This window comes from Ciconia boyciana, chromosome 7 (genome assembly GCF_034638445.1).
Source record: "Ciconia boyciana chromosome 7, ASM3463844v1, whole genome shotgun sequence".
NCBI classification, from domain to species: Eukaryota; Metazoa; Chordata; class Aves; order Ciconiiformes; family Ciconiidae; genus Ciconia; species Ciconia boyciana.
In genome coordinates this window covers 37,983,897-38,044,894 of record NC_132940.1, presented here as the reverse complement: position 1 = coordinate 38,044,894, position 60,998 = coordinate 37,983,897, and the positions used below count along the sequence as shown (strand labels likewise).

The window sequence follows — 60,998 nt, the reverse complement described above, 5'->3', positions numbered from 1 at the left end:
CATCTGCCTTCATTGCCCTATAAGGGTATAAACTGCAATCGGTTCGACAGCGTTCCCAACTGCACTGCAGAGTTACTAGATACCACCTGCCACCACCTTCAATTCAAGTACAAGAACATTAGGACAGGCAAAGACTTTAAATCTGTTTATTCAGGTACAAATTGAAAGCAGATGAATGGAGCACAGCCCCACTTCCTCTGCTGCCTCTTCTCCTAACTACAAGAGAGAAGAGGAGAAGCAGGCGGAAAGCAGCAAATAATAATTTAGTGACAGAAGCATTGTGGTTCCCAGTTCAAACCTCTGCTTTTGGATAGCACAGGGACAGTTAGAGCATCAGTAGGTCAGTCACAGGGGAAACAGGTCATTTCTAGCCAGGTGTCACCATCCTTGGCTATAAAAGCATCAACCAACAGGTTCCAATCCTAAATGTACAAAACAAAGCCTTGTAAACAGGTTTGCAGTCTGCAGCATGCACTAAGGAAACTACTTCAGCAACTTCTGTTGCAGTTTGCATTAAGACAGCTCTCCTCCATGGTTTACCTTTCTCTGAATTCCGTGCAGTGAAGGGCCCCAGGCAGAGCTATCATCTTAAAGCAGCTAAAATTTCCAGTGTAACTGGACCTTCTCAAGGCATTCTGTCTTTACCGCCCCCTTTGAGATGACTTCCTTGAAATGGGTTTCTCCAGGTTAGCTCCTACAGTACCTTTGTGCATACTCTGCAGGGAGGGGGAGCTGGCAGAAGACAAAAGGAAAGGTACCTATGCAGCTAGGAAGCCTACTTGACCTTCAGGCATCTTTTCTGATTTGGAAAGGGAACGTCTAACAGGAGTAGTTGGAGGAAATGCTGAACAACCCACCGAGAATACCTTGAGGAATTCTACAGCTCACATTTTTGGTACCAACAGGATTAATTCCCTAGATGTCATGCCAGCACACTGGGGTGCAGGAACAAGCAGGCACATGACTGGCAGATCTCAGTTGTCCTATTTCACCTCTCCCAGCTGTGGACTTCTTTTTTTCCAGGGCTATGGAATCCAGTTCTCTGCTCGAAGCAGCATTCCTGAAGATACTTGCTGTAGAGATTAATCCATTGTAGAAGCACAACACTTTATTGACTCACTGAGCAAGAACACGTACATTTTCTATTCTCCTTCCCTTCTTTCTGCCGTTATTTAAACTGAGATTGAGATGGTCCTCTCCAGCAGCATGGGTCTGCTCCACACTTTCCCAGACTTTCACTTATTGAATTACCAGTCACTTATAAGTTCCCCCAACTTCCTTTTCATAGGATGTGAGCAGGAGAGGGGTACTACACCTGCAAGGAAGCGCTGTGTACTGCAAAGCATGAACAGGAGTTGTACTGTAGGAAGCCCGACCACCTGGACTCCAGGGGCTTCACAGCTGTCTTGTTGGGACATGTCTGCTGTTCATTTGTGTTGTGAGCTGCAGTCCAAGTTGGCCAGTGAGAAGAGAAGCTGCTAAAGGAATTAACTGTACATTGCACCTGCTAAATGATGGGTGGCTCTATTTAAGCTTCAGAGGGGAGTCCCCATGTAAGGATTTAGCACTCTTAACGATTTCTATGCCTCCCTCAGAAGGCCAACTGACCTGCTGATTTAACAGATAGGCTTTGAACTCCTAAGCACCACTGCATCCACTTCCAGCAACTGTTTTCTGCTGAGAAATTCTGACTCCAGCCAGTAAGGCTGTAACGCCCACTTGGTTCTTCATCCCAATGCAGACAATGCGCACTCCGCTCAGAGGCTGCACAGAATGCCAGGATGGACAAGAGGCGGGGATGGCAGCAAGCACCTATGAAAACCGGTAGCCCAAGGCTCTCGAAGGAGCTTCCCTCCCCCCTTCTCCCCACACATAAACACAAATTTGCAGAGTCAGTTTCCTATTTGTTTTCAAAGGGATAGGATTTCGAAGTCTTCATCTTCTGAGTCAAAGAACCTTTCCAATCTGTCAGCATCGGAGGAGTCTGCAAGAGAAAAAGAAAGCACTACCTCTGTGGGACGCACTGACTGCTCAGCATCAGTGAGTCCAGCAGCTGGAGGGCAGCAGAATTTGAGTGTCAGGGGCCCACAAGTTCCAAGAGACTCTGTGACACACCTGAGTGAAGGCTCTGAGGAGGGATGACAATTAGCATGTATCAGTAGCATGGAAAATGCACTAGAGAGAATTATATAGTGCACAGAAGGTGCACTATGTTTCACAGATCCCAACACAGTTGCAGTGCAACTCTGTGCTGTGACTATTTTATACAACCTTCCTGTGCAGCAGCTCTGTATTAGCAGGAGACAGTTCTGCCTCAAGAGGCTCAAAATAGGAGGACTGGCCCACGTCTGGACTAATAACCATGAAGATTTCTGGCCCAATTAAGTGATATGGGAACATTTTTTCCCCCCACGTCTTAGAGACTTGTTTTTTGCTATAGTTGACTTGGATCCAACTAGTGGGGAATGTAATTACACAACATGCACTCTCCCAAAAGCAATTAGTAGAGTCCATTTTGTGAGGAAGGGTAATGGACTTGACCCCTCCTGTCCATCCTTCCAACTCTATGGTGAGGAGGGAGCACACACCTAAAGGGGAAGCAACTTTACCATAGGGGAAATTCAGGTGAGAATGTATGGGCAAACTGGGGAAGTAAAGGAGAAACCTACATTAACTCAGGCTTCAAGAAAGCACACACCAGACTTGGCAGAACAGCCAGCCAAAACCTAAACTGCAATAACTCATGGTTGGGGACAGAGAAGAAGTGCAAGGCTGCAACACCCCCCTCCCACCAAACATTTTGTGACAAGCTTTAATCCCCCAGTAGCATGTGCAAATGCCTAATGTCACTGTTCTTGATCTAACTGCAGTGCCAATGAGTGCTGGCAGCAGAACTTCCAGAGGTGCTCCTCACAGGAGCGGCCCTCTTCACTTCAGTAACATAGCAGAGAACCCAGGTGGCTGGGGGCTCAACATTCATGACAGTATGATTAATCCTTCTAGTGAGGGGTAGGACTGTAAGAGAAACAGAATGGCCACAAACAGAATGGCCAGATGTGAGAGGCTCTACAAGCTAGGGAAGAGGGAGAACTAAAAGGACAAGTAGCCCATTACAAAAACATTTTTAAGAGTAATAAAGGCAGCAATTAGGGACAATTTAATACAGGCCAGGAGCAATTGACAGTTTAAGGGAATCAGGCATTCTTACAGAAAAGGACAGTGAGATAAGGAAGGCTTTGAAAGTTCATGCTAAGCAGAGAGAGATAGCAAGGAAGCACAGGGTGCAGGATGCAAGTGACAGGACACAGTCCAATGCCTGGTGACAGGGTACGTTTGTCCACGCATACTCACTCCTCTTGGCAGAAGCTGTCAATGGCTCTTTATCTCCTGCAATGTTTGTGCACATTATTAACATGATAAGCGGAGCCCAACAGCCAAGATACTGCCCAGCACTTGTTCCTTTTTGCACTGGTAGTGGCATATGCACAGGGAAGGAGTGCCTTACACTGGAACTAAGTTTGACCAGCCCTATCTTTGACCATTTTCATTACCTAGAAACTCAGTTTTCAGCCTTTTCAATGGACCCTTTTGATTCCTCCAAGCATCCCTTTTACAAATCACAGAATCACATTGCTGTGATAGCCTATGAACTTGTTTTTTCTTCCCCTCAGTCACCATCACCATTCACAGACTCATTCTAAAAATTGTCCTGAGACACTGTGGGATCTGCAAACCACTAGCTGAAAGCCAAAGAACTAGATCAATTGACCTAAGGGCTCCAGATCAAACTCTAGATGGAACAGGAACATACTAGAAGTCACTATACAATTCCACACAATTTCCAGAAAACCAAAGGGACCAGCTCACCATTAGCTCTACCTCCCTGCGTGGCCTCACCTGGTGTGAGATTCAGGACATCAGGGTTGGAGAAATGCGACGGCTGGCGTTCAACCAGTTCGAACATTGGCAGCGTGCCTCTTACCAGGGACAGCTGTGGAGCAAGGGTAGAGCGATGAGAACCAACAACTCTGTACTCACGGTGCTCTGGGTCTTTAAGGGATACTTAACATCTGTTGGGACTTAATTGCAGCTGAAAAAACGTTTCTCAAATCTTTGACTCACATCATCAGCAGAATTTCAGAGTTGTGCTCTTTTTGGTAGTTTAATAAACTATTTTCATGTGCTTTAAAATGGGATCATGCTGTAGAGAACATGCTCTCTCTGCAGCGGTTTGGAAACGAGACAATACCCTATATTCCTTTCCTGGTGATATAAACACAAACCTTTTTGATTTGCTGGCACCAATTGTTAAAGTCCTCCTCTGTGTTGCAGAAAAAGCCCTGAAAAAAAAGGAATTTATCTTAATATATTGTAGATTCATCATTTCAGTCTTCAGGCCTTGTATTAATGCGAAGCAACTTGACCAGCACTGCAAGCAGTTACACCACCTAACTGCCTTGCTTTTAAACCGTGGCTTACATTGCCCCATTAAACTGAACACTCCCCATATGCTTGATGTTACAAGACTATCCAAATGCTGGAAGCATCCACTCTACTGCAGAAGGAAAACTGGGCAGAAACAACCCACATGGAAACAAAGGGCAGGCATCTCAGGTTCAACAGAAAACAAACCACACTGAATCATAATATGGATTCAGGAATGGATTCAGATCTGCCCATCAAAAGGCAGGAATCAAAGCCCAAACTAAACCTGAGAGAAGAATACTGCTCCATGAGGAATGGCATTTAATTGCCATGCAAGGGGGACTTCCCTGTACCAAACGACTTCCTGCATGAAGAGCTTCTTTACCAGTGTTACTGAAACCCACGGCAGTGCTTGCCCAGAGCACAGCATGCCTGTAGAGTACCCAACCCATCGCCACTGCCTTTGCCAGTTCCCTGGGGAAAGGGACAGCTGTGAAACAGAAGGACCACAACACTGCTCCTTCGGGTGATTGGAAACAAGCAGCAGGAACGCACCACCGCAATGGAGGGGTCGAGCTCGGCAATGCTCATTCTGCATGGAGGGTGCTGGCAGTGGAAGCTTTCATCAGGGAGACAGCCGCTGTCACTGGGCTCCACTGCAGGCTGCGTAGTGTGGGGATCCAGGTAAATGAGTTCCTCACCTGGACAGACAGACAAGGAGACATGAAGAGGAAGAACCATGCCAGAAGCTGGTCTTCTGAGAAGCAAACAGTGAGATACAAAGAGAAAGAAGAGTGATGACAGAGCCAGCTCTCAAAACCCCACATAGGAATCCACGTTCTATAGGGGCAACTTGCTTTCAGCAACTTTCCCAAATGCTTCTCATCCAGGCAAAGAGCCAGCTGCCAGCAGAACCATGGTGCCCACTCTGCAGCGACACCCTGGGCTCAAGGCACAGGCACTATTTGGGTACTGTTCCTGCACATGCCTTCCAGGGTCCTGTGTAAGCTCAAGTCGGTCCCAGAAATCCAAAGCACAACCAGATTGAGGTCTCAGGCAGAGAGAGAAAATCAGAGGGAAGGAGGAGAGTAAAAGGACAACAGTTTGTAGGGTTTCAGGAAGGGGACAACTAAAGGACAATTAAATCCAGCCAAGCCCCTAAAGGGACATCAGCTCTGAACATAGGACGAAGTCTCTATGCACACCCCTTTACAGAGAGGACTTAGCATTATGCAGTGGAAGTTTACAGCCCGTACTATGGCCACTGTTCAAAGCTACATCGCTCAGGTCCTCATAAAGAGGTTCATTCCACAGCAGCCTTCCACACTTCCAGCAGGAAAGAAGAACCCTGCAGCATGCACCACAGACCAAGCAGGAGAGCTGTATGGCTCCACAAGCACTTTTTAGCTGAGTGGAGATGCTTGGAAAGTCTTTGCAGTACTCTGGGCACTCACCTACATAGCCAATGAAGTAGTGAGCACTGTTTGGTTTCCCTCCGATCACTCCCAGGGACTGGGGCATCATGAAGCAGTGCTGGAAAAGCAATACAGAAAACACACAGCTGACAGACAGTGAGACAGCAGGTGGCAACAAAGGCAAACATCCAAAAATGCAGTGGGAAAGAAAGACAGGGACACTGAAAAATCAGCAGAAACAGCCATTTCTGGAGAGAAGCTCCACCAGGAAGGCTAAGGCTGCAACACAGGGCCTTCAAGGAACATAGAAGCAGCTCAAAAACACCTTTAACTGCTGACAGGAATACATAGGTGGACCAAATGGAAGAAGCAGCACTACTCCAGGACCCAGTCTGGGCGAGTCCTGGCTCTGCTGCAGCCAGTGGAAAGATACCCTGGAGTTGTCATCAGGTTGCAACAGCGCTCTCAGGAGGAAACGATAATTCAGGAAACAGTTTAAGTTCCTTACCCAGCTGCAGTATCCAGACAACATCTAATGAGTTAAGGGCAAGTAACTGCATGAATTTAGAGCTCTTACCTGTGCAGCTCAGAGCTTGCTAGCATTAGCACAGCAAGACAATGTGCACCCTGTCTTGTGCATGTACTCTGCACACACGAAATTCTGCAGCCTCCTGATACTTCACACTGCAACCATCAGCCAAATTCTAGCCTCAGTCTGCAGTACAAGCTCCAGCATCAGACCACAGGGAGTCTGCAACACTACATTCATTAGTGATCAAGTTGCCACCAAGCACAGTACAGTTGTGCTGAACAAATGCTTCAGCAGGTTGGTACCATCTAAACACAATGAGTGACTGAGATTAAGTTTTGAAGTAAGATCCTCAAAAAAAAATCCCAAACACCAAAAACCACAATCCCCCCAAAAAGCCCCACACATTTTCCTGACTAAAGCCTGCAAGAGCCCATATCCTGACCTCTGACAAGGATTGTCTCTAAACACATTTTTCTTTTGAAAATTGGACAATTACTTCTGAGTATTTTTGCCCCAAAACCAAATTCCAGAAATTACTTAATTCACAACAGGGTCCTTAAGCATCAGAAAACCAAGAATTCAGCTCCTGGTCCCCTACCTTTAGTGTTTCAATATAGGCTTCATTGATCTCTGTGAGCCCAAGGCGGAGAGGTATCAGCAGCACCAATGGTTTCCACAGTGAGAGCCTATCTCTAACCCCCGCTTCCTCTGGGTACCCGTTACAGAGTACATCTGACTCCACAGCAGGGCATGCTGCAGCTCCAGCACACACGAAGTTGGACTGGCACAACCGCCCTACAGAAAGGGAACATGAGCAGAAAGCATCAGAAATAACCTCTGTTTGTAGACCTTGAGTAATTCTATTTGAGCTCTAATCAACAATTGCTATTTACTAAAAGCCTACAGCACTTAATAAAGAGAAAAGCTTAAAGAGGTGCAGTGCTGGGATCATATGATGTATGTACTCCCTGCAGGGCTTCTGGTAAGGCTCAGCATTTCATCTAAGCTTACATCAAGATTATGCCAAAGCATGCTGTGCTCACAATCACCATCTGGTGGGCTGTTAAAATGCAAATTTTTCCAGCAGGTGAGCAGCTAAGCAACAACCTGTGCCAACAAGGTTGAACGAGCTGATTAGGAGGTCAGGCAAGAGTCCTGAATTCAAAGAGCATGTAGGCAGAAAGAAAAATCTGGAGTTCAACTCCAGAGTTGTTCATGGAGAATACGAAGACAATTGAACTGAATAAGGAAAGTGTTATGGCTTAACACAGGAAATATTCACCTGTAATTAGTGCTGTAACAAGATACAAACATGGTGTCTGTCTAGACTACTTGTAATTTTCCTAAAGTTCACTAAGGCCTTCACAAATTGTATCAGGGATCATTCAGAAGCTAATTTAGAGACCTAAAGCAGGATGATCGTTAAACTCTGCAATTTCAGCATGAGCTTTGCCTGTAAGATATGGGGCAGTCCTCAGGGCATACGCATGACATAAGTGCTATGCATCCTCATTCTACAGGCTTGACAAACACACAGCCAGGCTGTAATGCAACCAGATTATGTAAATTCTGGTACAGAAACATCTCCAAGCCTACCTGTCTCACTGGCCTATTTCATTACTTGCTGAGTGTGTGAAGAAAAAACCCAAACCCCAAACAAACCCACAGCACTTCAATCATGAAGCCAAGGCAATTACACAAAATGCCATAGGCTCATTTAATTTATTCCTGGTCTAACCTGAATGCGAGGACACTCTAGCAGGTAGGACACAATATAGACAAACACCTTCATCACCAGCCATTTCAGCAGGGTGTTTGCTCACTACTAAGAGCTTCAAACCCAGCTCAACAAGAGAATGTTACACCCAAGGTTAGAAGAAATAGGATTTTGATCTAAAGCCTCAGTATGAGACACAACCTGCACTGAAGAGTTTGCAGTTGCTCCCTATACTGTCCCTCAAGGAGGGAGAAGGTGTACATGTGCATCTCTCATGCAGATGTATTATAGTTACCAGAGGTCCTGAGAAAATTGAAAGTCATTATTTGTAGTGATTTCTCCTGTTAAAACAGTATAAAGATCATAGGTTTTTTTGTTGCAGTAGCCTGCCTGTTCTGATGATCTGAAATTGGCTGCCAAGCCAGGGCTGTTGCTGAATGGGGTGTCTCTGCAGGTTTCCTCATCAGGCAAAGCAACTGGCAATCCCGTCCTGTGATATGAACATATTTAACCCAAGTTTAAGCAGTAGGGAGCTTGGCACAGACTAAATTCACCTTGCTTCTTTGGCAGGCTTAGCAGCACTATGGTACCACAGCACAGCGGAACCTGCCTAAAGCTTCCCAGCTGGATCCAGACCATTTACTGCAAACATATTCCAACAGATTTGACACAACATCTCTCCTGCTGTGGTGGCTGCTGCTGTCAGGTACTGGCTTTACTGTCTTGGTTTCTCACCACCCTTCTGATGCACAGGATCCTCCAATGACCAACCAAGAGCCCCCTTCTGATACAACATACTGACTCAGAAGGGATAAAGATGGATGTTTCTTCACTGCTGTAGCAAAAGGCACTTCCTATGAAACTTAGGCTGAATAGCATTAGTGACCAAATTTAACAGACGTATGAAACAGCATCAACTTCTGAATGTTTCCCTGCCGACAGATGTTTGGGGCACAAGATATAGAACACATACCTACAGACATATAACACACCAGACCCACTCATACAGTGACTTTCAGGCCTTGAACAGGTACATTATGATTCACATTTGAGGAAAATAAACAAACATCCCCTGCACATTACAAGCTGTATGGACACGGTACTTGAAGCGGCGTCAGTGCTGAACAGTCAGTGACACACAGACAAGAGCCTGCAGCATACCCAAGCCTCACAGCCAGCACACTTCAGTTCTAGAAGTAATGTTTTCAGGCTAAAGATGAAAGATAAATCCAATTTCTGTTTTCACGCTGGCCCTTGTTTAAGCCAAGGGCATCAGCACTTACCTTCACAGGACTACGTGTGCCTAAGGTTAGACAGGCACTTCTCAATCAGATCCTATGTTCCTTGGCCTCTCAATTGAGACTACCTGATAAGAGATGTGACTTTGTAAAGTGACTGTCCTGCACTCTAGGGGCAAATTGCCTCTTAATAGATTTTGGCTCCGTGGCAGCCGAAGCCAGCCTAAGTGATGCCTGCCACAATCTCACCCGTAACCTTGCACCAGCTCCAGCGCTCACTGGACTGTTCTACGTGCTGTTTCAGAACACTAACCTGGCAGAAAACATTGCATGGTTTTGTGCTGTGTAAGCACACTGCCTCATGGATTAGTCTAAAGCAAGCAAGGGGAAGGCTTGTGTGGCCAGGACCATGCAGGACTGTGGCAACCAGCAATGCAGGCATTCAGCTTTGGTTACTGCAGCACTGCAGCCTGGGGAAGCATGCTAGGGATGAACACATTGCACGGTTGTTCAGCCTCCAGAGCCATTCTATTGTCAGGATGCACAAAAAAAAAAAAAAAAAAGAAAGAAAAGGAAAGAAACAACCAGTGAGCAATCCTTAAAAGATGATGAAAAATCCACTCCAGAGATGGATTCCCTTCTTCTCCCCACCCCTGCCAATTTTGTTTATTTTCCTCTTCAGTGATCTGTTCTAGTTTTCTTACTCTGCCTAATAGCAGAGACATGCCTAACCTATTATACGGGAGAGGAAGCAGCCATTTACTGCTTGCTACCTGTGGCCATAAACGAGTTTGACACTACCTTCCAAGCAGCTCCCACCTATGGTCTGAAGGTCAGCAGACCTTCTCTCCAGATCCAGAGGCCACAGTGCCAAGTCACAGACTTTATTAGATGAAGCGAAAGTCAAACAAGGGGTTTCCTTGCCCTAGAACAGCAATTCTCATCTGATTTTAGCACGCGTGGCCACAGCTTTAAGACGAAACATTTACTTCATGCTTGTTGTGTTGTACTACCATATGCTCTCCAGTTTTTTTTCCTGGCTTCTTGCTGCTGGAGGGTATACCGCATTCTACCTCCATATGATACTTACGGATTTCTTCCATCACTACTGTGTTGTCCATGGCTACATGTACTGCCAGTGAACTCCATGTATCAAAAGCTGCAAGTTTTCTATAGGAAAATTATTAAAAAAAAAAAGCAAGCAAGGATTAGTTACAACTACAAGACAAAGAATGGTGGCATATCAGAGAGGAGAAACTGCATTAGCATTGGCTTTCATCAATTATGCTGTAAAGTATGCTTTTATACATGTATCCGAGTTGTAGACTTCATTTCTACTAGTTATTATTGACGGAATAATAAATAAGATTGCAAATGGGACCACACCTGGGAATTTGTCCCTGAGCAGCTATTAAATACAAGAGCCCTGATACAATCTCCAACAAAAATCCCATAACTGCTGGTTACCAGAAAGTTAGAGAGCATAAAAACCAAATAATAATAAATGAAAAAAAATCACTTTTATTTTTCGTACATATCTCCCGATCACCTACACCACATCCAGTGCTAATTTGGTGTATGGTCTGACCTGGGAAAGCTGCTTTTAGGCAATCCTAGCCAATTCCAGGGAGCTACCTGCTCATCTAATCAAAGTGAGGAAAGAATGGTGACAGGAGGGAGAATGTTTCTCAAAATACAGTGTGTCCCTGTTATTAAAGGCAGTCCATGCTCCAGCACCGCTCTGATCCTCAGCCTGTCACCATGGAACCCAGGCAGCAAATATGAATGCTTTCCTCTGCTAATGCATTAGTGACTTGACAGCTCACTGGCAGCTTTTTGATAACAATGATGCTGTTGTCAGGTCAGCAGAGGCAACTCAGAGGCTAGGAGAGATTCAAACGATGGCAACGATCATCTACTCTGACACTTGCTTCTGGTCTGCTGCACAGTATTGCGCTCGGTCCTAGTGGCAAGCCCATTGCTTGTGGGACATGGAGAGAGAATTTTGGGGGTTGTCCTCAACCTGAAATCTGTTTTCTCTCACTTCCTGCCAGCATCTGAACAACAGAAGGGCTCCTTTCAAGTTCCTGCCCAAGCAGGTCAATATGGTCGAGCAGGTTGCCTGCTAACAGCATTAAAACATACAGTTGCACTCCAGTCAGTGGGCAGAAACCTGTAAGCTAGGAAGTACTACAAACCAAATGATCCCACTGTGTGGTTCTAAAGATATAAAGGAAAAATGCAGCACTTACTTGAGCACTTGTGCGACTGTGTTTGGTCCATACCACTGACCTATGGATTTTCCCTCTCCAACTCCCATCTGGGCTGCATCACAAGAAAAAACCAAAATAATTTAGCAAACAATTTCACCTACACTGCATCCCTTCCTAATCAGAGTTTGTATTTAAGAGGGAAGAAATCTCACTTGGAAACATTTTTGAGTCAGCAGAATCTACTCTTTCATGGGGTATCTTAGTGTAGATAGGAGAGAGAAGCATATCCTGAAGGACTGTAAAGCAAATCCTTTCCCCAAAATGCAATAACACAGAAGTTCAAAAGGCAACGTTACCTCAGAAGAATTTTTACTTAGAGTGTTTGATTACCAGACCATCCTGGTAATCTGCAGTTCTGTTTGCTGAAGCTATAGGTGCCTTAACACCCTATAGGAAAAACTGGAACAGGCTGCTTCTTTTTTACTTGCCAAGGAAGTTTCTATCAAAGTGAGATCCTTCCTTAGTCCATTTGCTACTTCTGAGAATTTCTTTGCTCAGCAATCTTCTCATATTACAAGGTCCTAGTGAGAACAGCAACCACATGTGTTCCTCTCACCTTAGCTAGCTAAGATATGGAAAGTGATGCTGAATATAACCTAAAGCATTAGGCAAACCTGACAGCCTTAATGGAGTCAAGAAGAAAAATCAATCATAATCCCTAATAAAGAGCGGTAGTTTTACATCACATCAGAAAACGGGCAGCATAGTATCATGAACTACCTGACCTGCTTGTTGTTTGTTTTTTTGGGGTTTTTTTTGCTAAGCTAGTAAAACAAACACAGAGCGATGTTCTACACTCATGGGAAACCCAGGCTGAATATCTCCACCCTCTTCAGCACCCAGACTCTTACCTATCTGGTGAATGGAGTAGTAGCTGTCTTTTTTGTCAATGAAGGCATTAAGAACATTGAAGTAATTATCCATCTGCCTCTTCCCTTTTATCCACCTCCAGTCTAAGACAGACGAAGAGAATATACGAAACAAAACATGATATTTGTTAGCAACTAGAGGCTGCAAGCTACAATTCTCTTCCCTGTGCATCAATCAGCTGACCCGATTTTAACATCGTTATCTTATTACTAGGCATCTGAGGCATTCCCAACACTACAGGATTAATTTTAAAAGAAAAGTAAGCATTGTCACAGGTGGGATAAAGGAATATCACCCACAGAAAAGCAAATAAACAAAAAAATCAGAAAATACAAATTGTACCTCTATCCCACAGATGAGAAATAGGATCACAATTTCTCACTGACAGGCATGAGCTACATATTCTGGGAAAAAACAGGTGACGTCACTACAAAAATCATCCCCCACAAATACAAAGGCCATCAACAACTGTCAAAAAAATGCTCTGGTATAGCTGCTTACAGACCAAGCATGGGTAAAAAACAGAAGGTATTCAGGGAGATATACAAGAGAGTATACAAGAACAGAAGTATTCAGGGAGAGGAGACTACACTCAGTAAGTGAGGCTTTTGTGACAAAACTGAACTATAAACAAGAATCAATCTACTAAGTTGTCTTAAACTTCAGCTATATAAAAAACCTTTCAAGAAAAATCTAGTACGTGCTTTGCTTCAGTGGCTTTAACTAGCATGTTAGAGGCCTCTGTTTTGTTTTAAGGCTTGGACAACTATATCTATGTAGAGTAGTAGACAGCAGGGAAAAACCTGTTGGAGGGTTTCCGTTAGACTGTTCTCTCAACAGCCCTGAACTTGAGAAGACTGAAGAAAAAGTTAGAGAGCCCTCAGCAACTCCCAGCTGTGCCCTTGTTATCTGCAGTCCTTACAAGTACTGCATTTGTGGGAGCACGTGGCCCTGGAAGTCAGTATGGGCTGTGCACTGGTTTACCTCTTCCCAAATGCCTGCAGACCAAGGCCTGAGCAAAGATCATCTGGCCACACCGCAACATACAGCCCCAGCCTGTATCAGATGTGGGACCGGTTCCTCCTGTAAACGAGGACAGAAAATAAATACGTAATGAATAGTAAAAGAGTGCCAAGAGGGAAAAGAAATGAAAGCACTGTTAAGTCTGCACAGGTAGCAGGTTCACCCAAGAAATCAGGCAAGGAAGAAGGACTAACTTAGCTCACATACCCAAGGCTGAGAAACAAAAATGTAGTTATCAGTGAGTAACTTAATGGTATCCCTTAAAAACAAACAAACAAAAGCCTCTAACACTAACTGAAAGGGGAAAAAAACTTCAAATGGAAATCCAAACAACTCAACTAGAAAAAGAGCTGAATTTCTCAGGACCACAACAACCCTTGAGCCTAGTTGCAGACTCCCAGACCGATTCAGAGACACATTTCTAACAAGGTGCTTGTTACAGGCGACTTCTTGTAATCCTCATCTTGAGAAGGCAACTCATGCAAAACAAATCAGTCCCAAGGAATTCTCACATCATAAGCAGCTATGACTGGATGAGATTCCAAAGTGAACAACATAGGCCAAAAAAAAGAATACCCCAGCAATGAAAAAACCCACATCCTACATAATACTGGAGAATAAGCTGGATATTAGCTCACGCTGGAAAGTCTGAGACAAAGGCCTCAAGGCTGGAAGTGTTTCCTTGACAGAACTTCAAAAGGAAACTGCTGCTCCTCCACTGAAGCTCTAGCTGTTATTACAAGCTTCATAGATAAAATGTTTAGTGTGACCATGGCAAGTTAAGCCGTCTTAACAAGCACGCAGTCAGCTGTGCCTTAGCACAGCTGGTAAAAGTGGTTTCTTTGTAATGCTGCTTTTTTCTTTCGATCCCATGCAACTACTTTGCATGAAAAGCACAGGGAGAAAAATCACCCAAGAGAACTATTTAATCAACTTCTGGATGGTCAGCAACTATCTTCGATAATTTTGTCAGCAATTTATAACATATACAACATCCAAAATTGATAATGCTTTACAAAATTAGCATAAGACATTCCCCTTACCCTCTGAAGAGGTTACAATATTTAAGTGGGCAAGCACAGAGAGAAGTGGCCAACAATAAAAGGGATGACTGGGAGAAGAAAGACTGAAAAAGGAAAAGGTTTACTGTATGACATGCAAACCGTATCTACACTGTAAATGGGAAATGACTCAGAAAATGGGATTTCTTCCCATCCTCTGCCCTTTAATAACTCACATAGAAACCCCAATTGTGTTTGTGAGCCATAGCTAAACACATGCTAACCCTTCAATTTCAAATGCATGTTTAACTATGGCTTACAAACGTGAATTTAAAGGGATTAAACTGCATCAAAGATGTCTCATACCTTGTTAGGCAAAGCGTTTCCCAGTAAAAGAAGAGAATAAGAAAGAAGAGAACAAGCCAGAAGGATCAGCTACCAAGAAGTCTCTTTTCCAAATCGAAGCCATTTTCCCTGTCAACTGCTGGGGATGACACTGACAGTGGGGACACGGATGGGGCTTGGAATCCCATTTACCTGCTCTCAGATCTCTTCTGATATCCCTTCCACTCAGTACACAAAACTACACCACAGAAGTGACCATGCAGAGTATCTTAAGGAACCAAGACGTCCTCCTTCGAGTTCAGTGGGAAATGTTCCCCATATTACTAGTTCCTGTAACAGCCACTTCAGGCATTTTTAAAAAAACCCATGCAAACAAAAAAACCGCCCCCAAATAGTCCAGAGCAGATGCACAAAGGCAGTAATTTCTGTATCATATCTCTAGCTTTCATATCTCTAATCCACTTCAAGCCCAAGACTATCATTAAATAATATTTCACATTAAACTTATGTAGGACTTAATGAACATGAAGGACAAATATCTTCCCATGTTGCTCAAGGAAAGGATATTTCTAGGTAGGCTTCCCAAACTCATTCTTGTGTCCTTTTTAAAATCACTGTTATCCCTCATATCCAAGGGGATGAGGAATTCTCATTATCAGATAAACAAAAAGTATATCCTATCAATTAAATGAAGTGCATTTCAGATTCCTATAATCAGAAGTGAATTAATGTTATGCTTGTGTGGACTGTTTTATTAGGTAGAGATAACTGGATTATCATCATTTCTAGGATATACTTAGACTCATCCACAGTACGTACCGATAGCAGGGAAGTTCTTTCTGTAGGTGAACCAAAGACGAGAGGTCACATCCAACAGGATCTTTTCTTTCTCTGAAAATTTTTCAGCATCGAAAGGCACATACGTGAGGGTAGCACCAAACACAGCTAAATCTGTCTCTCACCCACCTTCCCTAATAACAGCAGCATTCTGCTCCTCACTCAGTTTGTGTGCCCAGAGAGGCAAAATCTGGCTGAGGAACAGGACAGCGCCACTGTGTAGAAGAAACTTCCTTTTTCCCCAAAATAGCTACAATCAGCCCAAAGACACCATGGCCATAGGCAAATTATGAAGCAGTAAACCATTTTCTTGCCTTTCCCCTGAGCTATCCCCTTGCCTCGACCATCCTGGCCTCATGACACAAGTCCCAATAACTACTAAACGGTAACTTTCTGCACAAAAATATTCCAGAGTCCACAGAAATGGCGAGAGAGAAGCATGGCACTTACAGTCTGCATGTTCCACCAGCAAACACACTCTGCAGTGGGCTTATAAGGTTTGCAGTCACCTTGCTGCTCCGAAAGCAAAGCGCAACACTAACAAAGTCCTCTGGAGCATTAGAGCATGTTGCACCGTGCATGCAAAATACCTGTAAAAACACTGTATTTCCGGCCAAGGATCCAAACGGGTTCTTTGGTTTCAGGGAAGTCTTCATATTCGAACCTGAGAGTGTCATAGGTAAGAGTAGCTAGAAGGAGAAAGAAGAAATTACATACCTTTCATAGCTTTTCCTTGTGTTTTAAAAATCATACAAAACTACAGAATCAGAGCTGCTGTGGACCAGCAACTTACACACCCAGAGCACCTGGCTCTAGCTGGCAAGAAACAGTACAGCTCCCTCTGGAACCACCAATGCTTGAAGGAACAGAGAGCTGATGCCACCCTGGCTCACTCCTGGCTGCTCCACAAGCAGAAAAGCAGAGGGATTTCCAGCTTAGGTCAGCTCCAGGTTCTGCCTGATGCAGAAAACAGTCAAGAAAGCTTCTAGGACTTAATCCGACAGCTGCACTCTGCTTCCCAGAAGAGGCACCATCATGCACGCTAGAACAGTTATCAGCAACAATGTCAAATGAGCAAAGTGATTAAAATCCTTCTTCCAGAGAATACAATTTTTGGTGGTGGAACACAAAAAGCACAGATCGCATTAAGATGGGAACTAAACCTTCCTCTGCAAGTCAGTGCCTCCTCAAGAGGCAACGAATCCAGCAGAAGTCATCATCTGCACTGAAAACAGCCTGCAGCTCAAGGAGCAGCACTGCCTTTATAGATGTCACACTAAAATCTGAGGAACACAGAGCTGTGCAGAGATGTACTCATTCACAGGTAACAGGCAAGCCTTACGTCTATTTTACTGGCTCCCTTCACAGCATGGCATCCATCAGTACCTAGATATCCACCTCCTCTTACATGACCACTACAGAACAACTCAGCAGCACAGGCTGTCCTTGGATCAGGGCAGCTTAAGCTTTCATGCAAAAGACACAGGCAATGGGGAGGAAAAAACAGGAGAGTTGGATGAACTGTGCTCCACTAGGTCTGTATTTGGAAATAAGGCACTTTAAAATGGTCTTGGAAGCCTGGAAATGAACCATCTAATTTTGTAGGTGTCAATTCTTTAACAAACTGCCTATAAAATTTAAAGCAGAACTAAGCCTGTAACTGTTAAAGTGATTATTGAAAATATCTCTCACAGCAAATGCAATAAAATCTGCGGTAACATGACATGAGTTTAAAACAAGGCAATGGACTAAATGACCACAAGCTCCTCTGAGCCCCATTTGCTGTGAAAGCCACCAGCCTCCATGGTGCACACCTCAGTTTTTACTTCCCAGGAGAGTCACCTGCTGCTTTTCTCTGGTGCTGCCTACGTAGCAGGCCTCACCCTTCTCACAAGTAGAAGACATTCATAGATGAGCTTTCTTCCCGATCATTCCCTGCTTTGCTTTCCAAAGCATCATCTGGAGCACCAGAAAATAACAACTTGGCTGATTTGCATCAACGATAGTTCCAGAAAGTCACCACACGGTTCTGGTCCCCCTCCTTCCAGACATCTAGGATATTCCACATTGTGCTTGGGCAAACAAGCTACGCAAGACATTTTGGCCTCCTGTAGGTACCTCAGTCTTCTGCCCCTGGGCTCTCTGACCTGAATTTCCAATTCCAAACATCAAAGAAAATAAGTAAGTAGCAGCAGCAAGACATCATCACCAAGACCAACTACTGTTTAAACAGGAACCCCGGCAAGAGAGATGAAAATAGGCTCCTAAATCAATTTTTGAATTAGACTCTGGACCTAACACTAGCCCAAAAGATTTAAAGCATGTTCCTTGTGTGAATTAGTCTATAGACTGTTTCAGGCATATTTAGGATAGCATGGGCCACACGTTCCCATTCCCGTCCTGTGATGTGACTTATCAACAGCAAGCTAAGCAAAGCAATTTTACTTGCACAGAAAAGTGTCAGCAAACTAATGCAGTCTTTTCCTCTAACAAACTTTAGCAGTGAAATTAAGAATTTCTTTACCATATACTAGCTAAACTTTACAAATTCCCAGCAGTCCATGCCTTCTATGTCTATCTTTACTTAATAGCTTGGCTTGCTTTCATCCCCTTCTTGCTAAATGTTGGAGATTTCTTTCCAGGGAAGAAAGCGACGTAACTTCCCCAGATGTTTTCAAGTGTGCATCACTTTCTACTCCCTCTCTTAATTTTCAGAAGTTTTCCTTTTGGATGAGACATTACAAGTTTATTCTGATAGCTCAAAGGGAGGCTAGTTGTTAGGATTTTTTAAAATTCAGTGTGTTGCCAGATATGATCTTAACATAAAAACTGAAGTTCTCAGATAGGTTTTAAAGCTCCAAGGAATATTTTGTGGTTTATTTTGTCAGTTCTCAAGCTTGCCATGAATCAAGGTCTCTGTCAAAAGAGTCTCAAATAGCTTAAATAAAATGACTGAAACAAGGATGCTACACAGAAATTACCAAGCTACCCACCATCCCTCTTCCTCCTTCCTTGCAACACTTCCTTGCCTTCTCAAATGTTGCATGCTCTGCGGCTCCACATTTCACAGGGCACCAGCTCCTTAGCAAGCACAGGATTTGCAACTGGCAGCTTCATGGCAAGGATCTGCTGCAGTCTTTCCCCTTCAATCAAAGCTAGGAGAGGAAGGGGTGAGCAGGTGGGAGGGATTCTCAGGCTGCCCACTGGACCAGCTGCGTATTCAGGGAATGCAGCACATGCAAACTGCAAGTGCCATGACGCTGCATATTCAGGAGGAGAATTGCAGACTAGCAGTCTGCAGACTAGCAGACTAGCAGTCTGCAAGTCCTAGACTTGCAGATTTAGGCATATTTAGGATCTGCAAGTCCTAGACTTGCAGTCCTTCATCTGAATGCCTGGCATCTGGGCTCTGTGCAAAGGTCCTGTAGGTCCAGCTGTGCATCCAAAAGATGTGGTCAGACATCAGTGCATAATGTTGGTTTTCTGGAAGAAAATACTGGCCACCATCTGAAAAGGCACAACCACTAAATGCAGGAGTTAAGATTTCACCTTCACAAGGAGGAAAATTCAAGTGATTGCTCTGAGTTAATATCAACAATTTTATAGTGGGAGCAATAAACTCCCCAAAAAGCTTGAAGCCACTAAGTGCTCCCTTTACAAGCATCTACCTTCATACGCTCTGGCACTTTTTCAAAACTACATCCATTGTGCTGTTGCCCAGATGAGCTAAATATGAGCAAGTGGGACCCAAACAATGCAGGCAGGGGTACAAAGGGTGTCACAGCTTGCACAGGAGCCTTTATCTCCCTCTTAAGAGTTAGAGGCAAAGGGTCTGAAAATAAATAAAACTGGAAATTCACCAAAGCAGAAATCCTATTTGAAGATGCTCCTTTCAGAGCTGCAAAAGTCATGTGAGATCAGCAAATTTCTCAGTCAGCACTCCAAAGCTTCACCTTCAAGAAACCCTCAATCTATTTTAAATACCAACCTCTGAGCATCCAGGACAGCAGAGCAGCAGCCTCTGCAGAAAATCCAAGCACACATCAAATACGATAGTTCAACTTCTTTCTGTGCACAGTGGATTCATAGTTAAAAAGCCAAGAGTTTCAGCCCTGCAAAGCACACGCTCAGAAAGGTGGCCTCGCTTTCCAGGAGCTTCGGGCATGCTGTGAATGATGCCAGGTTGGGTTGGCTGGGTCTCTGCCCCATGGGCACACCTTCCACGGGGTCTGCTGTAGTGTCCCAGAAAAACCTTCTCATCCCACACCCTCCCTAGAAAGCCCCAACAGAAAAGGCAAAGCTTTGTACGCACCACTACAGAAAACACCTATATTAAACAACCTAGGTAAAGGCATTCAAACTAAAACCACATTAAATACCAGCATTAAGCCTGAACGTTTGAGTTCTCTTCCACTTTTGTACACATAGTTGGATCTACTCAGTTATAAGGTAACAGGCCACATCACAAAAGCCTGCCTTGTATGAAGTGCAAGGAACCAACTCTTGATACACCCAGCACATGCCTGCAGTATCAGTGACTTTCAGTATCAGTTCACTAAACATGAGTACACGCAAGGTTATTGAAAAGCTATATAGCATCATCTTGACATAGACCAAGAAAAACTGTTTCAATACATAGAATTTGGGTAGATGGTGAAATCTCGCCTCCCTTCTTATATTCTTAAGCTGTACAATGAAAAAGCCAAGCTAAAAACGTTATCCCAACTTGTAGTAAGCTCCCATATAAACAAACACAGAAGCACAGCCAGGCACCAAGGAGCAGACCCTAACTGGTGATGGCAGTTTGCAAATGCGCTGAAGGCAAGATATGTGCTTACAGCAAGTACCAAGTCCTTGACAGCCGCTAATTTTACCTGCTTTACCAAAACCAAAGCTATTTCTTTTTCTATCAACTTTGGGAAACAAGTAACAAGAAGTCAACACTTTGATGACTCAAATAGAAATATGGCAAGTGATTTTCCCTGTGGTTTGCACAGCAAAACAGCTGATGTTCACTCCAGCATCAACCATCTTGGTTACAGTTTGCCTGCGCAGCTTATAAGTTTTGTCAAAAAACTTTTTATACAAAATACCGAAGCAGAGATTTGGAGCATTACACTGAAGGAAAACCAGGCTTTGCAATACCTCCCTTCCCAAATTGCTTCTTGGGCTTCCCCCCAGTCTCTAGCGAGGCCTCTCCCTCCAACACAGTAATGCTCCTCAGGCAGCACTTGCAATGGCTTAGAGACATTTTCCCTGAAGTCCTTCAGCCTCCAATTAACACTGCCACAAAAGAATCAGAAATGGGGCTGATCATCATCTCCCTCAGCTGATAAAGGTACATCAACCCAAGACAGTGGAGAGGAGGAACACTACTGGATGTAGGATGTTTCAAAAGAGAGTCAAGAAGAGAAGGTAAATTTCTTGTGTTAGTAAAGCTCATTGCTGAAAAACACCTAGAAAACAGATAACTGAAGAACAGCCTGAACCCTTACTTCTGGCCTTTACAGAAGAAAGATTAAGTCTTTTGTTTCCCCTAGGCTCTTTCAAACAAGACAAATCCCAATTATCTAAGCAACAATGATGAGTTAAGAGACAGCCAGGGAGGAAAGTCAGTCAACTGGAGAGTGGTGCCTTCTTGGAGGCCCAGAGCAAACAGTTCAAAGTCTGCCTGTCAAGTCCCTGATCATCTCAGGAGCAGGACTAGCTGTGAAGGGGCTTGAACTCTCATTGCTCCAAAGCCCAGACACCGACCTCCTCTTTGCATAGAGAAAATCTAGCCCTACCATCTATCACAGCGAGGTTTTCCTTCCCTTGATAAGCCTTGTAATGCTTACACAAAGGGAAAGCAAACATATCTCTCAGCTCAGGTTGTGTTAATTTCACTTGTTGGAATGCGTCTTGTTCCCAGGCACTAGAGATTGGATGCAATGACGTGCAAGGACGCACCAGGCAGAAAGTCGGGACACTATTAAACTGGACTACACTGAAAACAGCAGCGCCTGCGTCAAGGACAAAAACAAGTCAAGACAGCAGACCAGAGGGATGAGAACTATGGATTCCCTCCACATACACACGCTCGCTCAGCACAGAGAAGGAGCCCATGCAGCACAGGAAAATATTACTTATTATGGAACAACACTTATCTATGCAGACAGTGGATGAAGACTCTTACTACATGAAGACTAGAAGGAAGCGAGTCCCAACCCAAGTACCATCACACTTCTTTTTTTCTCCCCCTATACGAACGCAAAATCTCTGTGACAAACAGCTTTGCCGGCACTCTCAGTAAAGGTGATGAGCGATCACAATGAGTGGCCAAGTCGCCTTACCCCTCAACGCAGCAGAAGGCAGCCATAGCACCTCGGGAGCAGAGCACAGGGACACCTGTCCTGCCACCACTTTCACCATCCGGTTCGCTTCCCGGGCAGCCCCGTCCAGGCCACGCCGCCAAACAACGCGGAAGAGCTCAATGCTTTTTAGGAACGACAGCAAAAGGCAAGCTGGGAAGGGCAGGAGGCATTCACCTCCCTGCTGAGAGGGCTCCCTCTCGCCTCTGGCCTGCAGCGGTCGACACCGGCGGTAACGGAGCCATCGCTGGCCCACCCCAAGCCACCGCCGGCCCACCCCGAGCCACCGCCTTCCCCCGCACCCGGAGGGAGGCGGCCGGGCCCCTTAGGGCTCCACAGGGCTGAGGACGCTGTTTCCAGGGCCGTGCCCCGGGGCGGAGACCGGGCCGGGGAGCGGTGACTTCTCCTGCCGCCAGCCGGGCAGGGGCCGCACCTCAGAGCAGCAGGGGAGGCCGCGCCACTGTGGGCCGCCCGGGCCGGGGCCGCCCCGGGAAGCCGCAGGCCTCAAACGGCCGCCAGGCCGGGCTACGGACTCCTGAGAGGGAAAGCAGCCGCTCTCCCCCCGCCGCAGCGCGGGAAGGGGCCGCCTCCACCACCACCCACCTGCGTCCATGGCGGCTGTCCCGCCGAGGGCTGCGACCGCTGCCGTCCCCACCGAAACATACGCCCCGGCGCAGCCCTGGGCGGCTGCTGGCGCGAGCTCGGCGCCCGCCCAATGGGAGCGCCGCTAGCCACCGGCCTCCGCGGCGGTTGGCTGGCGGCGACGCTCGTCACGGTTCGGTGCGCCGCGCGGCTTCCTCTGCGCACTGGGGGCTGCCATTTTGCCGTACAGAGAAGCGGCGTGGAGAGGGGAGAGGCGCCGGGTCGGCAGCAGAGCCGGGGCCGAGGGGAGGCGGCCTCGCAGCGCGTAAGGGCTCCGCTCGTTCCGCAGGGCGCCGGCGGGAGCAGCCCATGACACGTACGCCCAGGGAAGTTCTGACACACGGGCGCGACCATCGTGCTGTACGGAGCCGGTGGAGCCCCGCCCCTCTTTCCCCAGAAGGGTAACCCCCTCACGCCCGCCCCTCTCAGGAACGCTTTTGGCGGCTCTGCCGCCGCGGACCGAGCGGCTCGTCGGGAGGCGGACGCCCTACAGCGCCGAGGAGGCAAGCAAGCGGCGCCGGGAGCGATTCCACCCCTTCCCCACCCGCCCCACAGTATCGGTGCTGTACGGCGGCGCCTCGGCCAAAATGGCGGCGGCCGTGTGGCAGCTGCCATCTTGGTTGACGGCAGTGCCGTACAGAAACCCCTTCCCCAGCGGCGGAGGGGCGGTTGGGGTGACCTGACTCCGCCATCTTGCTGTACGGCTGGCGGGGGCCCGGGCCGGCGGGCGGGGGCCGGGGCCAGGGCGGGCCCGGCCGGCAGCGGCGGCGGCCGGAGATGGTGATCTGCTGCGCCGCCGCCAACTGCTCCAACCGACAGGGGAAGGCGCACCGGGGCGCTGTCTCCTTCCACAGGTAAGGGCGGCCGCCCGGCCCGCTTCAGCCCCGCCGCCCCCGGCCCTCCGCAGGTGCTGCGACCGGGCCTCCCCCATTCCCGGGCTCCCCTCCAGCCTGGCCGCCGGGCTGGGGGCGGCTGCGTGCCCCCGCGGCGCTTCCCCCGCCGTGCCCGCCCGTCCCTCCCCGGCACCTCCGGGCCCGAGCGGCAGCGGCCGCCCTTTGTTTCCCTCAGCGCTGGGAACCGGCTTTGGGCTCCTTAACGCTTCCAGATATCGGGTTGGCAGTGGGGAGTTCTCCCTCGCCGCTGCAGGGCCTGGGCCCCAGACTCAAGCCTCGGCCCGTCCCCCCGCGGCCTCGGCCTGCACCAGGGGCCTCGCTGGTGATGCTGCCGTAGGTGAGTCCCCAAGGGAAGGTTGTTATCTTACGCGGCCGATGTGAGCCCATTTAGAAAAGGTGCCTCGTTCAACTACTCTGGGTCTTTTTTTCAGTCCAGGGATTTTTACACCTTATTAAATATACCTGGCGTATCAACAGGGTTGCAGAGGCAGCAGGTGGACAACGCATTGGTCGAGCCAGGGTGTTTCGGTGTTCGTTGCATGCTCCGTTTCTCCTCATTTGCGGACAGGGTGCTGTGTTTGTTGTGGGGTAGATGAGCAGCTAAATAATAGGTCGGTTGCTGATGAAAAGGGAAACAACACTTTTTAGTTCTGCGCTGTTTGTGAAGTGGGGCTGTTAACAGAGGGAACGAATATTGAGTGTTTCAGCCTAAAGCGAAATAATCCTCAAATGAGCATAACCTATTAAAATACAGCTTTCACAAGAATTTCCTAAACCTAAGAGTACCAACCCTTCTGATTTCCAAAACGCAACTTACTTTTTCATGGGTTTTGTCTGTTTGTTTTTTAGATTCCCTCTGAAGGATTCAAAGCGTCTGATTCAGTGGCTAAAAGCTGTTCAGAGAGACAACTGGACTCCTACCAAGTATTCATTTCTTTGCAGCGAGCATTTCACCAAAGACAGTTTTTCTAAGCGGCTGGAAGACCAGCACCGGTTGCTGAAGCCCACTGCTGTCCCTACTATCTTCCAGCTTGCAGAGAAAAAACACGACAACCTGGATTATGTCAGAAGCAGAAGAAAAACAGCAAGTCAGGTGCCGCTGCAGGATGGAGAAGACCCAAGGGAAGGAGGCTGTGAGGTAGTTCAGAGGACCTCGTCTTCTGGCCAGGACTTCATGGTGATGCAAGGGATGAAAGAGATGGAGGAGGCGACTTTGCAAGCAGAAATTGGATCGATGTCCGAGGAGGAAGAGAACCTCCACAGCCAGCTGGACAGCCCTCGGAGAAGGACGTTAGGTGATAATTTGGTTGCAAAGGCTGGACCTCAGAAAAGGCCTGAGAGATCTTCTGTGGAGGACTGTCCTAAAGCCACCTGGATGGGGAGCTGGGTAGCAGACAGAAGTGGTGTGTCAGTTGATGACTTCACGCCTCCTGCCTCTGGTGCTTGCAAGTTCATTGGCTCCCTTCATTCTTACAGCTTTTCCTCTAAGCATGCCAGAGAGAGGCCGTCTTTCCCAAAAGAACAGCTAGAAAGGAAAAGGCCAAAGAGAGATGTGGAACCAAGCTGCAGCAGCCATCTTACGGGACACGATAAGGCTGTAGCGGAGGGCTCCCCTACTTCATCCCTCACTGCGACCCCTCAGAAACCTTCCCAGGGTTTGTCGGCATCCCCAGCAGACCTTACCCCTCAGCCTGCTGCTGAGGCTGTGGTGGGGCGGAAGGGTGACACAGATGCCAATCCCATGTCAATCAACGAGGTCATCATGTCGGCCTCAGGAGCTTGCAAGCTCATCGACTCCCTCCACTCATACTGTTTCTCCTCCAGGCAGAGCAAAAGTCAGGTGTGCTGCTTGCGTGAGCAGGTAGAAAAGAAGAACGGAGAGTTGAAACTTTTGAGGCAGAGGATCAGTCGCTCTGACAGTCAAGTCAGGAAGCTAAAGGAGAAGCTAGATGAGCTGAAGAGGATCAGTTTCCCTTACTTGAACAGCCTGCTATCCCAGGACTGTGGTCAGTATTTCCAGTGGCTTTGCGTTGAGGCAGAATTAACCATTTTCTTAGCAATAAAAGGCTGTTTAAGTTAGAGTTCGGAAAGATGTGATGGGTAAAAGGTATGAGGAAGGTACGTTTTTGGAAGGAGAAGTAGTAGCTTGTGTTAGACCAACAAATAGAGGTGAAAATTAGGTTTTTGGGCACATGAGCTATTTCTTATATCCCAAAAGTTTCTGAGGCAATTCCTGGTGTGGAATGGGAAGTTAGGTCATGGTGTTGCAGACAACTCTCTTGATGAATTTTTTTTTTTTCTTCCTGGATTATTTTACCTTATTTTGTGACTCAGTAGCACCTGTTAGGATTTGCCTTCCTTTGGAGTGTGCCTGTGAATTTTTTTGGTGTGTTAATGAGCTGTCATGGGCAACAGGTATCTGGGAAAGTTGTTGTAGTCTTCTCCAGTGATGTAAGAAGTACTTTGGATATTAGATTTCATATACATTGCTTAGTACTCGGGATATATGAAATCTAAGTGAGGTGGTAGGTATCAAATATGACAATGTCATGATACACAGTCAGGTAACTTTTTATGATCGAATGTCTGTGTTTGGTTTGATTGTTTCCTTCCTCGGAAGGCGGCAGAAGTCAGGAAATGGATAATAAAGTGGGAAGATAAAACTTTTGCACAATGACTCTAGTTGCAAGATACAGTTCAGGGGAAATGTTTAGGAGCATCTAATGATGTTTGTGTGGCTGCTGAGAAAATGTTGGGTTGCCTTGTGAAGGATGCATGACTTGGGCCTGTCTTGAAGTAGTCGTGGAGTAGTGAACCAACCCATGGATGGTTAGGTATCCCCTCATGGTAATTCTCGCATCCATTATGAGGTTTCTCCTTTAGCCTTCTTCTAAAGCCATGTAGTATTAGACATGGTCAGAAGCATGATACTGGCATAGAAAGACATGTTCTTCAGACTATTATAGGATGGCCTACTTCACTCAAGTGCAAGAAAATAAATCCCGACAAAATTCTTGAAGGTCGATACCCAACACTACTTTTTCCATGTGTTTTTAATTTTCCAAAGTGTGGGAAAACTCACACTTTGATTTGGGTAGAGGGGGGAAAATAATTTTTTCCCCCATGGGAAATCAACATAGTCTTATTTGTACCTTCTGGTCTGTATTTTTGTATTGTTTTGGTATCAAACTAAAGAAAATAACTAAATATAATTTTAAGGTTCCATAAATGTCATTCATTCATATATATATATGAAAAAAGGGTGTCTGGCTTTGTTGGAGTACCTTCAATGAGATACTAATTGCAAAAAGAGTGTCCTGAAGGTTTTTTTCTTTATTCTAGTAAGCACTATGATTTTTCTTTTCTTTCCTGAGATGGATGTTCTTATACATACATCTTTGAGAATGTGAGAATTATATATTAAGAATATCTTTTATAAGAACATAAGAATTACATATTCTATTTTCTAAGGGAAAATGTCAGTTTTCTTAATGAATTGACCAACTCGCTACCTGTTCTGCCATCTCTTATCTACAAAACTGGAGATCAGTATGTGAAAATGAATAATTTCAGCGATTACAGCTTGGTGCTATGGGAAGTCCTTATTGGAACCCTTTGGCTAGAGATTTTTTAAAGGGGTTGTTGGGGGCTAGCTGGCTTTTTTTTTTTTTTTTTTAGTTTAATCTTGATGCTCATCTGCCTTGCATTGTTTTTTTTGTGCTCATAGTAATACTTTATGGCAGCCAAAGTACCTGATTAAGTGCAGCTGACTGCTGCTGGGTAGAGTCTGGTTTATGCCTAGACATTAAATCTTACTGTAATGCAAAGCTGAATTGAAGATGGGCTTTTTGGTATTCATAAAAATACAGACAGGTATCATATGAGGTTAATAATAATTATAGTCTTTGTTAGTAGCTACATTTCAGTTGTCCCAAATCATCTGATGGGTAGTTGAGGTGATGTTATTAGCTGTGAACCTGAGCCTGCATATTTTTTTTCTCCTAAAGGCAGTTCCTTGGGGATGGGGAGTGTAAGTAAAGTAACTGACTGGACTGACCATGCAGGTTGTTATGTGTCTGCATCCCAACTCCACACAGTGCAGGACCTCTCTTTGCAACTGCCTGACGTTCAGCTGCTTCCACAAAATCGCAAGCAAAAAGTCAGCTTTAGGCCTGCACCTGTTAAGCAGATCTTCAGTTTGGTACTAGTTCTCAACTGATATTTTCCTCCAATGAGACAAGTAAATTTCTGCTTGCTGTATCCAAACTACAACTGGCTGGAAAGAGCAGGTGTCTGCAAAACTGCTGCACACGCCGTCCCTGCCAGCCACACTTGAGGACTGGTGACTCAGTTTGGGTGAGTTTGGCTCACAGCGTGCTTGAACTGTCACGATGTGCTCAAGCAGTGTTTCCCAACCTGTCTTAACAGGGGGATCGACTAACTGGTTTTAGGAGAAGCCCTGGGCTGTCTCCTGGACAGCTGCCACAGTGACCTTTTTCTATCTAAACTTTGAATTTGCTCACTTTTTTGGTAGGAAAATGTTTCCTTCTGTTTCGTGGGCCACTTCTGAGGTCCATGGACCAAAGGTTGAGGAATACTTCCAGCAGAGGAGCGTGGTTAGGCACAGTGCACCAGGCAGAACGAGGTTAGATGCATCTTCTGGAGAACAAAAGGATACACTGGGAGAAGTTAGGGAGAGCCAGCAAGCAAATATGGATCCAGTGTCCTCGGGAAGGGGAGACTATTCTAACACCACTGTCCTCTGATACACAAGTACTATCTGACCATCTTGTTCTGCTTGATGGTTTTGCAGCTCTGCTGCATCATAATCCCCCAGTGCTAGCACAGGAGATCTGAGATGCCTCTTTCGCAAGATCACCTCATCTTAACGTGCTCAAGTTTGGTTCTTTTGTAAAACTACATCTCCCAGCAGGCACCGGGATAACGGTCTTACCTAATCATGAGCTCACTTCCCTTATAGCCATCTTATCAACCCTGTGCAAAACACTTTCTAGTGAGCAAAGGTGGTTAGAGAGCTAGACCAAGCAATAGAAAAATAACTGCAAACTATGGCTGGCAACGGAGCAAACACAGGTATGATTCAATGGGATTGAAGTGTCTGTGTTTATCAGAGAGGTAAAGCTGTTAGAATTCAGCCATTTGAGCATATGTGGAGCCTCTTCCACACTGCATGTCTGCTTTCATGAAGGTCATATTAAAGGCAGGAGAGTTTGCAAAATGAGTCCACATGAAAAATGGTTAGAATTTTGCTAGGAATCTGTAGGAAATCATATTTCCTTCTAGCTTAGATTTGTCTTTAAATATTTGTACAAAGCCAGCATAGAAATGGAGTCATTTATAATACTTTTTACATGTGAATGAAGCATAGTTGGTGAACTTTGGGGACAAGCAGAAGAGCTCGAATATTAAATGTCTGGTTTTGTGCTGAGATGGAGTCCTGATGCCTGGTCTGTGGGGCATCAGGTGGTGTTTCCCATCAAGGTGGCAACAGGCTTTTGTTTGTGTTGCAGAAAACAAATCAGAAAAAACAAAACCAGGTTTTTGTTCGTGTTGCAGAAAACAAAGCAAAATCGTGTTCCTCAGTGGCAGTGAGGAGTGGGGTCGTGCAAGGATGCGAGATGCTCTGTTTTCATCTGTCTGAACAGGACTTGAACAGCAATGGGTTCCTATCCAGTTTAGCTTGAAAATGAAACACTCATAATGGGTTGCAGAGATGTGCTGTCAGAAGAATTGCCTCTGCCAGGGCAGGCACTGCTAACCTGGCAGCTGCATGTTAACTTGGAGCTAGGTTTTGGAAGAAAAATGCTTTTATTCTGAGATGGCAGGTGCTGCTTGTGATTTTTTTTTTTTTTTTTTTTTTCTGCCTTGTCTGGGATGGGAATGGCCAGAGTAGAAGGCTGGTCAATAGAGTAAGTGGGTGTTACAAAGAACAAGGGAGCTATAAAGTAAGCTAAGAGTGAGATAAGGGGTAGGAATATGTGAACATAGGTTAAGAGCAGGGCTGAATCTGTAGCAGAAGGCATCACGAGAGAGGCTAGGTGAGACTTCACAGCACCTATGGCCTGAGCAGATGCTGCCCTGTAGCAGGTGGGAGGTAAGCTGCCTAGTGCTCTGCATGGGAGCAACCAGTGTGTAGGCACTGACCTGACATGCAGCAGGTTCTGGACGTGGTTGACCAGGGAGATGGCTCTTTCACCACCCCCTTGGAGAGAAAGGTGGTTGGAAGCAGGGAAACAAGACTGTTTACTCTGCTGTTGTTTTGGTTTTTGTTTTTTTTTTCCCCCAGTGGAAGCGTCTTTTTTTTTTTCTAGGTTTTTTTTTTTCCTAATAGCCTATAGAGCTTGTACATTAAGCATTTAATTCTGCAGGGAGTTGGCAATGACTCACAACAAAAAAACAGCTTGCAACTAGGAAGCAATGAAAATGCTAACTAAGGAAAACTCGAGAGAAAGTAAAACATAATGAGATAAGCTCAGGTAGGATGTTTGGGTTTCTCTTAATAGTGTATAATTTAAAAAATGTTTTCTCTATATTTTGTAGTGCCGGAGAACTCTGACAGTGACTACAGGCACTGGAGCATTTTACCAGAGGTTAGAAACAGAGGCAATAACACTGGTGCTTGGTCATGAAATTAATTACTAAGGCCATAAGATGAAAACCTGTGAATATAACTACATTCCCGGCTTTTAGAGCAGAGATGGACCTAGAGCATGTCCGTGCTAGGAATGCTTTACTGGTTTACTGGGGGGAGCATCAGCAAAGTGCGTAAAGGGGTGCAACACTCAGGGAAGGGTAGCAGAGTACAAAGCCACCTTCTGTACTTAAATATGGAAAAAATATGCTGAGCAAGGCTGCTCCTTAATTACCAGAACCTTGATGATGATGATTTAAATCCAGTAAGCGACTCAGCTGAAGAAAGGACTGGAGGAGGCTGCCCAGCTGTTGTTGTAGACTGTGCACTTTGAAGACTGGGAAGGTGCTGTGTGAGTTTGTTTTTTGTTTGGGGTTGTTTTTGTTTTTGTTTTTTGTTTTTTCTTAAGTTTCCTGCAGCAAGTATTCCCCAGCTTGGGGGAAATAGGTTAGCTGCCTTGTTAGAAGCCAGATGGCTGCTCGTGCTGCAGATTTGCTGATAAAGCTGCATAGGAATTTGTGCCAGCGTAACTTTCTGTGCCAGGGATCCCACTTGAGAGCCACACTGGCTGAAGCCTGTGTAGACATGGCCCAAGGGGGTTGTCCAGCTGCTTTGTTTGGTTTTTCTCATGGCAGGCAGAGCACACCATCTTCTGCTGCAAAGCATGGACAGCCGGTTACAGTCTGACTTTGTTACCGTGCAGGGAGGGATTTGACTTCTAAACCCTCCATGAATGGAAAAGATGTGGAAACAGTCCATCCACGAGTTTGGAGGGATGAAGTGGGGTCAGATGGTGAAAAGGAGCTGACTTGTGTGCACAGGACCTGGGCACGGCAGTTTTGGCCTGAGTGGCTTCCTGAAGAAAAGAGATCTAGGTGATTGGGTTGCTTATGTGCCTGTGGTTTTTGTCTCCCAAGCTGTTGCAACTTGTGAGCATCGTGGCTGATTTCAGTTGGATTTCGTAGAGGAGTGGAGGTCTTGAAGATGCTGGATCCCTAACGGCTTCAAGAAAGTGTATCATCTGGTAGGGGAAAGTGACTCCAGGAATTTCCTTGTTAAGAAAGAGGATATAGTGTGAGGTTCCCTGTTATTAGATAAAAGAGAAACTCTGCGTGCTTAATGCAAGAGAACCATCATTAAGAGGACCCCATCTGAATCTGAAGCTTTAAACATGCAGAAGGGGTAGCCAGTGTCTCTTGCACTGCAAACTCTCAGACGTGGTTCATATTCTTGATATTGTCACACACTTACTTTTTAAGCCACAGTAGTAGGTTGTTTGTAAATGCGCCAAGAGTTTGTGATGCGCCAAGAGTTTAGATCTTTAAAAGGGAAGTACACGCTCCTTCATCAGTGAAATTCCTCTTGACAGTGACTGTATCTATAAAACTGTTGTTTGAAACAAAGCAGCTCAGCAGACAAAGATATTTTCCTCTTTAAACTCTACTTTTTGTTGCTACAATAGTCATGCATTTACCCACCCCAACCACGACATAAGAACCAAATTTCTTTTCAAATTACCACTTTTTTTTTTTCTGATGGACTCAATCAGCTTCTCTCCTGTCTGCCTCCCCACTCTTGCTTTTCCACTCTCTTAGCTCAGCCCTCTGGCACAGAAGGCAGGCAGGAAAAAAAAAAGGACTTAGTCCACTAGTCAGAGACCAATAATGAAGGTAAAAAGAGCACTGCATAGGATGTGATCTAGATGTGCTTACTGTTCTGCACTTCACTGAGACTCTGGTCCTTATTCCCACCAGCACTTCTGTTGCTCTTGGCTTTTCCAAGCGACATAAGAACTAAAAAAACTCATGCTGGCTTTGCTGCCATCCAGGTAGTTTGAAAAAAGTAATAATGGTCATTTGGCCATGTTATTTGCCCAGGTGCTGTAGACTTCAGGATATACAGTTACATCTTCACTTTTCAGCTGGCTAGAAGTCCAGCTCTTTGGAAGTGAGACTAGCTTGCCTGGTCAAGCATCTCCAGCCAGGCTGAATGCTGCACAGCAAGGCAGTGGGGTGAAGCTGTGGGTGCTGGAAACGATCGGTTGGCTTCTCTTGGTTTATAACTGAGTCTAAAGAGTAGAAATGGCTAAAGCAGTTTCTTTTATCTGTCATTTTTATGCTTTTTCCTGAAATGCTGCAAGGTTGGTAAGCAGAATAAAGTGAAGTGCCCCATTACAAGCACTCTGGTGACAGAAAGCATCCTGCTCCTAGGCTTTGTTGCCACCTCCTGACCCAGGAGAGGGCAGCAGCAGCCCAGGCTGCAGTCTCTTCTAGCCTTTCCAAAGCTTTGCTCTTCCCTTGTACGGTGGGAGTTTGAGCCTGCAAAAAGCTTGGAAAGAAATGCAGTGTATGCAGTAGCAAGTGAAAGACAAATACCAGTCGGACAGGGTAGCAATACTCTCCTTACTTGCAAAACCGCGTGCTCTCAACATGAAAGTAGAAAGGGAAACTGGCTTGTAAGGAGCAGTGTAGAAGTATGGGGTTTCTTGTAGCAATAATTTTGGACTTTTGTTACCAGTCATCACTGTGTTAAGGTCTTTGCTGCACCAGAAAATGATGTTCTGTTGTTTTGGTTGCTCACAGTACAGGTGGAAGGTAAGTACAATGAAATACCATCCGGTACACTAACACTGCTGTATGGATTGTAGGAACCCCTTCTTAATACCTTGGTAAGCTGGTGGTGAATCCACAGGCTGGCAGGACAGTCTTTGCAAGGGCTGGCTCTGATGCCATAGACTTTTATCACCTATTTCACAGTGAGCTCTCATGTTGCTTCACTTGCAAAATACTTCAGGATAAAGATGAGTAATAAGCATCTTGCTGACATGCCAGCTGGCTTTCTAAACCTGCTATCTTTGGGAGAATAAATAACAAAAGTGGTAATTCTCTTTCACCTGGGAAAGTTTCTGTTCCCTCTCCTTTGGCATTCCAGGTGCAGACTCTACATTCTTCTTCCTCTCAGTCTTTTTAGCCTGATGTTTGGGACCGAGCACAGTGAAACTCAGACTGATCAAGCAAATTTTTACCCACAACATCACCTTTTTAGGTCATAATTTCTCCCTGCAGCTGAGTCTGTGCCTTTTAGACCAACTGGACAGGTAGCTTGTTCTTGTATTGAGCGATATCAATAGGTGTGGAAAACAATCCCCTTCAGCCCCCACCCTACCAGGATGAGTCATTATCATGTGTGTGAGAGGAAGACATGCTTTAAGTATACTTCAGTCATGCTTGTCTGCGTAACATAGCTAACCTAGAGTAGCGGGCACTTCGTTTGTGTTGTTATTGGTCTTTCTGAGATCACGTGGGTGCCATATCACTTTCCCTGCTTACACCTTAGGAATGGATCTGCTTTGCTGTTCACGTGGCTTTAAATTGTCTGTCTCCATTTCTCTGATTTTTTTTTTTCAGGTCACACCCTCTGAAATCACAGCAAAATGCAAAATGGTTGTTTATCAAAGCTCTTCTAAAATTATTTGTTAAAGAAGTTTTAACTTTGTGAAACAGACCTTGGTTGCTTCTTAATAAATGCAACGACAAAGGGAAGTAGCTTTCTCTTCCATTTACGCTTTAACTTGCAGGCACCCTAGTCTTTTTGAAATGTTTTACTTAGCCTTAGTCCGGAACCTAAGCAGAACAACTTCTGAACGATCCCTGTCTCATTGTACAAGTGCAGGTTGTTGTTAACCTCTTCAAAAAAAATTACAGTCAGACTTTGATCTTGAATGTATGCAGCCTGACTTTCTTTTTCCTCTGAAGTGAGGACTTGCTTCCTTGGTGTCTGAAACAAACAGGAATGGTGCGTACTCAGTGCTTGAGAAAAATCAGGCCAGAGCATTAGAGACTTAATTATCATTTAGTGATAATTCTTTACACTGAGCTTTCAGTCTTCTCCTTCCTTGCCTGTAGATAGCAGGGCACTTTCTCTTCAGATCATGATACAGAGAGGAGTCAGAAATGGACCTGGAAGAGTGCTCTATGTCAGGCCAAGAGGAGGTTTGAAAACAGACCTACTTTCCATGACTGTTCGTTGTTCCCTGTCTCCCCTTGCACCTTGGAGCTGATGCTGCTCTAGAGAAAAGCGTTGCTGCTGCATTGGACTGTTTCTGAGGTGTTTTGTGTTCAACTCCACCCAGCTGTAAGCAGCTCACAGCAAGCTGCAGAGCACTGATCCCTGAATTTTCTTTCTTCGTTCATTCTTTTCCTCCACAGAGACTCCTCAGCTGAATCCTGTGATGGAGCCCCTGTCCTGGATGCTGGGCACCTGGCTCTCAGACCCACCAGGAGACAGCACCTTCCCTACAATGAAGCCCTTCCAGTACCTGGAAGAAGTGCACATCTCTCATGTGGGGCAGCCCATGCTCAACTTCTCGTAAGTGTAGGGGTTTATCTGCGTTGGCAGCAGCTTTTGGATCGGAGCAGGCATGGCTCCAGTGAGATTTGTTGGTTGTTTCTTTTCCAGTGGCAAAGTAAACAAGTGTTCACCTACCAAATGAGATAATGTAATGATATGTGACTGCATGGTCTGACTTTTGTTTTCGTTTAAAACTTGTGATTAATTGGCATGCTGTTGCAACATACCCAGAGCTGCACACCTGCAATCACTGAGGATTCAATAGCCCAAGAGTACACTGCACTTCTACAGAGCTTTCAAAAGTGAGTTCACACCTGTAAACTCATGCAGATGCCCATGTGTACAGGATCAGGACTGTGGCCATGGTGCAGTGTACAGTTCTTGTGGCCTGCCAGTCTCGAGGGTTACATAGTGAGAAGTAACTCAGGGTGCTGCGAATGTAACTGTAACTTAGAATAGGGTGAGTAATTTAGGGTACCAAGAATGGCCCCAGGATGGACATCGCTATTGTTTGTGCAAATTCTGTACCTACCTTTGAAAGACCAGTGATCCTTCCACTTTAATGTGATGTACACTGGGCACATATATTAGCCAAAAGATGTACTGTCTTCATAGCCAGAAAAAAACCCACCATTCTTCTTGCTGTCAGTAGCTATCTAATTAGAAATGAATCTTTGGGTAATAGTGTTACAACTGCTATCATTCTGCTTTGTGAAACTCCCACTTACAGATACAATAAATTAAGGGGCTATGGCATGGCTGTCAAGTTTGTCCATTTTAAACTGTGGTCCTCAGTCTTCACCAGCATGCAAATCTGAGGAAAAAAAGTGTTTAACAAACTATGTGGGATAGGAGGTAGGTAGCTTAACTGCTTTGGCTGCAAGTAATTGTTCTAAGAGAAATCAAAAAGAAATCTGCAGTAAGAGAAGTGACATGTTAGCTAACTGTTCAGTGCTGCTCCAATACTAATTTGGGAGGGGTGAGTTGGAAAGTTTTTTGCTTTGAAAACCAGAGAAAAGAATAATTACAAGATGCCAATGCTGTGTGAAAGATGCCCTGTGATCCTGGTGTGCGCCGTTCGTTGTGACAGAGCTGCCAGCTCAGCATGTGACATTTTTAGTCCAGTTTCCAAAAGAAACAAAGCTCTGACAGTCATGCTCTGTATACACCTCCCTCTCCAACTTTTGAATAGTTAGTTGCTGATTTGAGTCGCCTTTTGTGCCAAGGAGATATACAGCTCAGAGCTGTTGAGCTCTGGGAAGCATCAGGAAAATAGGCAGCAGGCTTGGAGGACAGAGACCCTGTGCCTCCCTGGCTCCTGAAGCAGTGCCACTTGACTGTTACAAGACAGTCCATATGTCTCTTGAATACTCCAAGCTTTGAAAGAACCCTGATGTAAGTTTGTTCCTCGTTTGATTCTAGGTGCTCCCGCGACGAGGTGTGACTCTGTAGGGTACCTGGCTTCACTAGTTGCAGAGCACAGAGGCTTAGATACTAGGACAGCCCTTAGCAGGCATGCACCACCGATAGAAGTCATTCCTGGTTCTTCCTATAACCACATGGTTAAAAGGAGACATCCTTTATATAGAGACAAAGCCAAACAGGAGGAGTAATTTGTGTATTTGTACCTAGAGGACATTGGGGAGCCAGGATCAAGGCTTGCCAGGATGCAAGGCACACAAACTCCTCCCTAACTGCATGCCTTACCTGTGCTCCCCCTTCCTTGTCTCCAGTTCTTTGAAGCCCACGGGTTTCTCATACCATGTGTAGGGGTGCCATGTGCTGCAGCTTGTGCTGCTGGTCTTTAGGAAATGTTGACTCTGCGTGATTCATTATATTTTACTTCACATAGGAAACACTTGCTTTGGACTTTTCAGCTCTCAGTGCTGCTTTAACAAATAACTGCTCCAGCTTGCCATGTGCCAGTGCCTGGACAAGACCCTTGGTCAAGCTCTTCTTGCATACTTGCCCTGTTACTGTTGGGATATGCTGGGGATATGTTGACGATACAGCATATCCCCAGTCCCTGGACAGGTCATGGTGGCCAAGGTGACTAGTGTTGGCTGTTTCCAGCAGGCACATCCCAGTTGCACAGCAGAGGCACGTGTGGGAACTGCTGTTGCATGAGTTCTGGGTGCAGTTTTAGCAGCAGCAGCTCTGAGGTTGCCTCTGTCTCCTTTCCTGTAGAAGGATGCAGAGTGGGAAATTCTATGAAAAACAGTATGAAATGAAAGATATTAGTCTAGAATAAAGAAACACCAATAGGATAGTCCACTATATTATGTAGATAGCTAGCTTGCTATTGTGTTTAAGCTGCTGTTTAATTCAGTTACCTGTGTAGGCTCAGGAATACTGTAGCACTAATATAATATATGAACATGGGTGATATATATAATCACCCACCTTATGGGTGACCAAACATACAACTCTAAGGCCACATGAAGAATAAATAAGAATCTCAGCTGAACTTTTTCTCTTTTTGAAGGGGGTGGTGGGAGAAATAAGTCTGCTCTGTTACTGCCTGCAGCAAGTAATATACAAAAAACCTAACTTGCCAGGTTTAAAAGCTAAATAAAGATGATATTGTAATTCCAGATACTTCCTTTTCTCAAATAAATATTTGAGACAGAGTATGGCTTCAGCATCTGTGAAATGTCTGACTTCCTGAGGGAGTTTCTGAGCTAGCTCTTAAAAAGACCCAGGAGCTGTGGAAGATCTGAAGCTTGAACTTAAATAACTAACACCAGCTCTAAGAAATAGCTGTGCCTGTAAAGTAACTGTATTTTTACACATTTACACCTCTCAGAACCTTCACCAGCCGTGAAGTGTTGTCAGTCTTTTACTCTTCAAATAATACTGCAGGCAATCATGGTTAAATAAAATACCATTTCCTCTGAGACCATACCAGGTCAAACACTATTTTCAGTGCAACAAACAGCAGCTTTTGTATTCTGATTTCCCCTCAGGTTCAATGCCTTCCATCCAGACACCAGGAAGCCCATGCACCGAGAATGTGGATTTATCCGCCTCAAACCTGACACTAACAAGGTGGCCTTCATCAGTGCCCAGAACACAGGTACACACCTGATACCCATGCTGGGGAAGGGAGGTCCTTACCCTGCTGTGCCATTTCATCACTTTTCCAGAAAATTATTGCACCTCTCACAGTTTCATTTCATTTGTTTTCATGTGGGTTCATCTGAACCCACAGTGAAAATAAATTAATAAATGAGCTTGTGTCAAAAGTACTTAGTTTCTAGGACTGGCTATGTGGCTTTGCCCAGGCAGTGTGGCTTTCTGGCTTTCTGTGACAGGAAAGGACTGCAAGTTGAAATACTGCTCATGCAGGAGACTCGAGGGGTATCCTTTCCTCAAATGGTATGTTGGTATTTGCAGATGTAGCTTTGTAAACCAAAAGAACCCCTGCCTCTGTAACAAGAATTGCAGTCTGAGCCTTAATGAGGGCAAGTGATAAGTGGTCAGTGAAATTCTTGATGCCTTTGTAGCAGCCTAGTCTTTTTTTGTGGGGAGGCAAGGAGAACATGTACAGATAAGGTGCTTTGTTCCCGCTGCTCCCATGAATTGGCCACAGTTGACCCTGTGGTAGAAAGAGAGAGGTGCATGCGTATTGGTTCATGTGCTCCTGGGTCTAGAGTCCTCCTTCTATTGCTAGTGTCATATTTGTCCAGCTGCTCTTTCTAAGCAGGGTCAGATTTAACGTCCCACTTAAACTGTTGTTACCAATGTCAACACTTGCCGTATTTGATTCTGTGGTGCAGGGTAGAGCTTGTGGCCCTGGCAAGGTGGGTCTGTGGTGGTTTTAAACCTCCTTTGCAGCCTCTCCATCTAGGAGTGTGTGGTGTGACCCGTATAGCAGGTTCCCTATTAGAGACCCTGCCCAGGCTGTGGACTACCAAGAGCCTCCGCAGCACTGTAGCAGGGGAGCTTCTCTCCTACTGTTCCCTTAACAATCTTGGAGAGTTACTTGGCATTACATGTCTGTGGTTGCGTGGATTTGCAGTTGTTGATATGTGCTAGGTCAAATAAAACTGTCATTCAGGGAGAGCGGTGGTCTATTACATAGCCTAATAATTGTGACATTGTTAACTAACCTTTGTAGCCTAATAATATGTATGACCTTGCTTCTCACTAGGTCTGGTGGAGGTGGAGGAAGGGGAGGTGAATGGACAAGAGCTGTCTATAGCTTCTCACTCCATAGCCAGGATCTCCTTTGCCAAGAAGCCCCATGTAGAGCAGGTGAGTGCACACACGGTGAGCAATTCACATAGTATTGCAGAAGGTGTCTAGCTGAGAGGATAGGTTGATTAGCATGCTTTAATTACAGATTGCCATCAGGAGTTCTTGGAAATATTGCATGGCATCCTGGCTTATCCTTTCTGTAACAGCCTTCAGAAGATATTTCATACATTACAAGACCCAGAGGGATCATTAAGATAAGAACTGATGTGCTGAATTAGACCAGCCAACCCAGAATCCTGTCTCCAGCAGTGGCCAGTAGCAGGTCCTTAGGGAAGAGAATAGGAAAGTCTTGTCTAAATACCCTTGTACAGCAGTGGTGTTACTTCTTAACACTGGTCTTCTGAATTAATTACAGTATGAGGGTGCACATGTAAAGTATGTCCAGTATTGAGCCTCATCAGGATGGATATTTTAGGAATGCCTGCCTTTCACTGGAGCTCCACCTTGTCTTTGCAAATCTTCCTTGCTTGCTTTTCAGCGTATTCAAGAGTTGCTATGTGTTTTCTTCCAACTTGTGGCTTCTTTTCAGGGCTGGGCACTTGCTGTCAGCTCCAGGCTTGGTTGACTGCTTCTTCGTTTTTGACTTTTTTTTTTTGTGTAGCGGTGGTTTGTTGTTGACACAGCTGGGTGGGGTACAGCCAGCTGGAGTAAGATGGCACTGCTGCAGTTAGTGTGGCATACTGAGGTCACTGCTGGAATCCTAGCTGTCACATATGAAGTTGTTGTGGCTGGCTAGCAGCTGAGAAAGACAGCAAGGTTGAACAAGCTCTCAGTAGAATAGGTACTGGCATGTTCTTGAATCTGTTTTGTTTTCTCTGATAACATATGGACCAACTGACTGACAGCAATTTTTCAAGGGTGACAAGTGAGGTGCGGCTCTCAGGAGAGAAGCAGTACTTTGATTGCAGCAAATACAGTATTGTCTTATTCTGGAATTTAAGGCTTAATTATGCAACCTAGTTTTTATGTGGTATTAAACCAACCCATAGATAACTAAGAGCACAAGTTTGTGCAGATGCGGCCAGTGTTGTAACTGTGCTCCCTAAATTCACTGACGTGCCAAAAATTGTATGTGCCTACACAAACAATGTCCTAACTCTTGAAAGGCAGTACTAACTCCCCTGCCTTCAGATGTGTGTTTTGAGTTGTTGGGTTTCTCCTTTCCCAGGAGCAGCTGTATTGCCTCCTTTCTGTAGCAGGAGAAATAAAGCTGTTAAATACTGTGGATATCACCAATGCAGTGGAGCTCTTAATTAAAAACATTTAAATAAAATGGACCTCCCTCTCAGAGTCATTGACTGAAATGTCAGCAGATAGATGGGCAGGAGGAGAGGGGGAAAGCAACAGAAAGACAGCGAATATCTTCATGAGGTTGAGCGCTGCAAGGCTGGCTTTGGTGAAGGCTGGAAGAGGGGACCTCCTGAGCTGAAGGTCCATGCTGACCTGGTACCTGAGGGCAGTTCAGGCCCAGGTACAGATCCCAGTGAGTATCTGGGAGGCCCTTGCTGGTAAAGGCGGATGTGGCGTGATAGGGTATGGCACACAGCCAGCTCCCACTGTGTTTTCCTCTTCACCGAGAACAGTGTAGCAGCCTCTCGTCAGAGGTCCCAGGCCATACCGGGCATCGAGGTGGCCCTTTCTGTCCTTCCCCGGCACTCCAGGGGAGCAGGAGGCAGGACGTTTGCGAGCGGCTTTCTGGTACCTAGAGGAAGATCCAGCCCTTGCAGGGCTTTCGCATGATGCGGAGCAAATCTGTGCTGAAATCACGCAAAGGGCGCAGTGCTGGGTGCGCGGGGTCCGTGCCAAGCTGCCTCCTTACAGCAGAGCTCACTCGGGGAGCTGCCGTGCCCTGGTCTCATCCACACGGTTACATGGCCGTTCTCCTGTTGGGCTGGGCAGCTGGAGTGACGCCCTCCAGAGCGTTATTCTGGAACAGGAGCTGAGGTTCAAAAAGGATGGTCCCACTTTTCTCCTTTATTTCAGCGACACCTAGGAGCAGGCTGTCTCGTCCCACTCGGTGGGTTGCGAGAGGGGTGAATCTTTTCGATTCCCCGACTGTTTGTGTACCGACAAAAGCCGATCTCTGCTCGGCAGAGCAGCGTGGTCGGTAGAGTCACGACAGTGGCTCAGAGGAACAGTCTGTCCCACTTCTGGTACCGACAAAGGCCGATGTCTGCTCATCAGAGCCGCGTGGTCGGTAGCGTCACGACAATGACTCAGAAGAACAGGCTGGCCAGCAACTTTATTAACTGGTGAATTCCACAAACGGACAAACTTAACGAACTGGCGAGCTCAACGAACGAACAAAGGCGATTTGGCAATGGAGCTATTTTCCGGGCAACCCGTCACAATTTATCCCAAACTTGCACATATATTGGAAGAGCAGAGGAAGAGAGAAGCAAGAAAAGGAAAGGAAAAGAGAGGAGGAAAGAGAAAGAAAAAGTATCACCACCCTTGGATCCCGCGATGACGATGACAGACGTGGCAATCCTCCAGTGGTGGGCGCGCACGCGCCTCCCTGGGGGGGGGTATGTCTTTATAAGCTAATCCCCGCCTCCAGGTACACCCCTTCAGGACTTACATGGTTCTTGTTCTAGAAAGTTCTCAATCTTCTGCGCAGGCGCTGGGGGAGAGGGGTGGTCGCGAGGGGTCTCTCGGGCGGTTGCAAGCCACTTCCTCAGATCAACTCTGTGTGATCTCTGGCCATACATCGTAAGGTCCAGCAGAACCCGGAACCGCGCATCCTCCGATGCGCTCTCCACGTCCTGCACGTCCTGCTCCCGCTCTCGCTCTCCCCCACCCCGTGTGCTCACCGACCTGCCGTCGCCATGCAAATAGCGCCTCAAGTCGCCACGATGTTTGCGACATTAACTCTTTCAGTCTCCCACACAGGCCTACAGCCTGTGCTGAACGCTGGATGCTTAGCCGCTCCCTCCTCCAGTTTGGAAGCCACTGAAGCCTGGGTTCCAGCAACTGCTTGCACGGCCCCTGAGTGGTTGCTCCACAGGGCAACCCCAAATTGCCTCTCTTGATGTTTGTTGCAGCACAGACAGACTCGCAGCCTGCCCGGGTGGAGGGATGGGGACGATGTCGCCTGCCGAGCCCTCTCGGTGGACGGCAGCGCTCTTCCCTCCTGCCCCGGGCCTGAACCCCTGCCTGGCTGCGGGTGCAAGCCGAGGCTCGGCAGGCTCCGATCTCCCCACGTAGAGTGAGCAACGCCTTACTCTGGCACCGTGTGGTGACCTGCAGAAAGCCCGAGTGGCTTTGAAGGCTGCCTTGGGGACGTTGTCCAGCGCAGAGCATCTCCCTGAGCCACCAGCCGGGAGCCACTCTTCTGGTGGAGGGATGTTGGCCTGTGTGTGCTGAGGTGATGTCAGCAGTAGTGCCAGGACGCTGCGTTGCTCTGTGGATAATGGTCTTGGGGCTTGGAGGGCTTGGAGCTGCTATTTGGGAAAGGGCTGCCTTCTTTAGGAGAGAAAACTTCTCCGCGTTTACTCGCATGGCTGTAGTGAGCATATCCTTCCATCTGTGGTGCGTTTAGAGCAAACACAAGGATGGCAAAGGGGAGGTAGAAAGCGCAGGTAAGGAATTTAGCCTGTGGATGCTGTTTGCTTGATTTCCTTATTTCTTTCCTTACCCCCTTTTTAGATTACCAGAAAATTCAGGCTCAATTCCGATGGGAAGCTCGAGCAAACTGTCTCGATGGCAACCACTACGCAGCCCATGACTCAACACCTCCACATTACCTACAAAAAGGTGACGCCCTGACGCCGGGAGGTCTGGGTCTCTCGCCGAGGGCGAGGAGCGGGGTGAGGTGCACAGAGAGCAGCGGCAGCTCGGGAGCACGGCATGGCAGACCCCGGAGCTGACTGCCTGCGCTCGCCCCCGGGGCCGCGCAGCTGCCTGACCTGTTGAGAATGTTACTCAGATGTTTCTGTAATGGTATATTAAAAAAAATTAAAAATAAAAAGCTTTTATTTTTATGGCTGTGTCGTCGGGCGTGATTGCAGAACGGTCAGCGCGTGCCTCTGCTCCGGCAGTGGTTACAGAGGGGCTTTTTGATGCCTGTTCATGAGTAGGTGTTGGGTTGCAGATCCAACCTCCTGGACCCTTCTCTGCAACCTGAATAACGCCACGGAAGCAGCAGGATCAGGAATGGATTTGCACTGCAGGGACGGACCCTGAGAACTCCAGCTCCTGCCTAATGAGACTCGGCTTAAATGTTCGGACGGAGCAGCTACCTCTTGCTGTGGGACGGAGAGAACTGTCGCAGGACCCGATCCTGATGGTGCCGTCCAGCTGACTTGAAAGGGCTCGGGGCAGTCCTGGAGGTCAGGACCAGACCTTACGTAGCTTCAGTGCAGAACATCACAAGAGTTTGGGTGACAACTGTGAGCCAGCGAGCAGCAAGAGAAACTGCGAACAGTGGGCATCGATCTCGGCAGGTGTTTTTCTAACGCGGGAGTCCTGATGCAGCCCTTGACCTCCATGAAATCTGTCATTGAGTCCCTCAGCAGTGAGGGAGGCAAGGGTCTAGCACTGCTTCTGGTCTACAGCAGAGGTAGGAGAGACGGTTCTGGCGGCGTTTCTCTGTCGATTGTCTCCAAAGGCTTTCTGTGGTGGGTTTGCGTCTCTAGGGAAGGCCTTGGCGGTGGCATTTCTTTCTCACAAGCTTTCTGATGCCAACCATTGTGCGGAAACTGTGCGTGAGGGCACGACAGGTCTGGTTGGCACCTGTAGCTTCCTTGGGGACCCAAGACCCACCTCGGCCAAAGGGATTTAAAACCTTTGCGCTTTTGGAAATGTCTGCTCTGGTGGCTCCCCGAGCTTCTCTGAGCTTCACGGTGGTGTCCTCAGTGTATTCGCAAGAAGCGCAAAACGATTCAGACAGGCGGTTTCAGCATGTAGTGCTACAGTGGTATTTTTCAGGAGAAGTGGAGAAGGAGGCAAACAATTCAACAGATCCTACGTTATATTCCAGGGTTCCTGTATTTGAAGATGAAAATGCTAAGTGGGGCCAAAAAATGATAGCACAGAAACTTCTCACGGTTTTGGAGACAGCAGAAGGCTTGGGGAGGCAGGGCTTTGCAAATAGTCTCTGAGCTGTGAAGAAGTGATTTTGAATGTTGATGCTCTAGGTCTTTGAGTAGAGGGTGTTGGTCAGTGGCATGGAGCCTAGACGGAGGCTGATCATTTGCGGTGTACCCCAGGGGTCAATACTGGGTCTGATCCTCTTCCTCTTCGCTAGTGCTCTGGATGATGGGGCACAGCGCACCCTCGGCAAGTTTGCTGACGATCCCACACTGGGAGGAGCGGCTGAGACACCAGGAGGTCGCGCTGCCGCCCAGAGGGACCTCGACAGGCTGGAGAAATGGGCTGACGGGAACCTCCTGAAGTTCAACCAAGGGACATGCAAAGTCCTGCCCCTGGGGAGGAACAGCCCCAGGCACCAGGACAAGCTGGGGGTGCGCGGCTGGAAAGCAGCTCTGCAGAGAAGGTCCTGGCGGACACCACGTTGAAGCTGAGGCAGCAAAGAAGGCCAACGGTGTCCTGGGCTGCACGAGGAGGAGTGTTGCCAGCAGGTCCAGGGAGGAGATCCTTCCGCTCTGGTGAGGATTTGTGAGGCCACCCCTGGAGGGCTGTGTCCGGTGCTGGGCTCCCCAGGACAAGAGAGACAGGGACAGACTGGAGAGAGTCCAGTGAAGGGCCACCGCGATGGGGAAGGGACTGGAACATCTCTCCAGTGAGGAGGGGCTGAGAGAGCTGGGACTGTTCAGCCTGGAGAAGAGAAGGCGTGGGGGATCTTCTCCACAGATATAAATACCTGAAGGGAGGGTGCAAAGAAGATGGAGCCTGGCTCTTTTCAGTGGTGGCCGGGGTCCGTCTGGCTCAGGGTGGGCCTCCTTCAGCAGGGGCTTGGAGCAGATGACCTCTGGAGGTCCCTGCCAACCCCAACCGCTCTGTGAGTGTGTGATGCTGGCACAACAACCAACAACAACAGGGACTGCCTGAAAGGGGCCTGAGCAAACGCGGAGGTGTGAAGCACGCTGCCAGATGGGCTTTGCCTCATGGGGTCTCTCTCTGAGGCTGGGGAGCTCCTGGGCGTGCCCCCGGCTGCGCCCCGGCTGCGCCCCCGAGAGCCTTGTGATGCCACCAGAGAGTCACAATCACCCTGTGATGTCACTTGCGATGGGCAGCTATATACGCCAGCGCCGCGTACTGCCAGCGGCACACGAGACGTCGGGTCCTGCGGGCAGCGCCCGAGCCATCGAGTCCTGCCAACGGCACGCCAGACGTTGTGACCTGCCAGCAGCCGAGGAGCCACCGAGTCCTTCGAGTCCCGCCAGCGGCACCCATCAAGTCCTGCCAGCAGCTGACAGGACACCAAGTCCCAGCAGCAGCACTGGAGGCATCCAGGCACGAGCCGGTGGCGCCGGGAGCCGCCAGGACCTGCCGGCGGGGGGACACCTGCCCCATCTGCTTGGGTCCCCTCGAAAGCCCCGCTGGCGTGGACCCGTGCTGGCATGCGTTCTGCCATGCCTGCATCCAGCGCTGGGCTGCCACCGCCGCTGCTGCCACCTGCCCGCTCTGCCGGGGGCCCATCATGGCCATCCGACGCCTGCAGGTGGAGGATGACCATGCTGGGGTGGCCCGCCGTCGCCGCGGCCGCTTCCATCCTTACGCAGGGCCGTCGCGGCAGGAGCGGCAGCAGGGCCCTGGAGGTCCCCGGCGCCGCAGATTGTCTGCTGAGCATGGGGAGCGCAGCCCCCCCGTGCCCCGCCAGCGTGTCCGGAGCCTGTCCTGGCAGCGGGACAGCGACGGGCGCAGCCGGCTCCGCTACCCGCCGGAGACCAGGGAAGATCCATCGTGGCTGCGGAGGGTCCAGGAGGAAGAGCCGGGCTCAGGGGACCACGCGCGCCGCCTCCCCTGGCTCCGCTTCTGAGCGGGGCCAGGGCCCCCCGGGGTGCCTCTGAAATAAAAACACCGGGGATGCTGAGAGGGGCCACGCCTCGTTTCTTCCATGCCCGTTTGCTCGTCCCTGCGGGGATGCAGCCCTGGAAGGGAGAGGGAGAGGGAGAATCCCCTGGGACTCTTCCAAGCAGATCCCTGAAGGGGCCAGTGTCTGCTCTCCTGAAGGCCAAGGCGAGGAAAGAGGCTGAGATGGAGGTTTGGGGGAGACTCTCCTCTCCTCTCCTCTCCTGGCCCCGCACACCCCCGTGCTGCAGAGGGCTGCGATCCCGCGGGGAGGCTCTGCGGGCTGGGGGAGGCAGCCCTGGCACAGCCGCCTGCCAAAGGGCAGCTGCCTGCGCTGCCCGCGGGAGAAGTGGCCCCAGCCAGCACGTGCCTCGTATTTAGGGAGTCTCTTCTTCAGGGAAACCCGGAGTCCTTCCCCACTGCCCTCCAGCTGGGGAGCACTCCGGGGCATCCCCAAGGCCTGTGCGGTGGCAGCGTGCCCCGAAGGGTGCCAAGCCCTCGCTGCCGCCCCGCTCCATCCCCTCCCGTGGACCGGGTAGCTGGGGAGCTCCTGGTGTTGGGCCTGAGCTGCTGCCCACACCTGCCTGCCACCTTGGCAGTCCTTGCTTCCCAGTGAGAGGACCCAAACGTTGGTGTCGAGAGTTTTGGGGGCCACGTCTGCCCCAGCAAGGGCAGCCGAGCATGGGGTGAGGCTGCTCAGGGTGACCATGGCCTCTCAGGGCCTTCTGGGTCCCGGAGACAGATGCAGAGATGAAAATCTCATGGAGATTTAGATTAGAAAATGCTGGCAAGCGGGAGGTGGCTCTTTGGTACTTCCCAAAGGCTCCCCCTGAGCAGCATCCTCTCGTCAGAGGTCCCAGGCCATACCAGGCATCGAGGTGGCCCTTTCTGTCCTTCCCCGGCACTCCAGGGAGCAGGAGGCAGGACGTTTGCGAGCGGCTTTCTGGTACCTAGAGGAAGATCCAGCCCTTGCAGGGCTTTCGCATGATGCGGAGCAAATCTGTGCTGAAATCACGCAAAGGGCGCAGTGCTGGGTGCGCGGGGTCCGTGCCAAGCTGCCTCCTTACAGCAGAGCTCACTCGGGGAGCTGCCGTGCCCTGGTCTCATCCACACGGTTACATGGCCGTTCTCCTGTTGGGCTGGGCAGCTGGAGTGACGCCCTCCAGAGCGTTATTCTGGAACAGGAGCTGAGGTTCAAAAAGGATGGTCCCACTTTTCTCCTTTATTTCAGCGACACCTAGGAGCAGGCTGTCTCGTCCCACTCGGTGGGTTGCGAGAGGGGTGAATCTTTTCGATTCCCCGACTGTTTGTGTACCGACAAAAGCCGATCTCTGCTCGGCAGAGCAGCGTGGTCGGTAGAGTCACGACAGTGGCTCAGAGGAACAGTCTGTCCCACTTCTGGTACCGACAAAGGCCGATGTCTGCTCGTCAGAGCCGCGTGGTCGGTAGCGTCACGACAATGACTCAGAAGAACAGGCTGGCCAGCAACTTTATTAACTGGTGAATTCCACAAACGGACAAACTTAACGAACTGGCGAGCTCAACGAACGAACAAAGGCGATTTGGCAATGGAGCTATTTTCCGGGCAACCCGTCACAATTTATCCCAAACTTGCACATATATTGGAAGAGCAGAGGAAGAGAGAAGCAAGAAAAGGAAAGGAAAAGAGAGGAGGAAAGAGAAAGAAAAAGTATCACCACCCTTGGATCCCGCGATGACGATGACAGACGTGGCAATCCTCCAGTGGTGGGCGCGCACGCGCCTCCCTGGGGGGGGGGGGGGGGGGCATGTCTTTTATAAGCTAATCCCCGCCTCCAGGTACACCCCTTCAGGACTTACATGGTTCTTGTTCTAGAAAGTTCTCAATCTTCTGCGCAGGCGCTGGGGGAGAGGGGTGGTCGCGAGGGGTCTCTCGGGCGGTTGCAAGCCACTTCCTCAGATCAACTCTGTGTGATCTCTGGCCATACATCGTAAGGTCCAGCAGAACCCGGAACCGCGCATCCTCCGATGCGCTCTCCACGTCCTGCACGTCCTGCTCCCGCTCTCGCTCTCCCCCACCCCGTGTGCTCACCGACCTGCCGTCGCCATGCAAATAGCGCCTCAAGTCGCCACGATGTTTGCGACATTAACTCTTTCAGTCTCCCACACAGGCCTACAGCCTGTGCTGAACGCTGGATGCTTAGCCGCTCCCTCCTCCAGTTTGGAAGCCACTGAAGCCTGGGTTCCAGCAACTGCTTGCACGGCCCCTGAGTGGTTGCTCCACAGGGCAACCCCAAATTGCCTCTCTTGATGTTTGTTGCAGCACAGACAGACTCGCAGCCTGCCCGGGTGGAGGGATGGGGACGATGTCGCCTGCCGAGCCCTCTCGGTGGACGGCAGCGCTCTTCCCTCCTGCCCCGGGCCTGAACCCCTGCCTGGCTGCGGGTGCAAGCCGAGGCTCGGCAGGCTCCGATCTCCCCACGTAGAGTGAGCAACGCCTTACTCTGGCACCGTGTGGTGACCTGCAGAAAGCCCGAGTGGCTTTGAAGGCTGCCTTGGGGACGTTGTCCAGCGCAGAGCATCTCCCTGAGCCACCAGCCGGGAGCCACTCTTCTGGTGGAGGGATGTTGGCCTGTGTGTGCTGAGGTGACGTCAGCAGTAGTGCCAGGACGCTGCGTTGCTCTGTGGATAATGGTCTTGGGGCTTGGAGGGCTTGGAGCTGCTATTTGGGAAAGGGCTGCCTTCTTTAGGAGAGAAAACTTCTCCGCGTTTACTCGCATGGCTGTAGTGAGCATATCCTTCCATCTGTGGTGCGTTTAGAGCAAACACAAGGATGGCAAAGGGGAGGTAGAAAGCGCAGGTAAGGAATTTAGCCTGTGGATGCTGTTTGCTTGATTTCCTTATTTCTTTCCTTACCCCCTTTAGATTACCAGAAAATTCAGGCTCAATTCCGATGGGAAGCTCGAGCAAACTGTCTCGATGGCAACCACTACGCAGCCCATGACTCAACACCTCCACATTACCTACAAAAAGGTGACGCCCTGACGCCGGGAGGTCTGGGTCTCGCCGCCGAGGGCGAGGAGCGGCGTGAGGTGCACAGAGAGCAGCGGCAGCTCGGGAGCACGGCATGGCAGACCCCGGAGCTGACTGCCTGCGCTCGCCCCCGGGGCCGCGCAGCTACCTGACCTGTTGAGAATGTTACTCAGATGTTTCTGTAATGGTATATTAAAAAAAATTAAAAATAAAAAGCTTTTATTTTTATGGCTGTGTCGTCGGGCGTGATTGCAGAACGGTCAGCGCGTGCCTCTGCTCCGGCAGTGGTTACAGAGGGGCTTTTTGATGCCTGTTCATGAGTAGGTGTTGGGTTGCAGATCCAACCTCCTGGACCCTTCTCTGCAACCTGAATAACGCCACGGAAGCAGCAGGATCAGGAATGGATTTGCACTGCAGGGACGGACCCTGAGAACTCCAGCTCCTGCCTAATGAGACTCGGCTTAAATGTTCGGACGGAGCAGCTACCTCTTGCTGTGGGACGGAGAGAACTGTCGCAGGACCCGATCCTGATGGTGCCGTCCAGCTGACTTGAAAGGGCTCGGGGCAGTCCTGGAGGTCAGGACCAGACCTTACGTAGCTTCAGTGCAGAACATCACAAGAGTTTGGGTGACAACTGTGAGCCAGCGAGCAGCAAGAGAAACTGCGAACAGTGGGCATCGATCTCGGCAGGTGTTTTTTCTAACGCGGGAGTCCTGATGCAGCCCTTGACCTCCATGAAATCTGTCATTGAGTCCCTCAGCAGTGAGGGAGGCAAGGGTCTAGCACTGCTTCTGGTCTACAGCAGAGGTAGGAGAGACGGTTCTGGCGGCGTTTCTCTGTCGATTGTCTCCAAAGGCTTTCTGTGGTGGGTTTGCGTCTCTAGGGAAGGCCTTGGCGGTGGCATTTCTTTCTCACAAGCTTTCTGATGCCAACCATTGTGCGGAAACTGTGCGTGAGGGCACGACAGGTCTGGTTGGCACCTGTAGCTTCCTTGGGGACCCAAGACCCACCTCGGCCAAAGGGATTTAAAACCTTTGCGCTTTTGGAAATGTCTGCTCTGGTGGCTCCCCGAGCTTCTCTGAGCTTCACGGTGGTGTCCTCAGTGTATTCGCAAGAAGCGCAAAACGATTCAGACAGGCGGTTTCAGCATGTAGTGCTACAGTGGTATTTTTCAGGAGAAGTGGAGAAGGAGGCAAACAATTCAACAGATCCTACGTTATATTCCAGGGTTCCTGTATTTGAAGATGAAAATGCTAAGTGGGGCCAAAAAATGATAGCACAGAAACTTCTCACGGTTTTGGAGACAGCAGAAGGCTTGGGGAGGCAGGGCTTTGCAAATAGTCTCTGAGCTGTGAAGAAGTGATTTTGAATGTTGATGCTCTAGGTCTTTGAGTAGAGGGTGTTGGTCAGTGGCATGGAGCCTAGACGGAGGCTGATCATTTGCGGTGTACCCCAGGGGTCAATACTGGGTCTGATCCTCTTCCTCTTCGCTAGTGCTCTGGATGATGGGGCACAGCGCACCCTCGGCAAGTTTGCTGACGATCCCACACTGGGAGGAGCGGCTGAGACACCAGGAGGTCGCGCTGCCGCCCAGAGGGACCTCGACAGGCTGGAGAAATGGGCTGACGGGAACCTCCTGAAGTTCAACCAAGGGACATGCAAAGTCCTGCCCCTGGGGAGGAACAGCCCCAGGCACCAGGACAAGCTGGGGGTGCGCGGCTGGAAAGCAGCTCTGCAGAGAAGGTCCTGGCGGACACCACGTTGAAGCTGAGGCAGCAAAGAAGGCCAACGGTGTCCTGGGCTGCACGAGGAGGAGTGTTGCCAGCAGGTCCAGGGAGGAGATCCTTCCCCTCTGCTCAGCACTGGTGAGGCCACCCCTGGAGGGCTGTGTCCGGTGCTGGGCTCCCCAGGACAAGAGAGACAGGGACAGACTGGAGAGAGTCCAGTGAAGGGCCACCGCGATGGGGAAGGGACTGGAACATCTCTCCAGTGAGGAGGGGCTGAGAGAGCTGGGACTGTTCAGCCTGGAGAAGAGAAGGCGTGGGGGATCTTCTCCACAGATATAAATACCTGAAGGGAGGGTGCAAAGAAGATGGAGCCTGGCTCTTTTCAGTGGTGGCCGGGGTCCGTCTGGCTCAGGGTGGGCCTCCTTCAGCAGGGGCTTGGAGCAGATGACCTCTGGAGGTCCCTGCCAACCCCAACCGCTCTGTGAGTGTGTGATGCTGGCACAACAACCAACAACAACAGGGACTGCCTGAAAGGGGCCTGAGCAAACGCGGAGGTGTGAAGCACGCTGCCAGATGGGCTTTGCCTCATGGGGTCTCTCTCTGAGGCTGGGGGAGCTCCTGGGCGTGCCCCCGGCTGCGCCCCCGGCTGCGCCCCCGAGAGCCTTGTGATGCCACCAGAGAGTCACAATCACCCTGTGATGTCACTTGCGATGGGCAGCTATATACGCCAGCGCCGCGTACTGCCAGCGGCACACGAGACGTCGGGTCCTGCGGGCAGCGCCCGAGCCATCGAGTCCTGCCAACGGCACGCCAGACGTTGTGACCTGCCAGCAGCCGAGGAGCCACCGAGTCCTTCGAGTCCCGCCAGCGGCACCCATCAAGTCCTGCCAGCAGCTGACAGGACACCAAGTCCCAGCAGCAGCACTGGAGGCATCCAGGCACGAGCCGGTGGCGCCGGGAGCCGCCAGGACCTGCCGGCGGGGGGACACCTGCCCCATCTGCTTGGGTCCCCTCGAAAGCCCCGCTGGCGTGGACCCGTGCTGGCATGCGTTCTGCCATGCCTGCATCCAGCGCTGGGCTGCCACCGCCGCTGCTGCCACCTGCCCGCTCTGCCGGGGGCCCATCATGGCCATCCGACGCCTGCAGGTGGAGGATGACCATGCTGGGGTGGCCCGCCGTCGCCGCGGCCGCTTCCATCCTTACGCAGGGCCGTCGCGGCAGGAGCGGCAGCAGGGCCCTGGAGGTCCCCGGCGCCGCAGATTGTCTGCTGAGCATGGGGAGCGCAGCCCCCCCGTGCCCCGCCAGCGTGTCCGGAGCCTGTCCTGGCAGCGGGACAGCGACGGGCGCAGCCGGCTCCGCTACCCGCCGGAGACCAGGGAAGATCCATCGTGGCTGCGGAGGGTCCAGGAGGAAGAGCCGGGCTCAGGGGACCACGCGCGCCGCCTCCCCTGGCTCCGCTTCTGAGCGGGGCCAGGGCCCCCGGGGTGCCTCTGAAATAAAAACACCGGGGATGCTGAGAGGGGCCACGCCTCGTTTCTTCCATGCCCGTTTGCTCGTCCCTGCGGGGATGCAGCCCTGGAAGGGAGAGGGAGAGGGAGAATCCCCTGGGACTCTTCCAAGCAGATCCCTGAAGGGGCCAGTGTCTGCTCTCCTGAAGGCCAAGGCGAGGAAAGAGGCTGAGATGGAGGTTTGGGGAGACTCTCCTCTCCTCTCCTCTCCTGGCCCCGCACACCCCCGTGCTGCAGAGGGCTGCGATCCCGCGGGGAGGCTCTGCGGGCTGGGGGAGGCAGCCCTGGCACAGCCGCCTGCCAAAGGGCAGCTGCCTGCGCTGCCCGCGGGAGAAGTGGCCCCAGCCAGCACGTGCCTCGTATTTAGGGAGTCTCTTCTTCAGGGAAACCCGGAGTCCTTCCCCACTGCCCTCCAGCTGGGGAGCACTCCGGGGCATCCCCAAGGCCTGTGCGGTGGCAGCGTGCCCCGAAGGGTGCCAAGCCCTCGCTGCCGCCCCGCTCCATCCCCTCCCGTGGACCGGGTAGCTGGGGAGCTCCTGGTGTTGGGCCTGAGCTGCTGCCCACACCTGCCTGCCACCTTGGCAGTCCTTGCTTCCCAGTGAGAGGACCCAAACGTTGGTGTCGAGAGTTTTGGGGGCCACGTCTGCCCCAGCAAGGGCAGCCGAGCATGGGGTGAGGCTGCTCAGGGTGACCATGGCCTCTCAGGGCCTTCTGGGTCCCGGAGACAGATGCAGAGATGAAAATCTCATGGAGATTTAGATTAGAAAATGCTGGCAAGCGGGAGGTGGCTCTTTGGTACTTCCCAAAGGCTCCCCCTGAGCAGCATCCTCTCGTCAGAGGTCCCAGGCCATACCAGGCATCGAGGTGGCCCTTTCTGTCCTTCCCCGGCACTCCAGGGGAGCAGGAGGCAGGACGTTTGCGAGCGGCTTTCTGGTACCTAGAGGAAGATCCAGCCCTTGCAGGGCTTTCGCATGATGCGGAGCAAATCTGTGCTGAAATCACGCAAAGGGCGCAGTGCTGGGTGCGCGGGGTCCGTGCCAAGCTGCCTCCTTACAGCAGAGCTCACTCGGGGAGCTGCCGTGCCCTGGTCTCATCCACACGGTTACATGGCCGTTCTCCTGTTGGGCTGGGCAGCTGGAGTGACGCCCTCCAGAGCGTTATTCTGGAACAGGAGCTGAGGTTCAAAAAGGATGGTCCCACTTTTCTCCTTTATTTCAGCGACACCTAGGAGCAGGCTGTCTCGTCCCACTCGGTGGGTTGCGAGAGGGGTGAATCTTTTCGATTCCCCGACTGTTTGTGTACCGACAAAAGCCGATCTCTGCTCGGCAGAGCAGCGTGGTCGGTAGAGTCACGACAGTGGCTCAGAGGAACAGTCTGTCCCACTTCTGGTACCGACAAAGGCCGATGTCTGCTCGTCAGAGCCGCGTGGTCGGTAGCGTCACGACAATGACTCAGAAGAACAGGCTGGCCAGCAACTTTATTAACTGGTGAATTCCACAAACGGACAAACTTAACGAACTGGCGAGCTCAACGAACGAACAAAGGCGATTTGGCAATGGAGCTATTTTCCGGGCAACCCGTCACAATTTATCCCAAACTTGCACATATATTGGAAGAGCAGAGGAAGAGAGAAGCAAGAAAAGGAAAGGAAAAGAGAGGAGGAAAGAGAAAGAAAAAGTATCACCACCCTTGGATCCCGCGATGACGATGACAGACGTGGGAATCCTCCAGTGGTGGGCGCGCGCGTGCTTCCCTGGGGGGGGCATGTCTTTTATAAGCTAATCCCCGCCTCCAGGTACACCCCTTCAGGACTTACATGGTTCTTGTTCTAGAAAGTTCTCAATCTTCTGCGCAGGCGCTGGGGGAGAGGGGTGGTCGCGAGGGGTCTCTCGGGCGGTTGCAAGCCACTTCCTCAGATCAACTCTGTGTGATCTCTGGCCATACATCGTAAGGTCCAGCAGAACCCGGAACCGCGCATCCTCCGATGCGCTCTCCACGTCCTGCACGTCCTGCTCCCGCTCTCGCTCTCCCCCACCCCGTGTGCTCACCGACCTGCCGTCGCCATGCAAATAGCGCCTCAAGTCGCCACGATGTTTGCGACATTAACTCTTTCAGTCTCCCACACAGGCCTACAGCCTGTGCTGAACGCTGGATGCTTAGCCGCTCCCTCCTCCAGTTTGGAAGCCACTGAAGCCTGGGTTCCAGCAACTGCTTGCACGGCCCCTGAGTGGTTGCTCCACAGGGCAACCCCAAATTGCCTCTCTTGATGTTTGTTGCAGCACAGACAGACTCGCAGCCTGCCCGGGTGGAGGGATGGGGACGATGTCGCCTGCCGAGCCCTCTCGGTGGACGGCAGCGCTCTTCCCTCCTGCCCCGGGCCTGAACCCCTGCCTGGCTGCGGGTGCAAGCCGAGGCTCGGCAGGCTCCGATCTCCCCACGTAGAGTGAGCAACGCCTTACTCTGGCACCGTGTGGTGACCTGCAGAAAGCCCGAGTGGCTTTGAAGGCTGCCTTGGGGACGTTGTCCAGCGCAGAGCATCTCCCTGAGCCACCAGCCGGGAGCCACTCTTCTGGTGGAGGGATGTTGGCCTGTGTGTGCTGAGGTGACGTCAGCAGTAGTGCCAGGACGCTGCGTTGCTCTGTGGATAATGGTCTTGGGGCTTGGAGGGCTTGGAGCTGCTATTTGGGAAAGGGCTGCCTTCTTTAGGAGAGAAAACTTCTCCGCGTTTACTCGCATGGCTGTAGTGAGCATATCCTTCCATCTGTGGTGCGTTTAGAGCAAACACAAGGATGGCAAAGGGGAGGTAGAAAGCGCAGGTAAGGAATTTAGCCTGTGGATGCTGTTTGCTTGATTTCCTTATTTCTTTCCTTACCCCCTTTTTAGATTACCAGAAAATTCAGGCTCAATTCCGATGGGAAGCTCGAGCAAACTGTCTCGATGGCAACCACTACGCAGCCCATGACTCAACACCTCCACATTACCTACAAAAAGGTGACGCCCTGACGCCGGGAGGTCTGGGTCTCCCCGCCGAGGGCGAGGAGCGGGGTGAGGTGCACAGAGAGCAGCGGCAGCTCGGGAGCACGGCATGGCAGACCCCGGAGCTGACTGCCTGCGCTCGCCCCCGGGGCCGCGCAGCTACCTGACCTGTTGAGAATGTTACTCAGATGTTTCTGTAATGGTATATTAAAAAAAATTAAAAATAAAAAGCTTTTATTTTTATGGCTGTGTCGTCGGGCGTGATTGCAGAACGGTCAGCGCGTGCCTCTGCTCCGGCAGTGGTTACAGGGGGGCTTTTTGATGCCTGTTCATGAGTAGGTGTTGGGTTGCAGATCCAACCTCCTGGACCCTTCTCTGCAACCTGAATAACGCCACGGAAGCAGCAGGATCAGGAATGGATTTGCACTGCAGGGACGGACCCTGAGAACTCCAGCTCCTGCCTAATGAGACTCGGCTTAAATGTTCGGACGGAGCAGCTACCTCTTGCTGTGGGACGGAGAGAACTGTCGCAGGACCCGATCCTGATGGTGCCGTCCAGCTGACTTGAAAGGGCTCGGGGCAGTCCTGGAGGTCAGGACCAGACCTTACGTAGCTTCAGTGCAGAACATCACAAGAGTTTGGGTGACAACTGTGAGCCAGCGAGCAGCAAGAGAAACTGCGAACAGTGGGCATCGATCTCGGCAGGTGTTTTTTCTAACGCGGGAGTCCTGATGCAGCCCTTGACCTCCATGAAATCTGTCATTGAGTCCCTCAGCAGTGAGGGAGGCAAGGGTCTAGCACTGCTTCTGGTCTACAGCAGAGGTAGGAGAGACGGTTCTGGCGGCGTTTCTCTGTCGATTGTCTCCAAAGGCTTTCTGTGGTGGGTTTGCGTCTCTAGGGAAGGCCTTGGCGGTGGCATTTCTTTCTCACAAGCTTTCTGATGCCAACCATTGTGCGGAAACTGTGCGTGAGGGCACGACAGGTCTGGTTGGCACCTGTAGCTTCCTTGGGGACCCAAGACCCACCTCGGCCAAAGGGATTTAAAACCTTTGCGCTTTTGGAAATGTCTGCTCTGGTGGCTCCCCGAGCTTCTCTGAGCTTCACGGTGGTGTCCTCAGTGTATTCGCAAGAAGCGCAAAACGATTCAGACAGGCGGTTTCAGCATGTAGTGCTACAGTGGTATTTTTCAGGAGAAGTGGAGAAGGAGGCAAACAATTCAACAGATCCTACGTTATATTCCAGGGTTCCTGTATTTGAAGATGAAAATGCTAAGTGGGGCCAAAAAATGATAGCACAGAAACTTCTCACGGTTTTGGAGACAGCAGAAGGCTTGGGGAGGCAGGGCTTTGCAAATAGTCTCTGAGCTGTGAAGAAGTGATTTTGAATGTTGATGCTCTAGGTCTTTGAGTAGAGGGTGTTGGTCAGTGGCATGGAGCCTAGACGGAGGCTGATCATTTGCGGTGTACCCCAGGGGTCAATACTGGGTCTGATCCTCTTCCTCTTCGCTAGTGCTCTGGATGATGGGGCACAGCGCACCCTCGGCAAGTTTGCTGACGATCCCACACTGGGAGGAGCGGCTGAGACACCAGGAGGTCGCGCTGCCGCCCAGAGGGACCTCGACAGGCTGGAGAAATGGGCTGACGGGAACCTCCTGAAGTTCAACCAAGGGACATGCAAAGTCCTGCCCCTGGGGAGGAACAGCCCCAGGCACCAGGACAAGCTGGGGGTGCGCGGCTGGAAAGCAGCTCTGCAGAGAAGGTCCTGGCGGACACCACGTTGAAGCTGAGGCAGCAAAGAAGGCCAACGGTGTCCTGGGCTGCACGAGGAGGAGTGTTGCCAGCAGGTCCAGGGAGGAGATCCTTCCCCTCTGCTCAGCACTGGTGAGGCCACCCCTGGAGGGCTGTGTCCGGTGCTGGGCTCCCAGGACAAGAGAGACAGGGACAGACTGGAGAGAGTCCAGTGAAGGGCCACCGCGATGGGGAAGGGACTGGAACATCTCTCCAGTGAGGAGGGGCTGAGAGAGCTGGGACTGTTCAGCCTGGAGAAGAGAAGGCGTGGGGGATCTTCTCCACAGATATAAATACCTGAAGGGAGGGTGCAAAGAAGATGGAGCCTGGCTCTTTTCAGTGGTGGCCGGGGTCCGTCTGGCTCAGGGTGGGCCTCCTTCAGCAGGGGCTTGGAGCAGATGACCTCTGGAGGTCCCTGCCAACCCCAACCGCTCTGTGAGTGTGTGATGCTGGCACAACAACCAACAACAACAGGGACTGCCTGAAAGGGGCCTGAGCAAACGCGGAGGTGTGAAGCACGCTGCCAGATGGGCTTTGCCTCATGGGGTCTCTCTCTGAGGCTGGGGGAGCTCCTGGGCGTGCCCCCGGCTGCGCCCCCGAGAGCCTTGTGATGCCACCAGAGAGTCACAATCACCCTGTGATGTCACTTGCGATGGGCAGCTATATACGCCAGCGCCGCGTACTGCCAGCGGCACCCGAGACGTCGGGTCCTGCGGGCAGCGCCCGAGCCATCGAGTCCTGCCAACGGCACGCCAGACGTTGTGACCTGCCAGCAGCCGAGGAGCCACCGAGTCCTTCGAGTCCCGCCAGCGGCACCCATCAAGTCCTGCCAGCAGCTGACAGGACACCAAGTCCCAGCAGCAGCACTGGAGGCATCCAGGCACGAGCCGGTGGCGCCGGGAGCCGCCAGGACCTGCCGGCGGGGGACACCTGCCCCATCTGCTTGGGTCCCCTCGAAAGCCCCGCTGGCGTGGACCCGTGCTGGCATGCGTTCTGCCATGCCTGCATCCAGCGCTGGGCTGCCACCGCCGCTGCTGCCACCTGCCCGCTCTGCCGGGGGCCCATCATGGCCATCCGACGCCTGCAGGTGGAGGATGACCATGCTGGGGTGGCCCGCCGTCGCCGCGGCCGCTTCCATCCTTACGCAGGGCCGTCGCGGCAGGAGCGGCAGCAGGGCCCTGGAGGTCCCCGGCGCCGCAGATTGTCTGCTGAGCATGGGGAGCGCAGCCCCCCCGTGCCCCGCCAGCGTGTCCGGAGCCTGTCCTGGCAGCGGGACAGCGACGGGCGCAGCCGGCTCCGCTACCCGCCGGAGACCAGGGAAGATCCATCGTGGCTGCGGAGGGTCCAGGAGGAAGAGCCGGGCTCAGGGGACCACGCGCGCCGCCTCCCTGGCTCCGCTTCTGAGCGGGGCCAGGGCCCCCGGGGTGCCTCTGAAATAAAAACACCGGGGATGCTGAGAGGGGCCACGCCTCGTTTCTTCCATGCCCGTTTGCTCGTCCCTGCGGGGATGCAGCCCTGGAAGGGAGAGGGAGAGGGAGAATCCCTGGGACTCTTCCAAGCAGATCCCTGAAGGGGCCAGTGTCTGCTCTCCTGAAGGCCAAGGCGAGGAAAGAGGCTGAGATGGAGGTTTGGGGGAGACTCTCCTCTCCTCTCCTCTCCTGGCCCCGCACACCCCCGTGCTGCAGAGGGCTGCGATCCCGCGGGGAGGCTCTGCGGGCTGGGGAGGCAGCCCTGGCACAGCCGCCTGCCAAAGGGCAGCTGCCTGCGCTGCCCGCGGGAGAAGTGGCCCCAGCCAGCACGTGCCTCGTATTTAGGGAGTCTCTTCTTCAGGGAAACCCGGAGTCCTTCCCCACTGCCCTCCAGCTGGGGAGCACTCCGGGGCATCCCCAAGGCCTGTGCGGTGGCAGCGTGCCCCGAAGGGTGCCAAGCCCTCGCTGCCGCCCCGCTCCATCCCCTCCCGTGGACCGGGTAGCTGGGGAGCTCCTGGTGTTGGGCCTGAGCTGCTGCCCACACCTGCCTGCCACCTTGGCAGTCCTTGCTTCCCAGTGAGAGGACCCAAACGTTGGTGTCGAGAGTTTTGGGGGCCACGTCTGCCCCAGCAAGGGCAGCCGAGCATGGGGTGAGGCTGCTCAGGGTGACCATGGCCTCTCAGGGCCTTCTGGGTCCCGGAGACAGATGCAGAGATGAAAATCTCATGGAGATTTAGATTAGAAAATGCTGGCAAGCGGGAGGTGGCTCTTTGGTACTTCCCAAAGGCTCCCCCTGAGCAGCATCCTCTCGTCAGAGGTCCCAGGCCATACCAGGCATCGAGGTGGCCCTTTCTGTCCTTCCCCGGCACTCCAGGGAGCAGGAGGCAGGACGTTTGCGAGCGGCTTTCTGGTACCTAGAGGAAGATCCAGCCCTTGCAGGGCTTTCGCATGATGCGGAGCAAATCTGTGCTGAAATCACGCAAAGGGCGCAGTGCTGGGTGCGCGGGGTCCGTGCCAAGCTGCCTCCTTACAGCAGAGCTCACTCGGGGAGCTGCCGTGCCCTGGTCTCATCCACACGGTTACATGGCCGTTCTCCTGTTGGGCTGGGCAGCTGGAGTGACGCCCTCCAGAGCGTTATTCTGGAACAGGAGCTGAGGTTCAAAAGGATGGTCCCACTTTTCTCCTTTATTTCAGCGACACCTAGGAGCAGGCTGTCTCGTCCCACTCGGTGGGTTGCGAGAGGGGTGAATCTTTTCGATTCCCCGACTGTTTGTGTACCGACAAAGCCGATCTCTGCTCGGCAGAGCAGCGTGGTCGGTAGAGTCACGACAGTGGCTCAGAGGAACAGTCTGTCCCACTTCTGGTACCGACAAAGGCCGATGTCTGCTCGTCAGAGCCGCGTGGTCGGTAGCGTCACGACAATGACTCAGAAGAACAGGCTGGCCAGCAACTTTATTAACTGGTGAATTCCACAAACGGACAAACTTAACGAACTGGCGAGCTCAACGAACGAACAAAGGCGATTTGGCAATGGAGCTATTTTCCGGGCAACCCGTCACAATTTATCCCAAACTTGCACATATATTGGAAGAGCAGAGGAAGAGAGAAGCAAGAAAAGGAAAGGAAAAGAGAGGAGGAAAGAGAAAGAAAAAGTATCACCACCCTTGGATCCCGCGATGACGATGACAGACGTGGCAATCCTCCAGTGGTGGGCGCGCACGCGCCTCCCTGGGGGGGGGGGGGGGGGGCATGTCTTTTATAAGCTAATCCCCGCCTCCAGGTACACCCCTTCAGGACTTACATGGTTCTTGTTCTAGAAAGTTCTCAATCTTCTGCGCAGGCGCTGGGGGAGAGGGGTGGTCGCGAGGGGTCTCTCGGGCGGTTGCAAGCCACTTCCTCAGATCAACTCTGTGTGATCTCTGGCCATACATCGTAAGGTCCAGCAGAACCCGGAACCGCGCATCCTCCGATGCGCTCTCCACGTCCTGCACGTCCTGCTCCCGCTCTCGCTCTCCCCCACCCCGTGTGCTCACCGACCTGCCGTCGCCATGCAAATAGCGCCTCAAGTCGCCACGATGTTTGCGACATTAACTCTTTCAGTCTCCCACACAGGCCTACAGCCTGTGCTGAACGCTGGATGCTTAGCCGCTCCCTCCTCCAGTTTGGAAGCCACTGAAGCCTGGGTTCCAGCAACTGCTTGCACGGCCCCTGAGTGGTTGCTCCACAGGGCAACCCCAAATTGCCTCTCTTGATGTTTGTTGCAGCACAGACAGACTCGCAGCCTGCCCGGGTGGAGGGATGGGGACGATGTCGCCTGCCGAGCCCTCTCGGTGGACGGCAGCGCTCTTCCCTCCTGCCCCGGGCCTGAACCCCTGCCTGGCTGCGGGTGCAAGCCGAGGCTCGGCAGGCTCCGATCTCCCCACGTAGAGTGAGCAACGCCTTACTCTGGCACCGTGTGGTGACCTGCAGAAAGCCCGAGTGGCTTTGAAGGCTGCCTTGGGGACGTTGTCCAGCGCAGAGCATCTCCCTGAGCCACCAGCCGGGAGCCACTCTTCTGGTGGAGGGATGTTGGCCTGTGTGTGCTGAGGTGACGTCAGCAGTAGTGCCAGGACGCTGCGTTGCTCTGTGGATAATGGTCTTGGGGCTTGGAGGGCTTGGAGCTGCTATTTGGGAAAGGGCTGCCTTCTTTAGGAGAGAAAACTTCTCCGCGTTTACTCGCAT

General features: G+C 50.2%; 2 protein-coding genes across 8 annotated transcripts; one reads left to right on the top strand and one right to left on the bottom strand.

Annotated features, from left to right (window-relative positions):
* Positions 1 to 1,088: 1,088 nt before the first annotated feature.
* ATG4B (autophagy related 4B cysteine peptidase) lies at positions 1,089 to 22,771 on the bottom strand. 3 transcript variants are annotated; one of them, XM_072866325.1, is made up of 14 exons: positions 22,630 to 22,771; positions 16,267 to 16,365; positions 15,659 to 15,730; positions 13,455 to 13,553; positions 12,452 to 12,553; positions 11,580 to 11,652; positions 10,418 to 10,497; positions 6,971 to 7,167; positions 5,880 to 5,958; positions 4,981 to 5,126; positions 4,284 to 4,340; positions 3,898 to 3,991; positions 3,352 to 3,387; positions 1,089 to 1,984 (listed from the first exon to the last, which is right to left on the bottom strand). In XM_072866325.1, the coding sequence occupies exons 1-14, from the start codon at positions 22,637 to 22,639 to the stop codon at positions 1,911 to 1,913; spliced, it is 1,218 nt and encodes a 405-aa protein (XP_072722426.1). In that variant the 5' UTR covers positions 22,640 to 22,771; the 3' UTR covers positions 1,089 to 1,910. The 3 variants fall into 3 exon arrangements, with proteins under 3 accessions (XP_072722426.1, XP_072722427.1, XP_072722428.1); XM_072866326.1 differs by lacking the exon at positions 3,352 to 3,387 and having other exon boundaries at positions 3,868 to 3,991; XM_072866327.1 differs by lacking the exon at positions 3,352 to 3,387.
* A 452-nt stretch (positions 22,772 to 23,223) lies between these two features.
* On the top strand, positions 23,224 to 42,782 carry THAP4 (THAP domain containing 4). Of its 5 annotated transcripts, none has more exons than XM_072866320.1 (6): positions 23,224 to 23,522; positions 24,411 to 25,000; positions 34,422 to 34,581; positions 37,530 to 37,639; positions 38,717 to 38,820; positions 42,472 to 42,782. In XM_072866320.1, exons 1-6 carry the CDS (start codon positions 23,446 to 23,448, stop codon positions 42,589 to 42,591), a joined length of 1,161 nt encoding a protein of 386 aa, XP_072722421.1. In that variant the 5' UTR covers positions 23,224 to 23,445; the 3' UTR covers positions 42,592 to 42,782. The 5 variants fall into 5 exon arrangements, with proteins under 5 accessions (XP_072722421.1, XP_072722422.1, XP_072722420.1 ...); XM_072866321.1 differs by having other exon boundaries at positions 23,225 to 23,522; positions 24,411 to 24,856; XM_072866319.1 differs by having other exon boundaries at positions 23,228 to 23,522; positions 24,411 to 25,567; positions 42,472 to 42,781.
* Positions 42,783 to 60,998: the final 18,216 nt, after the last annotated feature.

Excerpts from the sequence above, each read along its gene's own strand:
- ATG4B (XM_072866325.1), bottom strand. Across the intron at positions 12,554-13,454 it reads CTGCAGGCATTTGGGAAGAG|ACTGGAGGTGGATAAAAGGG; the intron begins GTAAACCAGTGC and ends CGTCTGTCTTAG. Across the intron at positions 5,127-5,879 it reads CTACTTCATTGGCTATGTAG|GTGAGGAACTCATTTACCTG; the intron begins GTGAGTGCCCAG and ends CTGTCTGTCCAG.
- THAP4 (XM_072866319.1), top strand. The coding sequence starts at position 23,446 with ATGGTGATCTGCTGCGCCGCCGCCAACTGCTCCAACCGACAGGGGAAG. Across the intron at positions 25,568-34,421 it reads CCTGCTATCCCAGGACTGTG|AGACTCCTCAGCTGAATCCT; the intron begins GTCAGTATTTCC and ends TTTCCTCCACAG. Across the intron at positions 37,640-38,716 it reads CATCAGTGCCCAGAACACAG|GTCTGGTGGAGGTGGAGGAA; the intron begins GTACACACCTGA and ends GCTTCTCACTAG.